Consider the following 65797-nt stretch of genomic DNA (forward strand, 5'->3'; position numbering starts at 1 on the left):
ATGGAGGGAGACTTTTAAAATATAATTCCACATACTTCTATATGATCTGAATTTTTACATCTTTTATTATTTGAGTGTATGCTCATTATTTTTAAAAATAGAAAGTTTGTATAGGCAGAAAAAAAACTTGTTAATCCCACCACCCAGAGATGATCACTTATCAGTGTTCATTTTGGTGTGGTTAGCTTTTCAGGAGATTTAAATTTTTGTTCTATCATTTAAAAAATGGTCATTATTATTATGTTTATTTAAAAATTGTTTGAAATAATAATTTTTATATCTCACTTTTTTTTCACTGTCCCAAATGAAAACATGGCATAAAAGGAAACAATACAGAGAACTGGCAAATGTTCTTTTCTAGTTTTTGTCAACAACTACTCTCCCAATATGTTTGGGCTTGTTGCTTTTTACTTATATTTCTTATGTTGTAAACTCTTGAGGTAAAACTCAAAGCCTTTCTTTAATAAAAATGAGTATTTTGTCTGCGATGTAGCCATCAAGATTTTAGGGCCAAAAATTAGCCTTATCTTTCCTTGAATTCTAGGCTTTTACAAAAAAAAATTGAAGACTAAAATTTGGGTCCCAGTTATATTAAGAAATAAAGTATCTGTGAGTACCTTAGCTGGAAACTTTATGCATTAAAAACTATTCTGGGGCTTCCCTGGTGGCGCAGTGGTTGAGCGTCCGCCTGCTGATGCAGGGGACACGGGTTAGTGCCCCGGTCCGGGAAGATCCCACATGCTGCGGAGCTGCTGGGCCCGTGAGCCATGGCCGCTGAGCCTGCGCGTCCGGAGCCTGTGCTCTGCAATGGGAGAGGCCACAACAGTGAGAGGCCCGTGTACCGCAAAAAAAAAAAACCCCACTATTCTGATACTTTAGAGAGCATAAGAAGGGCTAACAGAAAAAAAAACAACTAGTAAATACAATTAAAAACCACAGTTTGATCATGTATCAAGTACTTATTATGCACTAAATTCAACACAACTTCTCTCATTAATTGGATACAGTTATTCATCTTCTTCGGTCCTCCACAACATAGATGATTAAAAAGTCTACAAAACTAAGGAGATATTTATAACTCTATAGCACAGAGGCCCAACTAAAGACCGCAGTGATGTGCAGCCTTCCCCTCCCCCATGGCCCACTTCCTCTTTTTACTGTTTTCACTTAGAAAAAACAGAGAGGACTCTTGATGCCACACAATGCCATACTGTTATTTGAAGTGGGTTTTTTGGTATGCTAAGCGATCTACAACTTTGCATACCATTTTCATCATCTGAAGAGTCAGTAAATGTCTTAGGTTGAGTTCTTGTAGAAGCAGGCCCTGAGCCACTGGATGTAAGTGATTTAGTATTAAGAAAGGGCTTCCATGCAGAGAGTTCCATACAGGACAAACCCAAGGAGAAACATGCCGAGACACAGAGTAATCAAACTGGCAAAAATTAAAGACAAAGAAAAATTATTGAAAGCAACAAGGGAAAAATGACAAATAACATACAAGGGAACTCCAATAAGGTTAACAGCTGATTTCTCAGCAGAAACTCTACAAGCCAGAAGGGAGTGGCATGATATACTTAAAGTGATGAAAGGGAAGAAGCTACAAGCAAGATTGCTCTACCCGGCAAGGATCTCATTCAGATTCGGTGGAGAAATCAAAAGCTTTACAGACAAGCAAAAGCTAAGAGAATTCAGCACCACCAAACCAACTCTACAACAAATGCTAAAGGAACTTATCTAAGTGGGAAACACAAAAGAAGAAAAGGACCTACAAAAACCAACCTAAAACAATTAAGAAAATGGTCATAGGAACATACATATCGAAAATTACCTTAAACGTAAATGGATTAAACGCTCCAACCAAAAGACACAGACTGGCTGAATGGATACAAAAACAAGATAAACGGGTTCATGCCCCGGTCCGGGAAGATCCCATATGACGCGGACTGGCTGGGCCCGTGAGCCATGGCCTCTGAGCCTGTGCGTCCAGAGCCTGTGCTCCACAAAGGAAGAGGCCACAGCAGTGAGAGATCCGCATACCACACACACACACACACACACACACACACATACACACAAATCTTCCAACAAACAAAAGCCCAGGACCAGATGGCTTCACAGGCTAATTCTTTCAAACATTTAGAAAAGAGCTAACACCTATCCTTCCCAAACTCTTGCAAAATATAGCAGAGGGAGGAACACTCCCAAACTCATTCTACGAGGCAACAATCACCCTGACACCAAAACGAGACAAGGATTTCACAAAGAAAGAAAACTACAGGTCAGTATCACTGACGAACATAGATGCAAAAATCCTCAACAAAATACTAGCAAACAGAATCCAACAGCACATTAAAAAGACCATACACCATGATCAAGTGGGGTTTACTCCAGGAATGCAAGGATTCTTCAATATACGCAAATCAATCAATGTGATACACCATATTAACAAACTGAAGGATAAAATCCATATGATAATCTCAATAATCACAAATCAAGCCTCAGTAAATTTAAGAAAATTGAAATCATATCAAGCATCTTTTATGACCAGAACGCTACGAGATTAGAATCAATTTCAGGGAAAAAACGTAAAAAACACAAACACATGGAGGATAAATAATACATTACTAAATAACCAAGAGATCAATGAAGAAATCAAACAGGAAATCAAAAAATACCTGGAGACAAATGACAATGAAAACATGACAATCCAAAACCTACGGGATGCAGCAAAAGCAGTTCCAAGAGGGAATTTTATAGCTATACAAGCCTACCTCAAGAAACAAGAAAAATCTCAAGTAAACAATCTAACCTTACACCTAAAGGAACTAGAGAAAGAAGAACAAACAAAACCCAAAGTTAGCAGAAGGAAAGAAATCATAAAGATCAGAGCAAAAATAAATGAAATAGAAACAAAGAAAACAATAGCAAAGATCAATAAAACTAAAAGGTGGTTCTTTGAGAAGATAAACAAATTGATAAAACATTAGCCAGACTCATCAAGAAAAAAAGGGAGAGGACTCAAATCAATAAAATTAGAAATGAAAAAGGAGAAGTTACAACAGACACCGCAGAAATACAAAGCCTCCTAAGGCACTACTACAAGTAACTCTATGCCAATAAAATGGACATCCTGGAAGAAACAGACGAATTCTTAGAAAGGTATAATCTTCCAAGACTGAACCAGGAAGAAATAGAAAATATGAACAGACCAATCACAAGTAATGAAATTGAAACTGTAATTAAAAATCTTCCAACAAACAAAAGTCCAGGACCAGATGGCTTCACAGGTGAATTCTATCAAACATTTAGAGAAGAGCTAACACCCATCATTCTCAAACTCTTCCAAAAAATTGCAGAGGAAGGAACACTCCCAAACTCATTCTGTGAGGCCACCATCACCCTGATACCAAAACCAGACAAAGATACCACAAAAAAAGAAAATTACAGACCAATATCACTGATGAACATAGATGCAAAAATCCTCAACAAAATACTAGCAAACAGAATCCAGAAACACATTAAAAGGATCATACACCATGATCAAGTGGGATTTATCCCAGGAATGCAAGGATTCTTCAATATATGTAAATCAATCAGTGTGATACACCATATTAACAAACTGAAGAATAAAAACCATATGATCATCTCAATAGATGCAGAAAAAGCTTTCGACAAAATTCAGCACCCATTTATGATATAAACTCTTAAGAAAGTAGGCATAGAGGGAACTTACCTCAACATAATAAAGGCCATATACGACAAACCCACAGCAAACATCATTCTCAATGGTGAAAAACTGAAAGCCTTTCCTCTAAGATCAGGAACAACAGAAGGATGTCCACTCTCACCACTATTGTTCAACATAGTTTTGGAAGTCCCAGCCACGGCAATCAGAGAAGAAAAAGAAATAAAAGGGATACAAACTGGAAAAGAAGAAGTAAAACTGTCACTGTTTGCAGATGACATAATACTATACATAGAGAATCCTAAAGATGACACCAGAAAACTACTAGAGCTAATCAATGAATTTGGTAAAGTTGCAGTATACAAAATTAATGCACAGAAGTCTCTTGCATTCCTATACACTAATGATGAAAAATCTGAAAGAGAAATTAAGGAAACACCCCCATTTATCACTGCAACAAAAAGAATAAAATACCTAGGAATAAACCTACCTAGGGAGACAAAAGACCTGTATGCAGAAAACTATAAGACACTGATGAAAGAAATTAAAGATGATACCAACAGATGGAGATATATACCATGTTCTTGGATTGGAAGAATCAATATTGTGAAAATGACTATACTACCCAAAGCAATCTATAGATTCAGTACAATCCCTATCAAATTACCAATGGCATTTTTTACAGAACTAGAACAAAAAATCTTAAAATTTGTATGGAGACACCAAAGACCCCGAATAGCCAAAGCAGTCTTGAGGGAAAAAAACGGAGCTGGAGGAATCAGACTCACTGAGTTCAGGCTATACTACAAAGCTACAGTAATCAAGACAATATGGTACTGGCACAAAAACAGCAACATAGATCAATGGAACAAGATAGAAAGCCTGAAGATAAACCCATGCACCTATGGCCAACTAATCTGTGACAAAGGAGGCAAGGATATACAATGGAGAAAAGACAGTCTCTTCAATAAATGGTGCTGGGAAAACTGGACAGCTACATGTAAAAGAATGAAATTAGAACACTCCCTAACACCATACACAAAAATAAACTCAAAATGTATTCGAGACCTAAATGTAAGACCGGACACTATAAAACTCTCAGAGGGAAACCTAGGAAGAACACTCTTTGACATAAATCACAGCAAGATCCTTTTTGACCCACCTCCTAAAGTAACGGAAATAAAAACAAAAATAAACAAATGGGACCTAATGAAACTTCAAAGCTTTTGCACAGCACAGGAAACCATAAACAAGACGAAAAGACAACCCTCAGAATGGGAGAAAATATTTGCAGACGAATCAACGGACAAAGGATTAATCTCCAAAATATATAAACAGCTCATGCAGCTCAGTATGAAAAGAACAAACAACCCAATCCAAAAATGGGCAGAAGACCTAAATAGATATTCCTCCAAAGAAGACGGCCAAGAAGCACATGAAAAGTTGCTCAACATCACTAATTATTAGAGAAATGCAAATCAAAACTACAATGAGGTATCATGTCATACCAGTTAGAATGGGCATCATCAAAAAATCTACAAACAACAAATGCCGGAGAGGGTGTGGAGAAAAGGGAACCCTCTTGCACTGTTGGTGGGAATGTAAATTGATACAGCCACTATGGAGAACAGTACAGAATTTCCTTAAAAAACTAAAAATAAAATTACCATATGACGCAGCAAACCCACTACTGGGCATATACCCAGAGAAAACGATAATTCAAAAAGACACATGCACCCCAATGTATATTGTAGCACTATTTACAATAGCCAGGTCATGGAAGCAACCTAAATGCCCATTGACAGACGAATGGATAAAGAAGATGTGGTGCATATATACAATGGAATATTACTCAGCTATAAAAAGGAATGAAACTGGGTCATTTGTAGAGACGTGGATGGATCTAGAGATTGTCATACAGAGTGAAGTAAGTCAGAAAGAGAAGAACAAATATCGTATATTAACACATATATGTGGAACCTAGAAAAATGGTACAGATGAACCGGTTTGTAGGGCAGAAATTGAGACACAGATGTAGAGAACAAACATATGGACACCAAGGGGGGAAAGCAGTGGGGGGTGGTGGTGGTGGTGTGATGAATTGGGTGATTGGGATTGACATGTATACACTGATGTGTATAAAATTGATGACTAATAAGGACCTGCTGTATAAAAAAATAAATAAAATAAAATTTTTTTTAAAAAAAGAAAGGGCTTCCAGGAGAAACCTATAAGGGCGTGGGGGATGAAGGATAGGGAATGGGAAGAAGCCAAATGAGGGTGTGATTTCAGAAGTCCTACACTCAACCTATGCCCGTGGGAGTTCAGAATAAAGGAATAGACATCAGAGTTTGTCCTGCCTTGAAACAAAGGAGCTGGGCTTTGGTATTCCACATCAGCCTGGCTTTGGCTATAGGCTGCCAGGAGGGTGAAGTGGGGTGAAACATAGCACTCCCAGGTACTTTCAGCTCACTTCAGTGCCTGAGGGTAATTTGCAGGACTGGGGTAATGTGCAGGTGCAGCTGATAGCAGCAAAATATGAAAAAGCTGGGGATGGGCTCATAGACCATGGGTGGGGCATCAGTTTGCTACTGTGAGTTTCCTGGTAACTTCCTCTACTGGGCCCACAACACATGTTATCCCAAACTTCCAATAAAAGTTCAAAATTTCTAAGCAGCTGGCATTGAAGTGTGAATGCCATTGAACCCCAATTTGAGTTGAAATCCTAATTCCACAGAAGGAATGGGAAAAGTCATATTACTGTTTAAGTTTGTATCATAACCCCATAAAAGAAATTGGAAAAGTCATTATTACTGTCTTGACTCTTTGTCACCATATCCATAAAATGGAAGAATCATCCCTACATCAGAAAGTTTACTCATTTATTTGATCAATCATTCATTCAATGAATATGGAGTGTCTACTCTGAGATTCTGTTCAAGGGTTATTCTGAGAAGCAGATGGTGATAAGAAGAGCTCTGTAAAATGTAAAGCTCTAGGCAACTGCTTTTATTTCCAGGGGTTATTTATTTTCACAGCCCACTAGGAAACATAAAATTACCTAAAACCACAGCAAGGAGATACAAGGGAAAACTTCTTGGTACTGAGCTGGTATAAGCAGGTTTTTCAAAGAGAGAGAGAAACAGAGTGTGTGTATAGGCTGGGGTCCCTGGCCCTCAGCCCTTAAATACCGTAGGGACCCCATCATTGGAACAAGCAAAAGAAGCCCAGTCAATTTCCAAAACAACAAACAACAAATGCCGGAGAGGGTGTGGAGAAAAGGGAACCCTCTTGCACTGTTGGTGGGAATGTAAATTGATACAGCCACTATGGAGAACAGTACAGAATTTCCTTAAAAAACTAAAAATAAAATTACCATATGACGCAGCAAACCCACTACTGGGCATATACCCAGAGAAAACGATAATTCAAAAAGACACATGCACCCCAATGTATATTGTAGCACTATTTACAATAGCCAGGTCATGGAAGCAACCTAAATGCCCATTGACAGACGAATGGATAAAGAAGATGTGGTGCATATATACAATGGAATATTACTCAGCTATAAAAAGGAATGAAACTGGGTCATTTGTAGAGACGTGGATGGATCTAGAGATTGTCATACAGAGTGAAGTAAGTCAGAAAGAGAAGAACAAATATCGTATATTAACACATATATGTGGAACCTAGAAAAATGGTACAGATGAACCGGTTTGTAGGGCAGAAATTGAGACACAGATGTAGAGAACAAACATATGGACACCAAGGGGGGAAAGCAGTGGGGGGTGGTGGTGGTGGTGTGATGAATTGGGTGATTGGGATTGACATGTATACACTGATGTGTATAAAATTGATGACTAATAAGGACCTGCTGTATAAAAAAATAAATAAAATAAAATTTTTTTTAAAAAAAGAAAGGGCTTCCAGGAGAAACCTATAAGGGCGTGGGGGATGAAGGATAGGGAATGGGAAGAAGCCAAATGAGGGTGTGATTTCAGAAGTCCTACACTCAACCTATGCCCCTGGGAGTTCAGAATAAAGGAATAGACATCAGAGTTTGTCCTGCCTTGAAACAAAGGAGCTGGGCTTTGGTATTCCACATCAGCCTGGCTTTGGCTATAGGCTGCCAGGAGGGTGAAGTGGGGTGAAACATAGCACTCCCAGGTACTTTCAGCTCACTTCAGTGCCTGAGGGTAATTTGCAGGACTGGGGTAATGTGCAGGTGCAGCTGATAGCAGCAAAATATGAAAAAGCTGGGGATGGGCTCATAGACCATGGGTGGGGCATCAGTTTGCTACTGTGAGTTTCCTGGTAACTTCCTCTACTGGGCCCACAACACATGTTATCCCAAACTTCCAATAAAAGTTCAAAATTTCTAAGCAGCTGGCATTGAAGTGTGAATGCCATTGAACCCCAATTTGAGTTGAAATCCTAATTCCACAGAAGGAATGGGAAAAGTCATATTACTGTTTAAGTTTGTATCATAACCCCATAAAAGAAATTGGAAAAGTCATTATTACTGTCTTGACTCTTTGTCACCATATCCATAAAATGGAAGAATCATCCCTACATCAGAAAGTTTACTCATTTATTTGATCAATCATTCATTCAATGAATATGGAGTGTCTACTCTGAGATTCTGTTCAAGGGTTATTCTGAGAAGCAGATGGTGATAAGAAGAGCTCTGTAAAATGTAAAGCTCTAGGCAACTGCTTTTATTTCCAGGGGTTATTTATTTTCACAGCCCACTAGGAAACATAAAATTACCTAAAACCACAGCAAGGAGATACAAGGGAAAACTTCTTGGTACTGAGCTGGTATAAGCAGGTTTTTCAAAGAGAGAGAGAAACAGAGTGTGTGTATAGGCTGGGGTCCCTGGCCCTCAGCCCTTAAATACCGTAGGGACCCCATCATTGGAACAAGCAAAAGAAGCCCAGTCAATTTCCAAAACTTCTCCTAACTCCTCCATTGGGAACCACTTTTCTCAGCGTGAGAGTTTCTGATCTAATGACTAGAAAAAAAACAAAAAACAACCAACCAACCCGGTCCTTCCCCTTTCTCGGAAAACCTGAGACTTGAGAGACAGACTAGGGACGGGAAAGTCCCCTTTTCTAACCTGGAACAGCTCTTTCTGCCCAGAGACTTGTGACGAGCTACCACGGGCTCGGATTTTGATTGGTCAGTTGAGAAACTAAAATAGTGGGTTGACAGGAGAGAAAACCCCAGTGTTTGCTGCCATCGGGTGGGTGGGAATAAGCGCCGCGACTGCTGCTCCGTGACCTTGGCTCTGTTCTTCACTGGGCGCTGCCGCCAGCCTGGGCGCGTTCACCGTGAGTACCCGCTCCCGCGCCGCCCCTTCCCTCGACTTCTCCTTTTCTTCCCTGGCCTCTGGTTCCTTGGTGCTCTTTCCCTGCCCAGTGTACTCAGGCGCCAGGCTCGGCTGGTTCAGGCTCGGTCCCGAGCGGACCGACAAGCAGCGGAGGGGCCGGAAAGTGGCAGGCCGCTGGAGCGCAGGCTTCCTGCTCTATTCTCACTGGATAGCTCACAGGGCGCAACCGGACAAAACACTAGGTCATTGATGAGCTGCTGGCTGCCTGGGTGGAGTCGAGGGTGGTGAGCACTGTTTTGCAGGGCTGCCCGGTGTCACCCCGAAGGTTGTCTTTCCCTGAGTGCAGAGCGGAGGAGGGGCAGGCTGGTCACGAAGGTAAGTGATCCGATGAGAGACAGGTGTTTGTGGGGTCAGTAAGTAGGTCGGCGCCATCGGGTGGAGCATTGAGCACTGCACCCTCCTCTGAGCTCCCTCCATTTTCTTCTGGGGCTCCCTGGTTCGAGGGCTTGTGTCTAAATTTAGATATCTCACACGGTTTTGTGAAATATTTCTATGGCATCTTAAGGTATTTGTTTTTGCTAAAGCTTTATTAAGGTATTTGTATTCGTCAAAGCCTCCTCTGGTCTCTCCCCATTTCCTTCTGGGGCTCCCAGCTTCCAGGGCTTGTCTAAATTTAGATATCTCACACTGTTTTGTGTAATATTTCTATGGCATCTTAAGGTATTTGTTTTCGTTAAAGCTTTATTGAGGTATAAATCACAAACCATAAAATCCTCCTATTTATAATGTACTTCAGTGGGTTACAGTATATTCATGTAGTTGTGCAACCATTTTCTCAATATTAGAACATTTTCATCACCCCCCGAAAAAACACTGTACCGATTAGACATCACTCCCCATTTCTCCCCAACCACCCCCAGCCCTAAGGAACCACTAATCTTTCTGTCCCTATGGATTTGCCTATTCTTGATTTATCATATAAGTGGGATCATACAGTATGTGGTCTTCTGTGACTGGCTTCTGTCATTTGATATGATGTTTTCAAAGATCATCCATTATAGCAAGTACTGGCACTTCATTTCTTTTTTATTGATGAATAATATTCCATTGTAGGACTATACCACATTTTATTTATTCATTCATCAGTTAATGAGCATTTGGGTTGTTTCCACTTTTTGGCTATTAAAAATAATACTATTACTGGGCTTCCCTGGTGGTGCAGTGGTTAAGAATCCGCCTGCCAATGCACGGGACATGGGTTCAAGCCCTGGTCCGGGAAGATCCCACATGCCGTGGAGCAACTGAGGCTGTGCGCCACAACTATTGAAGCCCGTGAGCCACAACTAGTGAAGCCTGGCGTCTAGAGCCCGTGCTTCGCAACAAGAGAAGCCACTGCAATGAGAAGCCCGCACACCACAACAAAGAGTAGCTCCTGCTCACTGCAACTAGAGAAAGCCTGCATGCAGCAATGAAGACCCAACACAGCCAAAAATAATAAATTAATTAAATAAGTTTTTTTAAAATAAAAAATAAAATAAAAATAATACTATTATTGACATTCATGTACAACTTTTCAGTGTGAGCAGAAGTTTTCAATTCTCTTGGGTATATACCTAGGAGTGGAATTGCTGGGTCATATAGTAACTATATGTTTACCATATAGTTATGTTTACCTTTTGCGGAACTGCCAGACTGTTTTCCAGAAGTGCCACACCATTTTACCTTCCCAACAGCAGTATATGAGAGTCCCAATTTTTCTACATCCTCGCTAACACTTATTTTTTCTTCCAGTTTTATTGAGATATAATTGACGTACAGCACTGTATAAGTTTAAGGTGTTACATCACGAAACAGTTATCACAATAAGTTTAGTGAACATCCGTTATTTCATACGGATACAAAATTAAAGAAATAGAAAAAATTTTTTCCTCGTGATGAGATTTTAGGATTTACTCTTAACAATTTTTATATATAACATCCTGCTGTTACTTATATTTATCATGTTGTACATTACATCCCTATACTTATTTATCTTATAACTGTAAATTTGTACCTTTTGACTGCCTTCATTGAATTCCCCTCCCACAAACCCCTGCCTCTGGTAACCACAAATATGGTCTCTTTTTCTATGAGTTTGTTTTTGAAGTATAATTAACCTACAACACTATATTAGTTCCTGTCACACAATATATTTCTATACACTTCAAAATAGTCACCATGATTATAGTGTCACCATACAAAGATATTACATAGTTATTGACTATATTCTACACACTGTACGTTTTATACCCATGGCTTATTTATTTTGCAACTGGACGTTTGTACCTCTTAATCTCCCTCATCTATTTCTTTCCTCCCCCACCACTGCCCCTCTGGCAACAACTTGTTTGTTCTCTGTAATTATAACTCTGTTTCTGTTTTTTTATGTTTGTTCATTTGTTCTGATTTTTAGATTCCACATATAAGTGAAATCAGACAGTATTTGTCTTTCTCTGATTTATTTCACTTAGCACAATACTCTCTAGGTCCATCCATGTTGTCAAAAATGCAAGATTTCATTCTTTTTTATGGCTGAGTAATATTCCATTATATATATATATATATAAAATCTGTAATATTTTATGGGAAAACCAAAATGAGCTTTTTGGCCAACCCAATATATATACACATACATTCCAGAACTTCTTTATCCATTCATCTATTGATGGGCATTTAGGTTGCTTCCATATCTTGGCTATTGTAAATAATGCTGTAATGAACACAGGGGTGCATATATCTTTTCTAATTAGTGTTTTTGTTTTCTTTGGATAAATACCCAGGAGTGGAAATGCTGGATCACATGATAGTTCTATTTTTAATTTTTTGAGTAATCTCCATACTGCTTTCCATAGTGGCTGTACCAGTTTACATTCCCACCAACAGTTCACAAGTGTTCCCTTTTCTCCACATCCTTGCCAACACTTGTTATTTGCTGTTTTTTTTTTTTTTTTGAGGTACACGGGCCTGTCACTGCTGTGGCCTCTCCCCTTGTGGAGGACAGGCTCCGGATGCACAGGCTCAGTGGCCATGGCTCACGGGCCCAGCCGCTCCACGGAATGTGGGATCTTCCTGGACCGGGGCACGAACCCGTGTCCCCTGCATCGGCAGGTAGACTCTCAACCACTGCACCACCAGGGAAGCCCGATTTGCTGTCTTTTTGATAATATCCATTCTGATGGGTGTGAGGTGATATCTCATTGTGGTTTTGATTTGCATTTCACTGATGATTAGTGATGTTGAGCACCTTTTCATATGTCTGTAACCATCTGTATGTCTTACTTGGAAAAATGCCTGTTTAGACCCTCGGTCCATTTTTTAATCAGGTTGTTTGTTTTTTTGATGTTGAGTTATATGAGTTCTTTGTATATTGTGGATATTAACCCCTTATTGGATATATCATTTACAAATACCTTCTCCTATATCGTAGGTGGCCTTTTCATTTTGTTAATAGTTTCCTTTGCTGTGCAAAAACTTAAATGCAGTCCCATTTGGTTATTTTTGCTTTCATTTCCCTTGCCTGAAGAGACATATCCAAAGACATATTACTAAGACTGATGTCAGAGAGCTTACTGCCTTTGTTTTCTTCTAGAAGTTTTATTGTTTCAGGTCTTACAGTTCAATCTTTAATTCATTTTGAATTTATTTCTGTGTATAGTGTAAGAAAGTAATCCAGTTGTTTTTTTGCATGTAGCTGTCCAGTTTTCACAACATCATTTACTGAAGAGGCTATCTTTTCTCCATTGTATATTCTTGCCTCGTTTGTCCTAGGTTAATTGCCCATATAAGTGTGTGTTCATTTCTGGCCACTCTGTTCTGTTCCATTGATCTATGTGTCTGTTTTTGTGCCAGTACCATACTGTTTTGATGACTGTAGCTTTGTAGTATAGTTTGAAGCCAGGGCATGTGATACCTTCAGCTTTGTTCTTCTTTCTCAAGATTATTTTGGCTATTCAGGGTCTATTGTGTTTCCATACAAATTTTAGAATTACCAGATTCATTGGTGAGTTCTAGTAGTTTTTTGGTGGTGTCCTTCGGAATTTCTACATATAGTATAAAGTCATCTGCAAACAATGACAGTTTTACTTCTTCCTTTCCAACTTGGATTCCTTTTATTTCTTTTTCTTGTCTGATTGCAATGGTTAGGACTTCCAATACTATGTTGAATAAAAGTGGTGAGAGTAGGCATCCTTGTCTTGCTCCTGATCTCAGAGGAAATGCTTTCAGCTTTTCACCACTGAGTATAATGTTAGTTGTGGGCTTGTCATATGTGGCCTTTATTATGTTGAGGTATGTTCCTTCTATACCCACTTCACTGACAGTTTTTTGTTTTTTAAACATCTTTATTGGAGTATAATTGCTTTACAATGGTGTGTTAGTTTCTGCTTTATAACAAAGTAAATCAGCTATACATACACATATATACTCATATCTCCTCCCTCTTGTGTCTCCTTCCCACCCTCCCTATCCCATCCCTCTAGGTGGTCACAAAGCACCGAGCTGATCTCCCTATGCTATGTGGCTGCTTCCCACTGGCTATCTATTTTACATTTGATAGTATATATTAGTCCATGCCACTCTGTCACTGAAAGATTTTAATCATAAGTAAATGTTGAATTTTGTCAAAACCTTATTTTTTTGCATCTATTGAGAGTATCATATGATTTTTATTATTCAATTTGTTAATGTGATGTATCACATTGATTGATTTGTGGATATCAAACCATCCTTGCATCTCTGGGATAAATCTCACTTGATAACGATGTATGATCCTTTTAAGCTTTGTTGAATTTGATTTGCTAATATTTTGTTGAGGATTTTTGCATCTATGTTCATCAGGGATGTTGGCCTATAATTTTGTTTTTTCTGATATTTGTTTGGTTTTGGCATCAGAGTGACGCTGGTCTTGTAAAATGAGTTCAGAAGCATTCCTTCCCCTGCATTTTTCTTGGAATAGTTTGAGAAGGATAGGAGGATAGATGTTAACTCTTCTCTTAATGGTAGAATTCACCTGTGAAGCCATCTGGTCATGGGCTTTTTTTTGGTTGGGAGTTTTTTGGTTACTGATTCAATTTCATTACTGGTGAAGTGGTCTGTTTCTTCCTGGTTCAGTCTTGGGAGATTGTACATTTCTAGGATTTTTTCCATTTCTTCTAGGTTGTCCATTTTATTGGCATATAATTGTTCCCAGTAATCTCTTATGATACTTGGTATTTCTGTGGTGTCAGTTGTAACTTCTCCTTTTTCATTTCTGTTTTCATTTATTTGGGGCCTCTCTCTTTTTTTCTTGATGAGTCTGGCTAGAGGTTGATCAATTTTGTTTATCTTTTCAAAGAACCAGCCCTTAGTTTTATTGATCTTTTCTATTTTTTAAGTCCCTATTTCATTTATTTCCACTCTGATCTTTATGATTTCTTTCCTTTCACTAATTTTGAGTTTTGTTCTTCTTTTTCTAGTTTCTATAGGTGTAAGGTTAGGTTGTTTATTTGAGATTTTTCTTGTTTCCTGAGTTAGGCTTGTATCACTATAAACGTCCCTCTTAGAACTGCTTCTACTGCGTCCCACAGATTTTTGGATCATGTTTTTGTTTTCATTTGTCTCCAGGTATATTTTTAATTTCTTCTTTGATTTCTTCAGTGATCCACTGGTTGTTTAGTAGCATACTGTTTAGCCTCCATGTGTTTGTGTGGTCTTTTTTTTTCCTTGTAGTTGATTTCTAGTTTCATAGCATTGTGACTGGAAAAGATGCTTGATATGATTTCAGTTTTCTTAAATTTACTGAGTCTTGTTTTGTGGCCTTGTTTTGTGACCTATTCTGGAGAATGCAGAGTTATCAAAAACTTTTGAGTATACATTTTTCTCTATCTATATACTTTATACTGCTGTCAATCTTATTTTAAGTACTACTAATGCTTAATCTTTGTCTCATTTTTTTTCAGTTAAAAATTCAGATTGAGCTTTCTCATAAGTGGCTCCCAGAAGATTCACCCCACCCCACTGTGGGAACACAGCAGTTGTGGATATGGAGACAGGAATGAATTTTTGCATCTATGTTCATCAGGGATGTTGGCCTATAATTTTGTTTTTTCTGATATTTGTTTGGTTTTGGCATCAGAGTGACGCTGGTCTTGTAAAATGAGTTCAGAAGCATTCCTTCCCCTGCATTTTTCTTGGAATAGTTTGAGAAGGATAGGAGGATAGATGTTAACTCTTCTCTTAATGGTAGAATTCACCTGTGAAGCCATCTGGTCATGGGCTTTTTTTTGGTTGGGAGTTTTTTGGTTACTGATTCAATTTCATTACTGGTGAAGTGGTCTGTTTCTTCCTGGTTCAGTCTTGGGAGATTGTACATTTCTAGGATTTTTTCCATTTCTTCTAGGTTGTCCATTTTATTGGCATATAATTGTTCCCAGTAATCTCTTATGATACTTGGTATTTCTGTGGTGTCAGTTGTAACTTCTCCTTTTTCATTTCTGTTTTCATTTATTTGGGGCCTCTCTCTTTTTTTCTTGATGAGTCTGGCTAGAGGTTGATCAATTTTGTTTATCTTTTCAAAGAACCAGCCCTTAGTTTTATTGATCTTTTCTATTTTTTAAGTCCCTATTTCATTTATTTCCACTCTGATCTTTATGATTTCTTTCCTTTCACTAATTTTGAGTTTTGTTCTTCTTTTTCTAGTTTCTATAGGTGTAAGGTTAGGTTGTTTATTTGAGATTTTTCTTGTTTCCTGAGTTAGGCTTGTATCACTATAAACGTCCCTCTTAGAACTGCTTCTACTGCGTCCCACAGATTTTTGGATCATGTTTTTGTTTTCATTTGTCTCCAGGTATATTTTTAATTTCTTCTTTGATTTCTTCAGTGATCCACTGGTTGTTTAGTAGCATACTGTTTAGCCTCCATGTGTTTGTGTGGTCTTTTTTTTTCCTTGTAGTTGATTTCTAGTTTCATAGCATTGTGACTGGAAAAGATGCTTGATATGATTTCAGTTTTCTTAAATTTACTGAGTCTTGTTTTGTGGCCTTGTTTTGTGACCTATTCTGGAGAATGCAGAGTTATCAAAAACTTTTGAGTATACATTTTTCTCTATCTATATACTTTATACTGCTGTCAATCTTATTTTAAGTACTACTAATGCTTAATCTTTGTCTCATTTTTTTTCAGTTAAAAATTCAGATTGAGCTTTCTCATAAGTGGCTCCCAGAAGATTCACCCCACCCCACTGTGGGAACACAGCAGTTGTGGATATGGAGACAGGAATGGAACCAGAATCAGAGTTCAAATATACCAGAAAATGTGGACCATAAATTCTTATATAAGTCAGAGACTGACTGGCCAAGAGCTGTGGGACATTGAGGACTTTAGCATTCACTGTAAACTTTGGCACAGGTCACTTATTTCTCTTAATACTGGATCCAAAAAGCACAATGAACACAAGAATGTGCTATGGTACTAGGGTGAATTCCAGACAAGCACGAGAATTCTGTACATCTGGGGAAGGAGGCACAACTCCTGAGGTGATCTTGGAAGTGGAACTGATAGAACTTGGGGAAAGTGATGAAATAATTGATCTCACTTGTGACTCTCTAGAACCTGCAGTGATTGACCTAACTCACCATGACTCTGTTGTGATTACTGAAGAAAGGAGGAGGCCAAGGGGAAATACAAGGTCACTCCAAGGCCAAACTGGCAGCTGTGTGGTGAGCAGTGATAAGGAGGGGTTGATGAGGGACAGAGATGTATCTGTGACCAACAGTGCCTACCATAATGCCCTGGAAGAAGAAACTTTAAGTTGCACACTACCTGGTTATATCTGGTGTCGAATTTGTAGGGATGGGTACTTAGAGATTGAGCTGAGTAAACGACATATCTACTCTACACAATGTGGCCACATCTTCTGTAGTCAGTGCCTCTGCACTTCCCTTAAATATACTAGAAATTGCCCAGTTTGTTTGAAAAAAATCAGCTGCCATCTGTACCACCGCATCTATATATGATGTGTGCTGTGTTGCTCAGGACAGACAGACAACCTAGCTAGATTCTTCCATGTCCTTGTGCAGAAACGGTGGGTTGTTGGCATTCAGTGCACTGAATTAAAAACGCCTGATTTTAAAAATTGCTCTCTGGAGTATATAAAAAATTTTTTTTCATTTCCCACACACAATGAGACTACCTTTTGCTTTGTTTTGTTTCATGCTGCAGGACTGGACTTGGTTGTCATAGTATGCCAGAGACTGGTGGTTGTCCTCAAAGCAAATTTTCCTTTCTTTCTCATAACAATCAATTTTTAATTGGCTGCATGTGAGCATTTTGGGTCATGTAAATAAGGGCAACATCCTAGAGATGATGGAACAAGATGGAAGGAACCTGAGAGACTGACAAGTTTGCAAACCAGAGCCACCTACAAGTTTGGGCTTTTACTTGAGAGATGAATAAACTTCATTCTTGTTTATGCAACTATTATACTGAGTCTTGCTTAGAGCAATGGAACTTTATTTTAATTAATGGAGCAGGCAGGGTGATATCTTCCTGGTTTTTCTGAATTTCCTGACTCCACTGGAATAAAAGGAAGTCAGTCCTTTCTGACCATCTCTCCAACCAGCAAGGTGGAGGTAGGTATACAAGCAGGCACCATGTCCTGCTGGGACTCCTGGTGGCCTTTGAAACCAGCCTGAGGAGTCACCTAGACACACTGGAATCTAGAGTTGTGGTTCTGTGCTCTCTGACCTGCCACACCAGAGAGAGGCTCCCTTCATCCTAGGCTTACAGGTGTGCCTGCCTTCCACCATACTGGTCAGCTAATCAACAAGTTGGTCTGCTTCTCTGTGAACAAATACATCACTGCATCACCATCCTAGCTGCTCCTGCAGCCTGACTGGGTCACATGCTTGAGAAGACCTCATCACTGCTGCCCACAGACCCCCAACACGCACACGCACGCGCGCGCACACACACACACACACACACACACTAGCTCTTTTTTCTTTTGAAGAAAATCACAAAGGACTCACAATTCCATCTGTACTTTAGAATTAGAGAGGACATGATTTCTACTGTGCTCTCTCCTTTTCCCTCATAATGAAATGTGCAGTAAAGCTTGTTCCTTACTTTCAATGGTTGTAGCAGTGTTGCTTTCCTCCATGGAGGCTCAGTTGTGCCAATGGAGCAGTGCCCATCCCAGCATAATGTCTGTTCTACACACTGCATTCTCTGCAATATCTCATACTCCAAACCTCAGTTGCTTGTCTTAGCACAGGATATGCAAGATAAATGGGTATACGCCCTTCCGTGGGTTTCCTTGTATGTTCTAAAATGAAATGAGGGGATTTCCCTGGTAGCGCAGTGGTTAAGAATCTGCCTGCCAATGCAGGGGACATGGGGTCGAGCCCTGGTCTGGGAAGATCCCACATGCTGTGGAGCAACTAAGCCCGTGTGCCACAACTACTGAGCCTGTGCTCTAGAGCCCACATGGCACAACTACTGAAGTCCATGTGCCTAGAGCCCATGCTCCACAACAAGAGAAGCCACCTCAATGAGAAGCCCGTGCACTGCAATGAAGAGTAGCCCCCGCTCGCCGCAACTAGAGAAAGCCCACGTGCAGCAACTAAGACTCAATGCAGCCAAAAATAAATAAATTTATTAAAATAAAATAGAACGAGGAAGAAAAACAACATGAAAATTTTTTTAAAAGAAAGAAGTTCTAAATATTAGATGTAGAACGTCCTGCATTTCAATAGGACATGTTGTGTGTTCCACTTTGGAGACTGTTAATTGCTCTGTTACATAACATAGTGTATCACAAACTTGGCTAATGATTGAAACATCTGAGAGGTGCCTATTAAATATACAGATTCTGCTTTTGCATATATTGCCCATGTGATCAGGAAAAAGAGCATACTCTCTCCAGCTTGCCAGCAGCCCTTGACCCTCCCTATTGTGTTCTACCCAGTCCACTACATTTTTACCTTATCTACCAAACTCATGTAGACATTTGAGTTTTTGATCTCTGCTTTAGGGAAAAAATAGAGGGGATTCTGACTTTTCTGAAAAATTGAGATAAATTTTACAGACAGAAAAATTCACTGATCTTAAAGTGTATAATTAGATGAGCTGGGGCAAATATGTACATTCACAGGACCAGCACCCCAATCAAAATATAGAACAATTCCAGAGCAGTTCTCCTGAGTTTCCTTACCCTGTTGCTCTCCACCTGGGTGCCCCTTCCCAGTAAAGTCTTTTGCTTTGTCAGCAAAAAAAAAAAAAAAAAAAAAATATATATATATACACATACATACACACACACACACACACACACACACATATATATGTAAAACAATTCCATCATTTCAGAAAGTTCCCATCTAGTCAATCCCCATCCCTCACAGGCAACCACTTTTTTAATTACTATCATCATAGATATGTTTGGGGACACTGAATTTTATTACTTCATTGTCTAGCCCAGATCATCTGGGAGTAAAGTTTGATAGGGAAATTTGGAATATAAGCATTAGGCAAGGGTCAAGGGTTTATTTTAGTGGGAGTATGACTTATTTTTCTTAAGAATTGAAGCAAGAAGGTATTAATAATGACACCTGCTATTTATTAAACAATAGCTATTTTCCAGGCACAGTACAAGGCACTTCACACATCACAGGCAGTCAAGGTATACATCTAGGCAACAGCAGGAACCCAACAGGATGTAAGAACAAAAGTTGAAGGAAAGGAGCTGCCACAGGCACATTAGTGTGAATAGGTTGGCTGACTATTGTACATGGCTGTGGGAAGAAGTGAGAACTAAGGCTAGAAAAGAATATTAAGGCCACATCATGAGTAGAGCATTGTGTGCTGTGTTATGGAGTTTAGATTTTATTCTACAGTTGCTAAGGAACCATTAAAGGCTCTGAAAAAGAGCCTCCAGAGAAGGATTCTTAAGGATTCAGCATGATATCAGTGAGGGTTGAAGATACTGCTTGAAAACTGGGAGGAAAATATGGAGGTAGGATCAGGAAGGAAAGGTCCTGGTGTTGATTTTCCTCCGAAAATAGAAGTGAATTTTCTGAAATGTATAAGAAAAAGGATGAAAGTACCCTTGGTCTGAGGAATGTGGTAATGCATTGGTACTCTCTTGCCCTTGATGTTAGCAGTTTCATTTTAGCACAGCCAGCAGGGCTGTGCAAGTCTTTTGAGCTATGGCAACTCTTGGGAGAAGGCTGTTGGTCTGAGGTAGCAATGATAGGAATTGAGAGAACAGCTGTGGCGGTTTGGATTTAGCTTTCAGGTACCTTTCTGGAAAAGTGGAAGCTCATTTGACCAGAGTGGAAATGGATTAGAAGAGTTTGGACAATCAAATTTATCCACTTTATGACCGATCTAGCTTTAGAACAAGTTAGCCTCACAGTGAGATAATCTGGCAATTTAAATTAGCTGTTTCCTGATGTTCCCTGAGGTTACGGCAGGGAACTAAAGCCAAACTTCTTGAGCTATAATATGTGAGGATTTCGTCAATCACTGATTAAAATCAAGCTGTTCAAGAAAAGGGTTAAGAGAGACAGAGTGGAGAAGTCAGAGGCATCTTTCAGCAAGGATTGGTCTTTCTATTGTCTGATCCACACTGAATTCATCCCTGCAGCAAATGTTAAGCACACCTGCCAGAAGAAACAAGTTACTCTCTGAGAACCTAAAATTGTTAAGATGGATAAACTTTTAGATCCTTTCCTTAGCTATATCAATTAGATCCCACTGATTTCATATTAAAATCTGCATACTGAGATGACTATCCCAAGGAGTGTTAATAAAGTAGGTTTCAATGATATCATTGGCTCAGGTCTTGTCTCTAAAACAGTAGTTTCCCTGCAACAAGAGCAGGGAACAGCAGCGGCACTTGCACAAATGCACAGGCACTCCCAATGGTTCTCTCCTACTGGTTTCCTTATTTATCATTGTTTTAGACATTTGTTAGTACATAGTATTTTGAAAGTAAAACATGTTTTCTTTTTCCATCTCCAATTTCATAGTTCAGTTTCATGGTATTATGCAGATGGATTTCCAACTTTGAGAAAATGTTTTTTGTTTCACTATCCAGGGACTATTTACAGACAGCTCTAACATGATAACCCTCCTGTGTGGGGAACATTAATCAGGGCAGCATTGGACATGGGCCCTTCCCTGCCCCCTTAGCTTTCAGCAGGCAAAAAGATCCTACAGGGCATAGTCCTTTCTCCTGTGGAGTGGCATGGAGAAGGCATGTGGCCCCAGGTATGACTCTGCCAGCATCACTGACCCTCTAAAGGGAGGGCAGAGGGACTGCCAGTGTGGTGTGACAAGATAGAGGTAGCAGTTACCGACAGCACTTGGCTTCCCTGCTGAGATGAGAGCCTTTAGAGAACAAATTTCTCTCTTCCTTTCCTCTGAACGAGGCCAAGTCACAGAAGTAGCAGCTGCTGTATTCTCCAACCAGAAAAGAGAAGGTGCAGTGCATTGCTGGGCATGGACCACTCATTAATTCTTTCATTCATCTGCTCATTTGCCTAGTATTTATTAAATTTTGATAGTGTGATAGACCTATATAGTTAAAAAGATGAGTAAGACAGTCTCCAAGAAGCTCACAGCTAGTGGGGAAGAGATGTGAAAATAGTTATAATACAATAAAAGAAATAATGCAGTGAAATAAAAGCTATGACAGAAATATCTGCCAGGTGCTGCCGAGGCATAAAAGAGGAAATAACTGACTTCTCAGTAGCTTCCTTGGAGTCTAGAAGATGGAAAATTGAACTTTTAATTTATATTCAGCTCCATGGAGTCCTTGAAGATTAATACCTACTTACATTTCTTGTTATATTTCAAGACAAAGTTAATTTGAAGGGGCATTAGTTTTGTAAACTATTTTCTATACAAATGTTAGTGCAATAACAATAATAATAGCTATGACCATTTATTGGGTGCTCACTATGTGCCAGGTACTGTTAAGCACTTTACATACATCATCTCATTTAATCCTCACCACAATCCTATGAGGTAAGTATTATTATCTCTATTTTTATTTTAATTTTTTTATTTTTGGGCCACACCATGCGGCTTGTGGGATCTTAGTTCCCCGACCAGGGATTGAACACATACCCTCTTCAGTGGAAGCATGGAGTCCTAACCACTGGACCGCCAGGCAATTCCCTATCATCTCTATTTTATATACGATAAAATTGAGGCTTGGAAAAGAAAAGTAACTTTGGTTTATGACTTTATTTTTGTTTCCCATCTCCTGGTACCAATTATATGGTAAAACCTGGTATGTAGTTTCTTAAACATCACTGTCCCACTGCACAAAACTTCATTTTTAAATAGTGAAATAAAAGCTCAAAGTGCCTTTTTGTGAGATTTGGGACCTCTTGCTACATAGGTTGTGGAATCACAAACTTTGGAGGTGGAAGGGGAGTCTTAGGAACTCATATTTTATGGTGGAAGAACTGATGCCCAGAGGAGTTAAACATCTTAACCAAAGTTACTCATTGTTCTGGTGGGAGACACAGCTTCTCTCTTCTTTTTTTTCTTTTTTAATAAATTTATTAGTTTGTTTTTATTTTTGGCTGTATTGGGTCTTTGTTGCTGCTCATGGGCTTTCTCTAGTTGAGGCAAGTGGGGGCTACTCTTCGTTGCGGTACGTGGGCTTCTCATTGTCTTGGCTTCTCTTGTTGCAGAGCACAGGCTCTAGAGCGCAGGCTCTAGAGCGCAGGCTCAGTTGCTCCGTGGCATGTGGGATCTTCCCGGGCCAGGGCTCAAACCCGTGTACCCTGTATTGGCAGGCAGATTCTTAACCACTGCGCCACCAGGGAAGCCCAAGGCTTCTCTCTTCTAGCCCACTGTTCTTGCCCCAGGGCCAAAGACTCAAGAATGTGCAGACTTCAGGTTTTCATACAATCATCTCTACTAGACATTGTTAAACATTTTAGCCAACAATAAAACATTCAAGATGAAACAAAAAAAAATTTCTTTTTTTACTTGGGGACATCGTTTCTAGGTGATCATCAGCATTTCATAGCCATTTATTTGACAAAGAATCTGATCCAATGAATGCCATGTACTGTCAAGGTAAGCAAGACACAGCACAACCCAGCAGTTGTTCACAACTTAGGGAAGGGGCAGACATGCAATCAAACAATTAAAATAATTATGTACAAGCATGTACAAAGGTTTAGGGTGCTATAGAAATGTGTAAAGCGATGATTCTCAGCTGGTGGTGGGTCCCACTCCCATATACCCAACAGACACTTGGCAATGTCTGGAGACAGTTCTGGTTCTCACAACATGGAGGGGGGGGCGGTGGTGGTGATACTGATGATCAGAGGCCAGAAATGCTGCGAAACCTTCTAAAGTTCACAGGTCAGCGCCCCAGCAACAAAGACTTAGGCAGCCCAAAATGTCAATAGGGCTGAGGTTGAGAAACTGTGGTAGACAGCCAGAAAAATATTTTCTACAAGGGATGGGTGAGGGGGTTATATCTTGGGGGACTGGTTGTGGAAGAGTTTACTGAAGAGATAATGATTGGGGTTAGGGAGGGAAGATCCCCACAATAAGGAACAACATGTACAAAGCCACAGAAGCATAGCATATTTGGGCAATCCCACACACTGGTGGAAGAGTTGTAGGCATTAAGGCTGGACAGCTAGGCAGGAGCTAGACATTCAAGAAAATATATTGAGTTAAAGGAATTATTGTAAGAAAAACTGGTTCCATGATGGCTCTTTATAAGTCACTCAGGAGCACAGTCTATGTATGTACTGCTATGAGCTAAAACTGCTAAAGAAAGCTGTTTGAAATGAAGCTTTTCTCATCTTGCTTCCTTATGGTCTGAAGTTTTCCAGGCATTTGTTACTTTCTCAGAGACAGAGTCCAAGCTGTTTCAATGGAATGTGAGCTCTGAGAGGTGGAATAACTATTAAAGCCACTTAGCTGGTGTCTCAGTGCTGTGATGAAATCGTGAGCAGGGATAAGGTGGTTATTTCTCATGTGTTAGACTTCTAGGCAGATGATAATGATTATTTCCTCTTTCGTAGAGTGCCCTAGGACAGAAATGGGGATATGTGACCCTTAAGATTAGACTGCCACCTTGGATCTAAATGAGTTGCCTTCTCCTCCCTCACAAAAAATGGTGGGCAGGTAGGCCATTCCAGTCAGGGTTTCTCTTTCTCTTAAGCTAAGGATGATCAAAGCAACTGACAAACTGTCACGGAATCTGCCAGACCTCACTCTGGCCTTCCCCGCCTCCCAGCTCCTGAACTTTCCCTCCTTCGGTCATGCTCTGGGCCCATTCTTAGCAAACTAACAGGTCACAGACTTCTGGTCTGCAACCATCCTAGGCCTATTGAGCCAAGTGCCTGCCTTTGTACCCTGGTGGCCTGATGATAGAGCTTCATGGAGGTGAGTTACCTTTCTCTAACTTAGCTGATTTCTGGAGCATAATGTGGAAAACTGGATCAAAGAAGAGGGTATGGATTTTACAGCATGAAAGAAAATTCAGGGGGATAGTTAACTTGTGGCAGCTTATAGCTTCTATACTCTCTCTAGGCCTTGGAATAATTGAGAATTTAGAGAAGAGAGTTTGGTAGGAAAGTGATGAAACCTACCAAAAACTTTTGAGAAAAATTAAAATACTATACAAAAATGTACTTTCTTTATTAATGTAATCACTTTATTATTTTAGATTGAAAAAATTTATTATGTATAACTTGATTTGCTCATTATACTATCACACTTGGTATTTTATACTTAAAGTGGAGTTGATTAAACATTTTAAATTGAATTCCTTCAAGATCTCTTTGGAACTAAAAATAAATGCAATTATATTCTGAATTTAGTGTTTTCTTGATTGTTGTACAGATAAAAGAAAATGTTTATTTACTACAAGAAAGGTAAAAAACCTCACTAAAGTTCAGAAACAAGAGATTGTGACACTGAGCCGTTAGGTTGTGAGTTATCATTTCCACCAGTTACTTTTTCGCGGTACGCGAGCCTGTCACTGTTGTGGCCTCTCCCGTTGCAGAGCACGGGCTCCATACGCGCAGGCTCAGCGGCCATGGCTCACGGGCTTAGCCGCTCCACGGTATGTGGGATTTTCCCGGACCGGGGCACGAACCCGTGTCCCTGCATCAGCAGGCGGACGCTCAACCACTAGCGCCACCAGGGAAGCCCCACTTACCTACTTGAAAAAAAAGTTTTTAGGGCTTCCCTGGTGGCGCAGTGGTTGTGAGTCGGACTCGCAACCACTGTGCCGCCAGGGAAGCCCCACTTCTCTACTTTAAAAAAAAAATTTTACGGCTTCCCTGGTGACGCAGTGGTTGCGAGTCCGCCTGCCGATGCAGGGGACACGGGTTCATGCCCCAGTTCGGGAAGATCCCACATGCCGTGGAGCGGCTGCGCCCGTGAGCCATGGCCGCTGAGCCTGTGCTTCTGGAGCCTGTGCTCCGCAATGGGAGAGGCCACAAGAGGCCCACGTACAGCAAAAATAATAATAATAATAAATTTTTTTTTACTTTTGTTGGCGTAATGTTGTGTTAGTTTCAGGTGTACAGCAAAGTGATTCAGTTATACATAAACATATGTTCATTCTTTTTTGGATTCTTTTCTCTTATACTTATCACAGAATATTGAGTAGAGTTCCCTGTGCTATACAGCATGTCCTTGTTGCTTATCAATCTTATACATAGTAGTGTGTGTACGTTCATCCCAAGCTCCTGATTTATCGCTCCCCCCACATTTCCCCTTTGGGAACCAAAAGTTTGTTTTCACTATCTGTAAGACTGTTTCTGTTTTGTAAATAAGTTCATTTGTATCATTTTTAAAAAAAATTAGATTCCACATATGAGTGATATCATATGATATTTGTCTTTGTCTGATTTACTTCACTTAGTATGATAATCTCTAGGTCCATCCATGTTGCTGCAAATGGCATTATTTCATTCTTTTTTATGGCTGAGTAATATTCCATTGTATATATGTACCACATCTTTATCCAGTCCTCTGTTGATGGACATTTAGGTTGCTTCCATGTCTTGGCTATTGTAAATAGTGCTGCAATGAACATTGGGGTGCATGTATCTTTTTGGATTATGGTTTTCTCCAGATATATACCCAGGAGTGGGGGTACTGGATCATATAGTAGTTCTATTTTTAGTTTTTTAAGGAACCTCCATTCTGTTCTCCATAGTGGTTATACCAATTTATATTCCCACCAACAGTGTAGGAGGGTTCCCTTTTCTCCACATCCTCTCCAGCATTTATTGTTTGTGTTTATAAAACACATGAAATAAAGTTCCTAAATGGCATTCACTTCCAAAAGATACTGCATTCACAAGGATTAAAAACTGGCTCTAGTAGGCAAGACTTTCTCTTAAATCACCTTCAATTGGCCAGGTTCTTCTACAAGTTTTATCTTATACAGAATGTATCTAATTTTAAAGTTTTCAAGATAGTCTGAGTGGCTTAAAATGCAATGTTTTTTGTCGTTTCATATTCCCTGATGGGCATAATTTTCTGAGTTTGATCTTCTGAGCACATATTGAGAGAGGGTGGAGAATAAACATATTTTTTCCTCTTCACTTCCACAGTATTTCCCATTCAGCCTAGTACAAAAAAAAAAAGGAATAATCTTTTAGAAAATCATTTGTTATCTTTGGTTAATGGAATTAAATGAATCATTAATATGTAAAGGGATGGTAAATTTAAAATTCTCACTGTACAACAGAACCATAGGAAATAAGACTGGAAATATGAGTTTGCAACATGTTGTAGAGAATTCTGAACTCTGGGGCCCTTTAAAAAAGCTTATTTTGGTAGGTTATGGAGAGCAACAGAAGATTTTTGAGGCAGAGGAGGGTTAGCAATTATTATTTCTATTAGCATTATTAACTAGACTCTGCAGCTGATTAGATGATGGAGAATGAAGAAGAAAACAGCCAAAGATAATTCAGATTTCAAAACTGAGATACTGGTAGTGCAATAGAAATAGGGAAGTCAAGAGAAGGAACTGATTTACAAAGACAGACACGCTCTGTTTAAGTCATGTTGAGTTTCAAGGACCCAGTTGTGGGCTCGGAGATGTGGGCTCCCAGAGATTCAGATTTGGGAGTCACCTCTATAGCAGGTATACATGAAGTTATGGGCATGAATAGCTCACTTGGTAAGAAGAGAGTATAGAACTAGAAGAGAGCTGAAGACAGTCCTTGGTGATTATTTACTCAGGAAGAGAAGAAAAGGAAGAGAAACCAGCTGAGGCAGGGGAGTGGTCAGAGGCAAGAGAACTAGGACAGTACTGCACCACAAGAGCCAAAGGAGAGACTCAATAAATCGAGGAGAATGAAGAATAAGTCATTAAATGAGTGTTTAGCAAACTCCATGGCAAGCTTTAAGAAAACAGTTTCTGTAGAGTGCTGGGGTAGAGGGTCTGTAACAACAGCAGAGATTCAGACAGGTTACTTTAAGCAAAGAGGTAACCTCACTTATCCTGAGGATAAACATCCATCCCTCTAAACACATTTGTTGAGGCCCTACTATGGCAAGGTGTTGTGTTAGGTACAGGAATCCAGGAAAAGCCAAAGGACAGTGCTGTGGTTAACATAACAGAGCCACTCTCCACATTTGTTTCTATGTGTAATTCTTGTCTCTACCAACGAATTGACTCTTTCTACCCTACACCTCTGCATTTTTTTGCCTCCTGTTTAAAATTCATCTCTTAGATTCTGTTTCCTTATGATTCTCCATGCCATGACCTTTCTGTCCCAAACTCTACCTCATAGAAATCTTTAAGCTTTTGCTTTGACTGTCAATTTTCTGATTCTCTCTTTTGTTTCCATAGCTAAATTTGCAAGAGGTTCTGGTTTGCCCAGATCATCTTTTTTCATTGAGTTGTTGAACAGCCCATGGAATCAGTCAGAAGCCCACCTGTATTTTAATCACCTGTGGCCCGGGAGAAGGCTTGGAGGCCACAAGCTATGTGCAGGCTTGACCTTTAGCATGAACTATGGGAACGACAGCAACTGTGATTAATATATCGAGTAGGTATTGGGGGTGAATCTCAGTTGTGCGAAGAACAGTGCATAGCCTTTTCTATAACACTGTTTATATTGACTTTGAGTCCCCATTCCTGTGGCTGGAAGGAAATTCAACTTGCAATCTTTGAAGAGAGGCATCCATATTGATTATTGCTGAAAGTTCATTTACTCAATCTGGTTAAGATGTGTATGGAGGACATATTGAAATAACCTCCCCCTTCCCTCCCCCCAACCCTTCTCTAAATACATAAAAAGGTTGGATAAATTGTGAAAAACAGTTGAAGCTTTGGTTTTCAAGTGGCAGAATAAAAACAGTGATTTTTTTCCTCTTCTCAGAAATTCATCCTTCTTTAACTCAAAACTACAAGGAGAATGAAAAATAGACAAACTTTATTTGTGATGTAACTAGAAACACCTGTAAGCCTGGACTACAACCTATGAGTAAGAACTGCCCAATATAGTGAAAGTCAAACAGGAATGTGATAATGGATGCCTAAGGGTGCAGGTTTTATACAAAGTGAGAGTGACATAGCTCTCCAAAGAAAGTGACCCAAGACCCACAAGTCCTTATTGTACTGAACAATAAGAACAGGCAAGCAGACTGAAGTAGGGGCTTTTTTTCCACCCATTTGACACAAAGACTTGAGATACAGGGAAGGTGAAGTTGAAAAGGGACAAACAGCTATATTTGTAGAAAGCAGTCTGTTGGTGAGGAATAGTGAAGGACATAGACTCTGCATTGTAAGCAACCCTGAAATGCTAATCATGGGAAACAGCAAGGGCTATAAGAACTCATGCAAATACTATTTCATAAAGAAAATGGCCTTAAATATGGTACTGCCTCCACCCTCTTGCAAGTCTCTTGCAAACAGCTGATTCAGGAAGAACTCACCTCATTCAGTGTTTAAAGAAACAAAAATATAAGTAGCATCCATTAAACAAGAGTGGGGAGAAATGTCCAGAGCAAAGTGCAGAGAACTATGGAGTTAGAGAACATGAGAAGGAAATTAAGAGGAATGTGGGCTAGAGTGAGAGACTCTGACATTTGTCTGATAGGAGTTTCAGAAAGACTGCAGAGAATACACGAGAGGTAATATTCCAAGAGAAAATGGCTACATTCGGTTCAGGCAGGCAAGACCTCGGTTTGGGAAGATCAGGTGTCAGGGGTAAGGAACACAGGCAGTGTGGGAAACTAGGGAGTAAAGGCCTAGGGACTCAAGCTAAAGAATTTGGATAGAAAGAGGTGAAGATATAGGTATGGAAAGAGAGCAAAAGAGTCATCAATGAGTATGGAATTTGATGGATGGTGAGGCAAAGGATTTTTAGCCATGTTCCCTTGGCTAGAATAGATCTATGAGTGAAACTAAGCTCACAAACAGAGGCAAACACAAAGTTATGACTGGGAATGGAGGGTTAGAAATGAAGAATAGGGAGTTCTGGACACTCAGATTCTCAAGGGGATGTACAGAAGATGGAGACAGCTCTGGTCTTAGGGTTAGAATTCTTTGGATTCCCTCAATTCTACCACTGGCTTGAGTGTCAAAGCAAGTTCTGAGTTCTAGTTTTCCTTTCAAGAGCATGAGACTAACCCATGGACCAATCCTCAGGGATTCTGCTTCAGAATAAATCTTGTCTATATTTAAGTTTTTCATCCTTCAGAGGCCACAATATGCAAATTGAAAAATAGTGTATGTACATTTAACATTTCTTTTCCCCCCATAATAATCTTCCTCACTTTTGTCTGCCCAAGATTTGATCTTTTAAGTCCCATCTTAGATATCCTATATATTTCCCTTGACCACACCCACTAGTCATGCATCAGGGACCCATCTATTATGCTCTCCTAAAACGTACTTATCTCCATTATATTGATACAAATGATCCTCCTACTTTGAGGAGGTTTCATCTCAGTCCCCATTTTTATACTCCTGGATCATAGTTTTTTGTTTTTTGGTTTTTTTTGCGGAACGCGGGTGTCTCACTGTTGTGGCCTCTCCCGCTGTGGAGCACAGGCTCCGGATGCGCAGGCTCAGAGGCCACGGCTCACGGGCCTAGCTGTTCCGTGGCCTGTGGGATCTTCCCGGACCGGGGCACGAACCTGTGTCCCCTGCATCAGCAGGCGGACTCTCAACCACTGCGCCACCAGGGAAGCCCAGGATCATAGCTTTTCATCTTTAGCATTTAGGAAAAGGTAAGAATACAGAGAGCTGGTAATGGAATACACTGGGAGCAGTGGATCCTGGCATTGGAAAGTCTAAGGTGGGCAAGGTCACTTCAGGAATTCTGGCAGAAAACTCTGCAGGAAGTAGAGTCCAAACTCCTGGAATCTGGGAAGTCAATGGTGACAGCAAGGTCTTCCACACAGTTAAGTCAGACAAACCCCACAGGGTCCCTGAGGCTCCAGAAATTCAGTTCTGGTAAAGATGTGACCTGTGAGATGAAACACCAGACTTTCTTTCAGGCCAGCCTCTCCTTGCTGATTCCAGAGCAGAAACAGGCTCTATCCATGGCTGGTGCTCAGATGAGACAGAAAAGGGTGAGTGGAGTGGGTAGGGAAGTACCACCCCTAGACCTGGGCAATGAAGGGCTTTTCCTTTGGCTTATGCTTTAAGGCTCCCACTCTGACCCTTCTCCAACTACGTTCCTCTTTACAAGATACGGAGTCCATGAGACCACAGAGCCCATGCTCTCTCCTACTTTAAATTACATGACATGTATCCAGGACTCTAAAATTCTCTGTCCAAAAGATTCTGAGTCCACCATTAGAACTTCCATAGCTCCCATAGGCAACTGTGTGCCTAAAGGGCAGTTGTGTGTAGGGGTGTGTGTACATGTATGGAGCTTGGTTGTGTGGGCTAGGTTTTCCACACACATGCTTATGAGGTATGGGACAGGGTGAGGGGGTTGGGAGGGGAAGAATGGGCCAGGGACTTCTAGTTGTACTTTGCCTTGACCCACAAGTGCTAGTGGAAACCCAGATATGAGCAGTCCATGGGCAGAGCCTCTATCTTACCCACTTCTATGCCCCAGCAAGTATGGTCATTAGAACAGAGTTGGAATTATTCAATGTTTACTTCATCAGACTCTTAGGTATTGAGCTCAAAGCTACTTCTGGTGGCTAGTTTTTGATAATAGTAGCTATAATACAGCATTCTTCAATGCAGGATACTCTCAATATAAAAATTCTTGCTCTGGAGTCAGATATAGCTTCAATCTTTTAAAATTGAGGTAAAACTTATGTAACATAAAATTAACAATTTTATTATTTTTTAACCATTTTAAAGTATACAATTCAGTGACATTTAGGTCATTCACAATACTGTGCAACCACCACCTCTATCTAGTTCCAAAATATTTTCATCGCCCTCCCAAAGAAACCCCACACCATTAAGAAGTCACTTCCCACTTCTCCGTCCCCCAGCTTCTGGCAACAACTAATATGCTTTCTGTCTCTATGGATTTGCCTATTCTGGATATTTCATATAAATGGAATCATATAATATGTGACTTTTTATGTCTGGCTTCTTTCATTTAGCATAATGTTGTTGTAGCAGATATCAGTGCTTCATTCCTTTCTATGGCTGAATAACCTTTCATTTTATGGATATGCCACATTTTATCCATTCGTTAATTGATGGAATTTGGGTTGTTTCCATCTGTGGCTACTGCAAATAGTGCTGCTATTAATATTTGCATACAAGTTTTTGTTTGAATATCTGTTTTCAACTCTTTTGGGTATATACCTAGGAGGAGAGTTGTTGGATTATATGGTAATTCTCTGGTTAACTTTTAGAGGAACTGACAAGCTGTTTTCCACAGCAGCTGCACCATCTTACACTTTCAACAGCAATATACGAGGGTTCCAATTTCTCCATATCCCCACCAATATTTGTTATTTTCCATGAAAAAATATAACAATCTTAGTGGGTATGAAGTGGGATATCACTGTAGTTCTTATTTGCATTTTCCTAATGATGTTGAGCATCTTTTCATGTGCTTGTTGGCCATCTGTCTATCTTCTTTGAGAAACGTCTGTTCAAGTCCTTTGCTAATCTGTAAACTGAGCATCTTTTTGTTGTTGATTTGTAAGAGTTCTTTATATATTCTGGATTCTAGACCCTTAGGTATATATATTTGCAAATATTGCCCCCCACTCCCACTATTCTGTGAATTGCCTTTTCACTATCTTGTGAAAAGAAAACTAAAATCAGTTTTTTTGTGATGTCTTTATCTGGTGTTAATATCAGGATAATGCTACCCTCATAGAAAGAGTTAGGAAATGTTCCCTTCTATTCTATTTTCTGGAAGAGTCTGGAAAGGAGTGATGTTAATTCTTCTTTAAATGTTTGGTAGAATTCACCAGTGAAGTTATCTGGTCCTGGGCTTTTCTTTGTTGGGAGGTTTTAAATGATTGATTCAATCTCTTGTTATAGGTCTGTTCAGATTTTCAATTTTTCCTTGGGTCAGTTTTGGTAATTTCTGTGTTTTTCTATTTCATCTAGGTTATCCAATTTATTGGCATACAGCTTTTCATAGTATTCTCTTATAATTCTTTTCTATTTCTGTACAGTCTGTGGTAATGTACCTACTTTCATTTCTTTTTTATTTTATTTATTTTATTTTTGGCTGTGTTGGGTCTTCGTTGCTGTGCATGGGCTTTCTCTAGTTGTGGCGAGCGGGGGCTACTCTTCGTTGCAGTGCGCGGGCTTCTCATTGTGGTGGCTTCTCTTGTTGCGGAGCACAGGCTCTAGGCGCGCAGGCTTTAGTAGTTGTGGCGCACAGGCTTAGTTGCTCCGTGGCATGTGGGATCTTCCCGGACCAGGGCTTGAACCCATGTCCTCTGCATTGGCAGGTGGATTCTTAACCACTGCACCACCATGGAAGTCCCCCTACTTTGATTTCTGATTTAGGTAATTTCAGTCTGTCCTCTCCTCTCCCCTCCTCTGCCCCCTTTCATCTCTCTCTCTCTACCTCCCCCACTCCATCCCTCCCTCTCTCTCTCTGTCTCTGTCATCAGTCCTGTTAAAGGTTTATCAATTTTGTGGATGTTTTTCAAAGACTGAACTTTTGGTTTCATTACTTTTCTCTATTGTTTTTCTATTCTTTTTCACTTATCTCCACTCTAATCTTTATGTCCTCTTTTGCTAGCTTTGTGTTTAGTTTGCTTTTCTAAATTCTTTAAGGAGGAAAGTTAGGTTGATTTGTGATCTTCCTTCTTTTTTTTGCGGTACGCGGGCCTCTCACTACTGTGGCCTCTCCCACTGCGGAGCACAGGCTCCGGACGCGCAGGCCCAGCCGCCATGGCTCACGGGCCCAGCCACTCCGCGGCATGTGGGATCTTCCCGGACCGGGGCACGAACCCACGTCCCCTGCATCAGCAGGCGGACTCCCAACCACTGCGCCACCAGGGAAGCCCCTTCCTTCTTTTTTTAATGTAGATGTTTATCAGTAAAAATTTCTCTGTTAACACTGCTTTCACCACATTCCATAAGATTTTGTATTTTGTGTTTTTGTTTTCATTCATCTCTAAGTATTTTCTAATTTCACTTGTAATTTCTTCTTTGACTCATTGTTTAATAGTTGTTCCTTATTTCCACATTTGTTAAATTCCAGGTTTCCTTCTCTTATTAATTTATAATATCATTTCATTGTAGTCAGAGAAGATAGTTTGTATGATTTTAATCTTCTATGACTTATTTTGTGTCCTAACATATGGTCTATCCTGGAGAATGTTCTCTGTGCACTTGGTAAAAATATGTGTTCTGCTATTGTTGGGTAGAATGTTCTTTATATGTCTGTTGGGTCTAGTTGGTTTATAGTGTTGCTCAAGTCCTCTATTTCCTTACTGATAGATACTCTGTCTAGTTGTTCTACTCATTATTGAAAGCTTAGTATTGGAGCCTACAACTATGAATGTAGAACTATCTATTTCTAACTTCAATTCTGTCAGTTTTTGCTTCACATACTTTGGTGCTCTATTGTTAAGTGTGTATATGTTTATAATTGTTATCTCTTCTTGATAGATTGACCCTTTTATCAATATATAATGTCCTTATTTTCTCTTGTAACAATTTTTGTCTTAAGTCAATTTTTGTTTAATATTGGTGTAGCCACTCCATCTCTCTTTTGGTAATTATTTGTATGAAATATCTTTCCCATCCTTTCACTTTTAACCTATTTATTCTGGGCTTCCTTGGTGGAGCAGTGGTTAAGAATCCTCCTGCCAATTCAGGGGACATGGGTTTGAACCCTGGTCTGGGAAGATCCCACATGCCGCAGATCAACAAAGCCCGTGCGACACAACTACTGAGCCTGCACTCTAGAACCTGTGAGCTACAACTACTGAAGCCCACGCGCCTAGAGCCTGTGCCCCACGACAAGAGAAACCACCGCAATGAGAAACCCACGTACTGCAACGGAGAGTAGCCCTTGCTCACCGCAACTAGAGAAAGGCACACACAGCAACAGAGAACCAAAAGCAGCCATAAATAAATAAATAAATAAATAACTATTTAAAAAAGTGAATCTCCTGTAGACAGCATATAGTTAGATCATGTTCTTTTTATCCATTCTCTCAATCTCTGCCTTTGAATCACAGGTTAATCCATTTTCATGTAAAGTAATTACTGATAAGGAAAGACTCACTTATGCCATTTTTCTATTTATTTTCTACATATAATATCTTCTTTGTTTCTAAATTCTGTTACTGCATTCAAATAAATTTGTTCTTAGTGTCCCATTTTGATTCCCTTTCCTTTTCTTTTTCTATATATTGTTTTTATATATTGTCTAGTATTTTTCTTTATTGGTTACTCAGGGGATTAAAATTAGTATTTGAATTTTCTAACAAGCAAGCTAGAAATTCAATTCACATTAATCAAGTGTGAATTAATACCAACTTAGTTTCAATAATACACAAAAACTCTGTTACTTCCCAGCTCCACTTCCCCCTTTATGTTGTCATTGTCACCAATTACATCTTTATACATTGTATGCCCATTAATGTATGCTTATTGTTTTATGAATTTAAAAAATGATAAAGCAGTTAAAAACCAGAAACTGCATGGGCTTCCCTGGTGGTGCAGTGGTTTTGAGTCCATCTGCCGATGCAGGGGACACGGGTTCGTGCCCTGGTCTGGGAAGATCCCACATGCCGCAGAGCAGCTGGGCCCGTAAGCCAAGGCCGCTGAGCCTGCACGTCTGGAGCCTGTGCTCCGCAACGGGAGAGGCCACAGCAGTGAGAGGCCCGCAGTAGACATATATACATGTAGGGGTTTAAAAACCAGAAACTGCAACAATTTTGTCTTTTATATTTACCTATGTTTACCTTTACCATTGTTCTTTATTTCTTCATGTCTTCAAGTTACTTTCTAGTGTCCTTTCATTTTAGCCTGAAGGACTCCCTTTAACGTTTCTTGTAGAGCAGGTCTACTAGTGATTACCTCCATCAGTTTTTATCTCCTCTTTCATTTTTGAAGGTTAGTTTTAATGAATATAGAATTCTTAGTTAACATTTTTTTCCCTACATTTTAACTATATCATCCCACTGTCTTCTGGCTTCCATGTTTTTGAAGGAGAAATCAGCAGTAAATCTTATTGAGGCGCTCTTGTACATGATGAACTGCTGCTTTTTTTTTTTCTGCTTTCATGATTCTCTTTGTCTTTGTCATTTGACAGTTTGACTATACTGTGTCTTGGCATGACCTCTTTGAATTTATCCTGCTTGGAGTTTGTTGAGTTCCTTGGATGTTTATAGATTCATGTCTTTCATCATATTTGGGAACTTTTCAGCCATTATTTCTTCAAATATGGTTTCTGCACATTTCTCTCTCTCCTCTCTTTCTGGGACTTCCATTATGCATATGTTGGTATGCCTGATAGTGTCCCAAAGGTCTCTTAGGCTCTGTTCATTTTGGTCATTCTTTTCTCTTTCTGCTCTTCAGTGAATTTTTAATTTCAGTTATTGTACTTTTCATTTCCAAATTTTCTATTTGGTTCCTTTTCATTATTTCTATCTCTTTATTGATAGTCTCTATGTGATGAGACATTGTTCTCCTGGCTTCCTGTAGTTCTTTGTCCATGGTTCCTTTAGCTTTTAACCATATTTAAGATAGTTGATTTAAAGTCTTTGTCTAGTAAGTCCAAATCCTGGGTTTCCTTAGGGAAATTTTCTATCAATTTTTCTTCCCCTGTGAATGGGTCATACTTTCTTGTTTTTTTGCATATGGCTTTTTTGTTTAAAACTGGATATTTTGAATATTATAATGCGGCAACTCTGGAAATGAAATTCTCCCTGTTTTTCTTTTTCCTGTTTATTTTGGGTTGCTGTTTTTCACTTAGTGACTTTTCTAAACTATTTTTTTACAGTTTGCTATCTCTGTCATGTGTGGCCACTGAAACTTATGTTCCATTAACTTAGTGGTCAGTTAGTGTTCTGACAAAATTTGGCTCAAATGCTTGGAGCCAAAAGAGAAAAAAATAAAATAAAATTTAATCTTCCAGTCTTTACCAATTGGCTCTGTGTTGGGCACTCCTTCAACATTTAGCCAGGCCACTTACAACTCTGTCTTAGCCTTTACTTCTCACTCATGTGGAGCCTGACGGTCAGCCAGAGGTGAAAGCTTAGTGTCTTCTCAGGCATTTTCTGTACACACATCCAGACCTGGGCATGCACTTGGGCTTCTTGACTCCCCAGTATACACTGGAGCTTTTAAAAGCTCTTATGCCCCACACATCTTATTTTCTAATTTCCTTCCAAGGCTTTTTGGGCTTGTCCTATTATCCCTTCCCACAAGCTGCTGTATCCAATCTTTTTGCCTTTAAGTACATTCAGCAAAAGCCTCCCAGGAGCTGCCCCAGCCCTGGGAACTCTCTGGGCTGGACAAAACAAAGGCAAGCCCTTGTTCTGACCCTTGAAGGAGCCACCAAAGTGGAAAATACTACCACAATTCTTTGAGAATAAAGTACATATTTCCTCTGGCACTAGCAAACTTCACCAAGAGTGCAACTGCCATCTTCATGGCTGCCACCAATTTGGAGAGTGAGGGATGGTAAGTGAATGAAAACACTACAGTACATTCTTACTACAATGTGGCAGCTTCTTTCTTCCTTTAGTTTTCCCCTAGTTGTTATATATATATATTTTTTTTTTTACTAGCTCCTGGAGTTCTGCAAAGGTTGATTCTGACAGTTTTTGCAAGTTTATTAGTTGTTTTTTTTGAGTTCTCCCTTGACTTCCTCCTCTGCCATATTTAGTGAAGTCAGTACTGAACTGAAAATTTTAATCTACTGCATTTTGTACTTACATTTAAAACTCAGAGCTTAAGCATATTTAGTACAAGTGAGGAAATAAAATGAATCAGGCAGCTGCTAAAGGCCCAGTTCAATGTTCTTCTGTAGAAAAGTGTGCAATGGTTACTATTAATCAATAGGAAGGGTTGGGCTTCCCTGGTGGCACCGTGGTTGAGAGTCTGCCTGCCGATGCAGGGGACGTGGGTTCGTGCCCCGGTCCGCGAAGATCCCACGTGCCGCAGAGCTGCTGGGCCCGTGAGCCATGGCCGCTGAGCCTGCGCGTCTGGAGTCTGTGCTCCGCAATGGGAGAGACCACAACAGTGCGAGGCCTGTGTACCACAAAAAAAAAAAAAAAAAAAAAAAAAAGGAAGGGTTGGGATCCTTTTTCAGTTTAATGCTTTGCCTGACCTATCAAAGCTACTCTTGTTTTATTGACTCATGTTCTTAAAGTCTATCTGAAGCCTCTGCTGGCTCTGCAAAGTGAAATCCCCAAAGTGTTCAGAACTACAAAGAAGGTATTTTCTTCCTGAGTTCTCTTCTCAAAATGAGGGGTGGGAAGTACTAAGTAATGATAGTGCCTGCTTGGTCCACTGAGTTTGGACTTGGACACCTGAGTCTAGGTACAGTGAGAGCATATTTGTTGGCTCCAGAGATCAGCTTGAGAGTAAAAAAGACTGGCTTATTTAAATCACTCAGAATCTGGGTCCTAATTGGCCAGAAAAGAACCTTTCCTGCCCTTCTCTCTTCTTCCCCTTTTACTTTTTCTGTGTGTTTTTTTCCCCACAACTTGCCCTTGATTTGTGGCCCTTAGCCTTATACAAAGACAGAGAGGTGGTCATGTAAGTGGTATAGTTAGAGTATAGCCAGGAATGCAGCATCTAAAAGAGTACTAAAGTGGGATTTCCCTGGCAGTCCAGTGGTTAAGACTCCACGCTGCCACTGCAGGGGGAGTGGGTTCGATCCCTGGTCGGGGAACTGAGATTCTTCTACATGCTGCGTGGCATGGCCAAAAAAAAAATTTTTTTCTATTATTGTACCTTTATTTTGCTTTTTTCTTTTTTTAACATCTTTATTGGAGTATAATTGCTTTACAATGTTGGGTTATTTTCTGCTGTATAACAAAGTGAATCAGCTATATGTATACATATATCCCCATATCCTGTCCCTCTTGCGTCTCCCTCCCACCCTCCCTATCCCACCCCTCTAGGTGGTCACAAAGCACCGAGCTGATCTCCCTGTGCTATGCGGCTGCTTCCCACTAGCTATCTATTTTACATTTGGTAGTGTATATAAGTGCAAAAGCTTTGAAGTTTCATTAGGTCCCATTTGTTTATTTTTATTTCCATTACTCTAGGAGGTGGGTCAGAAAGGATCTTGCTGTGATTTATGTCATAGAGTGTTCTGCCTATATTTTCCTCTAAGAGTTTGATAGTTTCTGGCCTTACATTTAGGTCTTTAATCCATTTTGAGCTTATTTTTGTGTATGGTGTTAGGGAGTGATCTAATCTCATACTTTTACATGTACCTGTCCAGTTCTCCACTGTACATTCCTGCCACCTTTATCAAAGATAAGGTGTCCATATGTGCGTGGGTTTATCTCTGGGCTTTCTATCCTGTTCCATTGATCTATCTTTCTGTTTTTGTGCCAGTACCATACTGTCTTGATTACTGTAGCTTTGCAGTATAGTCTGAAGTCAGGGAGCCTGATTCCTCCAGCTCTGTTTTGCGTTCTCAAGATTGCTTTGGCTATTCGGGGTCTTTTGTGTTTCCATACAAATTGTGAAATTTTTTGTTCTAGTTCTGTGAAAAATGCCAGTGCGTAGTTTGATAGGTATGGCATTGAATCTGTAGATTGCTTTGGGGAGTAGAGTCATTTTCACAATGTTGATTCTTCCAATCCAAGAACATGGTATATCTCTCCATCTATTTGTATCATCTTTAATTTCTTTCCATCAGTGTCTTATAATTTTATGCATACAGGTCTTTTGTCTCCTTAAAAAATAAAAATAAAATAGTACTAAGACTTGAAATTCTGTGATTTAAAATGTATTACTTTGAAGTACCAGTTCAAGATGGCAGGCTGCACATACTGTCCACCTTCTCAAAAATCCCATACAAATTTCATGAAATATATATATAACAAAGAATAAATCCACAACTGTGCTAGAACATAGTGAATTGCTAGGAGTGGACCAAGAACACTGGGGAATGTTTGCATGATATAAAGAAAATGGGATTTAGTGGTATAGAAACCAAACTGATAAAAAATCTGCAGCACAGCTCTAGAGAAGGAGAGACTGTTGAAGTGTTAAATCCTGACAAAACACTTTATTAACTTTAAGTTCAAAATCAGCTGTGCTTACAGTAGAATAAGGCTAAAGAGGTTGGCAGAGATGGACCAGTTCTTGGCTCTGTGTAAACCAGCTTTGTGTTAGCACCAGGTACAGCTGGCAAGAGCCTCTCTCTGAACAATGCAGGAATATGCTCTCAGTGTAGGAGTGAAAGCTGGAGAGAGAAGAGGACAGTGTTCCTGGTAACTTCAAATTCTTACAACAGACATGGGACCTTCACACACTGAAGGGATGTTTATCTGTTGGCACATTCCATCTGATTCATTTAAATCTACCATTGCACTAACTTCTTATATGCCAAAGAGACCCACAGAACTGCAATGTAAATAGATCTAGGCTTTTATTTATAAAATGGATATTTAAGAATCATCAGAAATTTTGAGTAATACCCGCAATATGAAAGAGAAATCTCAAGCTCACCAGCAGAACAAATAACCAGAACAAAGAAACAAGAGTTACTACCGGAAACAAAAGAGAACTAAAAAAAATTTTAATCTACATCTCAATAGAGATTAAAGAGAACAACTTCATCCTGGAATATTTGAGAAAGGAATAACTAAACAACAAGAAAGCAGTCTTGGAAGTTAAAAACATGATTGCCTTCTAGCCAAAAATAGCTCTGAGAAAGGATTGAATATCAGAATGAATGCAGCCAAAACTGAATTAGTGGATTAGAATATCAAATTTAAGAATGCTTCTAGAATGTAAAGGGGCGGCGGAGGGAAAGAGAGCAAGACGTTTTAAAGAAAAATTATGAGACAAAGATGTTAGATGTAGTAGATTTAATGTCCATCTAATATGAAGTCTAAAAGAAGAAAACAGAAGATAAAAAGGAAGAAATAACCAATAAAGTTAAATAAAAATGATCTGAGCTAAATAATGTTTTTATTGTTTAGGCTAAAAAGATCACTTAATACTGAGAAATATTGAAAAGAGAAATAAATTTAGGGCCATCCTGCTAAAAATTTGTGAATTTCCAAATAAAGAGAAAATCCTACAAGTTTCTAGAGGGAAATAAACTCATTCCTAAAGGAAGTGAGAATCAAATTGGCACTGGATTTCTCATCCGTAACACTAAATGCAAATAATGGAAAATGTCTATAAAGTACTGAGAGGGAAAGATTTGGAACTGAAAGCTCTAAACCTACACAAGCTATCATTCAAATGCTAGGACAAAATAGGGTTACTACTACTGGAAGTGAAATTATTCCAATGGAATATACTCCTTATTCAGACTTTCTTTAAAAATTACTTGAAGATATACATTTTAAGTTCCGTTTCGGGCAAAACTGTGAACCACTTATCCTGGAAAACCTACCACTACAGAACATCTAGAAATGCCAGTTAAGCTGTAATAAACATCCTCTGTAATGCATACTTGAGTGTAAAAGAAAGTAAAGAGAAACTCCAAAGAATACAGATTAGAAAGCAGTGAGATGGGCTGGAGTTACTGAGAGCGGTATCTGCACTGAGACCTTTTGTGTATCTCAGGAAAACCCAGATTTAACAATCTTTAGATCCATATCAAGTATGTAGTTGGACTTGAGAACCTTGAATAAAGGTAAAACATTTGAAGAGCTACATCCTCAGTGAAGGAGTAACAAAGAGAAAAAAAAAAAAACTTAACTATCTTGATCTGGGGTCTGAGTGATAAACAAGAGTGTCCCTAGAGAATTTTTAACCACAAGCTTGCCCTCATACAGGGTTAGGCTTAAAATTTACAATCCCTTTATGATCTAGAGATTTGAAACCAATAATACTAACATAAAATAGTGGAGGTTGGTAGTAATCTGGATCTCCAAGCAGAAATAAACACAGATATTCTCTGTAGGGACTCACCTTTAATCTAGGCAAAGTATAAAATAGAAGAGATTTATAAACCAAATTACACTAAAATTAAGAACTTCTGTTCATGGGAAGACACTATAATAGGGGTGAAAAGACAAGCCATATACTGAGAGGTGGGAGAAGATATTTACAACACAACCAAAATAGAACTAGTATCTGGAATATATAGAGAACTACTCTGAATCAATAAGAGGACAAACAACTCATTAGAAATAAATGAACAAAAAACTTAAATGGACACTTCTTCTCTTAACAAAAGAGGATCCACAAATACATGAAAAAATGTTCAACTGCATTAGTAATCACAAAAATGCAAATTAAAGTTATATTGAGGTACCATTACATACCTGCTGGTTTGGCAAAAAATAGAAAATTTGACAATAGTGTGTGTTAGTGAGGATATGGAACAACCAAAATTTTCATCCTCTGCTAGTAGAGTGTAAATTGCTACATTTATTTTGGCAAACAGTTTGGTATTATCTAGTAAAGGTAAAGAGTTACATATCCCATGATCTAGCAATGCTATTTCTAGGTACAGATCCTTGAGAAATGCTTACACATGTTCACAAAGAGACACAAACAAGAATGTTATTAATAGCATTGAGCATTTTTTACAGATTGAAGGTCTGTGTCAACCCTGTGCTGTGCAAGTCTATCAGTGCCATTTTTCCAAAAGCATTGCTCACTTTGTGTCTCTGTGTCACATTTTGATAATTCTTGTAATATTTCAAACTTTCAAGTTATTATATTATCTGAGGTATTATATATTATTATATAATTATATATTATTATTCTATTTATTATCACAGATAATGTTATCTGTGGTTAGGGATCTTTGATGTTACTATTGTAATTGTTCTGAGGCCCCACAGATCACACTCACATAAAACAGGGAACTTAATCGATAAAGGTTGTTTGTGTTCTGATTGCTACACAGATGGGTCATTCCTTTGTCCCTCTCCCTTTCCCTGGGCCTCCCTATTCCCTGAGACATAAGAATATTGACATTTGGCTGACTAATAACCCTACAATGACCTCTAAGTGTTCAAGTGAAAGGAAGAATCACATGTCTCTCACCTCAAATCAAAAGCTACAAATGATTAAGCTTGGTGAGGAAGGCATGTCAAAAGCCAAGACAGGCCAAAAGCTAGGCCTCTTGTGCCAGTTAGCCAAGTTGTGAATGCAAAGGAAATGTTCTTGAAGGAAATTAAAAGTGCTACTCCAATAAGCATGTGAATAGTAAGAAAGTGAAACAGCCTTATTGCTGATAATGGAGAAAACTTTAGTGCTCTGGATAGAAGATCAAACCAACCACAAGGTTCCCTTAAGTCAAAGCCTAATCTAGAGCAAGGCCCTAATTCTCTTCCTATGAAGGCTTAGAGAGGTGAGGAAGCTGCAGAAGAAAACTTTGAATCTAGCCGAAGTTGATTCATGAGGTTTAAGGAACCATCTCCATAACATAAAATTCAAGGTGAAGTAGCAAGTGCTGATGTAGAAGATGCAGCAAGTTATCCACAAGATCTAGCTAAGATCATTGGTGAAGGTGACTACACTAAACAACAGATTCTCAATGTAGATAAAACAGCCTTATATTGGAAGAAGATGCCATCTAGAACTTTCATAGCTAGAGAGGAGTCGTCAATGGTTGGCTTCTAATCCTCAAAGGCCAGGCTGACTCTCTTGCTAAGGGCTAATGCAGCTGATAACTTTAAGTTGAAGCCAATGCTCAGTTACCATTCTGAAAATCCTAGGGCCCTTAAGATTTACATTAAATCTACTCTGCCTGTGCTCTATAAACAAAGCCTAGATGACAACACATCTGTTGACAACATGGTTTACTGAATATTTTAAGTCCACCATTGAGACCTACTGCTCAGAAAAAGATTCCTTTCAAAGTATCATTGACAATTCATCTGATCACTCAAGAACTCTGATCGAGATGTACAATGAGATTCATGCTGTTTTCATGCCTGCTAACACGACATCCATTCTGCAGCCCGTGGATCAAGGAGTAATTTCAACTTTCAAGTCTTACCATATAAGAAATACATTTTGTAAGGCTATAGCTGCCTTAGATAGTGATTCCTCTGATGGATCTGGGCAAAGTAGATTGAAAGCCTTCTGGAAAGGATTCACCACTCTAGATGCCATTAAGAACATTCATGATTCGTGGGAAGAAGTCAAAATATTAACATACACAGGAGTTTGGAAGAAGTTGATTCCAACCTGCATGGATGACTTTGAGGGTTTCAAAACTTAAGTGGAGGAAGTATCTGCAGATGTGGTGGAAACAGGAAGAGAACTAGAATCTGAAGTGGAGCCTGAAGATGTGACTGAATTGCTGCAATCTCATGATTAAACTTTAATAGATGAAGAGTTGCTTGTTATGGATGAGGAAAAAAGTGGTTTCTTGAGATAAAACTTACTCCTGGTGAAGATGCTATAAAGAGCGTTGATATGACAACAAAGGATTTAGAATATTACATAAAATTAGTTGATAAAGCAGTGGCAAGGTTTGAGAGGATTGATTCCAATTTTGAAAGAAGTTCTACTGTGGGTAAAATGTTATCAAACAGCACTGCATGCTAAAGAGAAATCATTCATGAAAGGAAGAGTCAATCAATGCAGAAAACTTCATTGTTGTCTTATTCTAAGAAACTGCCATAGCCACCCCAGCCTTCAGCAACCACCACCCCGATCAGCTGTCAACATCAAGGCAAGACTCTCCACTAGCAAAAAGATTACCACTCGCTGAAGGCTCAGAAGATGGTTAGCATATTTTAGCTATATAGTATTTTTAATTAAGGTATGTACATTTTTTAGACATTATGTTATTGCACATGTAATAGACTACAGTAATAACTTTTATATGCACTGGAAAACCAAAAATTTTGTGTTACTCACTTTACTGTGATATTCACTTTATTGTGGTGGTATGGAACCCAACCTGCAACATCTCCAAGGTATGTCTGTATATAACATTTTTTCACCAAAGAACATGAGCAGGAATGTTCTTAGCAACACTATTTATAGTAGGTCCACACTGGTAATTACCTAAAAGTCCATCAACGGTAGAATGGAGAAATAAATTATGGTATATTTACACAATGGATACTATACAGCAACGAGGTTGAATGGACCACAATTATATAGAATATGAATAAATCTCACAAATATACTGTTGACCAAAGAATCCAACAACAAAAGAGTATATATTGCATGGCTGCATTTATATAAAATTCAAAAACAGGCAAAACTAATGTATAGTGTTGAAAGTCAGGATGGGGGTCAACCTTGATGAGGGATAGTGACTTGAAGCAGGCATATGGGGAGCTTCTGGGATGCTGAAAATGTTTCTTGATTGGGGTGATGATTACACAGATGTGTTCATTTTGTGAAAAGTTACTGAGCTGTACACTTATGATTCTGCATTTTTCTGTATAAATGTTATTTCTGTAACGTGTTTTTTAAAAAGGATGGGTGGTACTTCCCTGGTGGTGCAGTGGTTGAGAGTCCGCCTGCTGATGCAGGGGACACGGGTTCGTGCCCTGGTCCAGGAGGATCCCACGTGCCACGGAGCGGCTGGGCCCGTGGGCCATGGCCGCTGGGCCTGCGCGTCCGGAGCCTGTGCTCTGCGATAGGAGAGGCCACAGCAGTTGGAGGCCCGCATACCGCAAAAAAACAAAAACAAAAACAAAAACAAATAAAAAGGATGGGTGGAGGGCCTGGATGATATTATAGTTGGTGATATTATGCCATTGACTGAGGAATCTGACTGATCTTCCAATTCTTTGCATATGACTTCCAGAAAACAAAACAAAACAAAAAGGTAATAACTAGTAGAACAGAAGCTGGAAGTAAACCTTTCAACTGATACATAGAGAAAGTGGGTGGAAGAAGCGATGTACAACGAAATACATTTCTTTGATTGAGTACTCTTTCTTCTTCTGCCTTGGTTCTCTATTAAAGTTTAATAATGTTGGGAGTAGTAATAAACTATGATGTTAGATAACAATGAATTTATTGATCACTTTCAAAGAAGAGATTATGGTGCTTTTACTCTGACTGCATCAATTCTCAGCTCCTTTAGGAATAGAGCCCACTATCCTGGAATGCTGAAATGGGCAATGAGAAAGAGAAACTCATTTTAGCTGTTCTTTTCCAAAGGTATCTTCCAACACCTCTGTCAACATTGACCCAGACAACTACGTTGAAGTGAATGATTTCATCACCCAGATACCCTCTAAAGTGCAGATACAAGATATTACTATGGAGTTATACTGCCCACTGTGTAATGATTGGTTTCGTGATCCACTGATGCTAAGCTGTGGCCACAACTTCTGTCAGTCTTGTATCCAAAACTTTTGGAAGCAGCAAGCACAAGAAACATTCTGTCCTGAGTGTAAGATGCTATGTCAATACAGCAACTGTACATTTAACCTTGTACTGGAGAAGCTGGTAGAGAAGATTAAGAATCTACCCCTATTCAAGGGCCATCCACAGTGCCCAGAGCATGGAGAGAACCTGAAACTGTTCAGTAAGCCAGACGGGAAACTGATATGCTTCCAATGCAAAGATGTTCGATTGTCTGTGGGGCAGTCTAAAGAATTCCTGCAGATCTCTGATGCTGTCCGTTTCTTCACGGTGGGTGAGCCCTGGGTTTTGAGCAATCCTGAGCAATTCCTTAGGAAGGCTGGGAAAAATCTTTTGTTGGACTTCTTCTCTCTTCCAATACCACCCCTTTATCCAGATGATTACTAGAAAGCTCAGAGTGCTCAGAAAATACAATATATCTTGCAAAGTTCTTTTTCTATAGTTGCCAATTATAGGAAAGCAGTGAAGGAGCTCTGGTCTACTCCCTCAGTCAATCAAATATTTACCCAAACCCTGCCATGACAGCATTCTACTAGACACTGTACAGAATATGGACATATAAGATATTGCTTTTGTTATAAAAGTCTTGAAATTTAGTCAAGTTTAAAATGAATAAAACAACCAAAGCAATATAAGATAGTCTACTGCTGTGAGCTAAATTTTTGTCACATTTGTAATTCACAAATGTTTAGAATTTCAGAGGAGATTAGAGAAAACTGAAATAGTCAGGGGAGGCATGGTGAAAGAAGGCTTGAACTGGAAAATTATTTGAATTTGGATGGGCAGAAGGAAGAAATGAGAGTTTTAAGTGAGAACAATGCAAGTAAAAGTATAGAGAGTGAGAACAATGTAACTAGAGTAGAAAATATAGGGAGCTCTGTTATCTTCTTCAAACCCCTGAAGTTAGCTAATAAGAGGATAAAACTAAGTTTTTCTGCTGCTTGTAATTTTCTTCACAATTTTTGGAAGAGACAGGAATTACGATACAGGCTAAAGGAGACTTTTGTAACAAGAGCTTGCTTTTTTTTCCCCTGACACCCTGGGGCTTTGGGGGTGATGTCCCTTATGGCCCTTTATCTCTCAATTACCTTGTGTTAATTCTACACGGTATTCCCAGGAGGAGCTTACTATCCATCAGGGTCAACTGGAGGCAACCCTGAAGGAACTTCAGTCCCTGAGGAACATGCAGAAAGATGCTATTGCTGCTCACAAGGTGAGGAGCAGGGTAGAGGGGTTATGAGATACAACCGGAATATACCCTCCTTGTAACTTCAGCTATGTGAGTGGAAAGGTACCTTTACATACCAGGCACCTTTGAACCCAGGTCTCTCAGATTGCTGGCTTTTCTCATCTGATTTGATTTTTTTCTAGCTTCCCTAAAACTAAATAAAACTATTGCTTATACTTTCAACTTCACAGGAGGTTAATGGTTAGAGACTTGGCAAATCAGTTCCTAGGTTGGGGGAATAAACTGGGAGTTCTGTTTCTTCATTAATTATTCTGTAGAGGGGTGTCTTCTCTGGCATTTGGCATCTGGAAGAAGAAATATGTACAATGAGGGAAAGAAGAAGGATAGATGGAAATGATGTCTCAAGAGAATCTTGTTCTTGTTGTAAGAGTTCCTAGTTCAGCTATTATAGTCAACATTCATTCATTCAACAAATATTTATTGAGTGGGTCAGGTATTATACTAGACACTATATTCCTACCATGGTGGGAGATAGATGTTAATTAAACAATCCCACCAATAACAATAAAACAACAACTGTGGTAACTACTATAAATGAAAATATAGGGTATATTAGAGCATATAAATGCAGAACCTAATCTAGACTGGGTGTTCTTTGAAGAAGCCACTTATTAAAAATTGAGAATTGAAAGGATAAGTGTTATCCTTAGCCAAGTGAACTGGGTCAGGTGAATATGAAGGAAATTGCCTGGAAAATGTTCTGTGAAGAGGAAAGAGCATACGGAAAAGTTCTGAGACAGGAAGTTAGTTGTTATGTTAAACAGAGAGAAGGCCAATTAAGCTGGATCATGGTAAGCAAGATGAGACTGAAAAGGCAGATATGGGGCCAATCATGTAGGCCCTTGTAGATAATGTTAGGAATTTTGAACTTCATCCTGGGAATAATGAGAAGTCATTAAAGGGTTTAAATAGGACATGGCTTCATCTCATTTTGAAAGCATCAGTCTGGTGGCTATGTGGAGTATGGATTGGAGAAACACAATGACAAGGATAATGGTTAGCAGAGGGCTGCGGCAGTGATCCCAGAGAATGATGATGGCTTGGACTAGAAAGGCAGTAGAGATCAAAAGAAATAAATAGCTTCAGCATATGCTTTGGAAATAAAAATTACCTGCATGTGGGGATTGATTAGATGTGAGAGGTGAGCGATGATATCAGACAGACAGTTGGATATAGGAATCTGGAGCTCAGAAGTTGCTCTAGGATGAAAATAAGAAGTCAGCATATAGATTGTATTTAAAGTTGTGAAAGGAGAGGCTATTACCTAGAAAGAGAGTGTAGAATGAGAAGGGAAAAGAGCCCCGGGAAGAATATCAAGTAATCTAATATTTAGAGTTTGGTTAGAGGAGACAGAACCAACAAATAAGACTGAGAGATAGTGGTGAAATAGGTAAAAGGAAAAATGGAAAAGTCTGACCTAGAGGACAGTGAGAGTTAAGACTATTTTAAGAGTGCAATTATAATGACTGACCATAGAATGTAAGCTGGATAATAGGGGACACGAAGAGAGAGAAGTTGATGAATGGAAATGAAGGGGTCAATGAACAGGAAGTTTCAATGAGACCTGATAATTGTTGCAATAGGGGTACCTGAGTAACTGAGCATAAAAAGTAATTTTAGAGATGGTACAATTGCTGGGGATGATAAAATCCTCAATGTGACAAAAAGAACGAGTAGATAAAGGTAAAAATCACTAGAAATGATGATGAGGAACTGAGAAGCCAGGATGTCAGATGGCATACCCATGAGGATGTTGAGGTCACCTAAGAAAAGAGATGCCAGTGTAGCAGTTATCAATTTCAGTGCTTCAGACATTGCCCATCTCTTGCTTTTTCTATATTGTCCTGGCAGCAGAAATGGCATCTCCCCTAGTTCTCATTTCTTAAAAAAGGACAGTTCTTCCAGCCTCATATGGACCCAGTCTAACAGAATCACTTGGTAGATATTGGTTTGTACTTCTGGATAAAAGGGAATTATCATTCATTTAAAAATGTTTGATTAACCCCATGGTCTTATTTAATATGGCATTGGTTACCACCTCAGTACTGTAATAGGAACCTAGGATGACTTTTGACTATTTCGTGCTGAACTATTAAACTAGCTGGGAAAGACAGAGTAAGTCTCCCAAAGGGCTCCTTTTAGTACAGTTGAATGTTGATACTCAGCCATTTGCATGCATTTTTCTGTTATAGTGTTTCCCAAGTTGTATGAGTGTTAGTGGTGTGGGCCTCAACCTCAAGTGTTAATCGCAATAATTACCATGGTGATGATCATGGAGTTTTCCAGGAAAACAAGCTACATCTGCAGCAACACATCTCCTTGGAGTTTCTAAAGCTGCATCAGTTCCTGCACAGCAAAGAAAAGGACGCTTTAAATGAGCTCCAAGAAGAGGGGAAAGCCTTGAATGAGGAGATGGAGCTGAATCTGAGCCACATTCAAGAACAGTGCCTCCTAGCCAGGGAGATGTTGGTGAGCATCCAGGCACGGATGGAACAGCAGAACTCCTTCGACTTTCTCAAAGTGAGACTCCATACCAACATGACTATGGGTACAATAGAGGGGGAAAGAGGGTTGGAAAGGGTGTAGAAGCAGATTTTCCCCTCCAGGAGGGTAAAAGAACTGCTGTAGTGCGTTTAAGATTCCTTGGGAGAAAAGCAGGAGGCTGCTTTTACCTTATACTCAGTTGAAAGCTTTACTTTCACACTCTTAGAAAAGAAGATAATAAAATGCCATTAAAACCAGCATGTTTTAATATTTCTCCATAAAGAAATTTGAAGCTTTATTTCTCAAAAGTAAGAATGTTGCCAAAAAGTTGTATCTTTTACTGGCTCTCAGCAATCATAAATTGACCTGTTTGAAAAGCTGTTGGTCAATTTTTGCTTCCTCACGCTTCACCTCTAAAGTGGCATTGGTTACTACCTCAATGATCAGAAGCTTGATTAGCCAGAGTAAGGAAAAGTGGCCTTGGGGTTGGAATACCTACTGTGTTTTTCTCCTGAGACTATGTGGCAGTGTAGGCAAAAATAGCTTAACCTTAATTTCTTTCTTGTTCCCTGTAAAAGGGAACTCTAGAAAATCAGAGCAAAGTAAGCCAGTTTAACCTGGGATAGATGAAGGATGAAGATCAGAAAAGGCATATGGAGGATGAGAGGAGTTGGTGGCAATGGGATGGGGACCATCTGCATAGGATCACAGTTTTAACCATCAAATTCTGGTGGTGGCCAGTATGACCAAAGACATTTCTGGAGCTGATGAACAGGCATCTAACCTTTCTATTTCTCCTTTCCTCTCCTAGGACATCACACCTCTCTTGGATAGGTAAGTGTTTCCCTGTGGTATTAATACCCTTCCTTCAGTCCCTGGAGGATGTCTAAGAATAAATGATTTATGTCCCCTGCAGCTTGGAGCAAGGAATGAGGGTGCTGACACCCAGAGAGCTTATCTCCAGAAAGCTGAACCCAGGCCTGTTCAAAGGTCCCATCCAGTATATGATGTGGAGGGAAATGCAGTCCACTCTCTCTCCAGGTATCAGTGGGTAGTAGTTATTTGTTCCTTTATGTTTCATCTGTGGGATGTCTTCTGTGGCCCTAAATAGTACGTTAGAGTCTGGACAGAGGGAGGGGTGAAGTTTAGCCAAAAGAAGGCTAGTTGGTACGACTGAATTTCTTCTCTTACCGTCATCTAAGAATTTATGACTTTGTACTGGTAAACAGAGTCTGATGTGCGAATTACTTCTCAGCCTACGATTTTGTTTGATTGTTCTATCAAATGTGACAACCAATATTTTAATGTTTTTCTAAAACAGTTATGTAACTCCCTGAGGCATCTCTGCCCTGGAGGAGGAGGTTGCTGTACATACTCATCGTGTGTATGAATACAGTTCCTCTTGTGCTTGACGTTTATAACATGGAGTTATCTCATCTCAGGAGACTGTTTAGAGATCTATAAAACTCATTACAGAAATAAAGCTCTAAATAAAGTTTTTTATAGACTTCATATAGACTCATTATTATTTGTAGTTACTGATTTAATGAAAATCACAAATCTATCCCTGTTAATTTTTCCAGGTAACTGACACTGAAAAAAAAAAAACAGTACTGAGGTATAATTAACACAGAATAAAATTCACCAATTGTAAAGTACAATTTGATGAGTGTGACAAACGTATACACTTATGTAAACATCTCCAAAATCAAGATATAGAAAATTTCTGTCATCCCAGAAAGTTCCTGCATACCCCTTTGCAGTCAATCCTTTTCTTCTAGCCTCAGCCACTGACACTCACTGATCTACTTTATTTCACTTTAGTTGTCTTTTCTAAAATCTCATATAAGTGGAACCATACATTATGTAGTCTTTTCTGTTTGGCTTTTTTCACTTAGCAAAATGCTTTTTGAGATTCACCTATGTTGTTGCATGTATCAATCACTGTATTTTATGGATACATCACAATTTGCTTATTCATTCACCAACTGATGGACGTTTGGGTAGTTTCTAGTTTATGGCTAGTATGAATAAACTTGCCTGAACATTTGTTTACAAATCTTTGTGTTTTAATTTCTTTAGGGGAAATATCTCGTGATGGGATTGCTAGGTTGTATGTTAGGTATATGCTTAACTATAAGAAACTATCACATTTTTTTTCTTAAGTGGTGGTACTGTCTTAATTCCCACCTCCAGTGAATGAGAGTCCTGGTTTCTCCAAATCCTTGCCAGAACTTGATTAATGTCAATCTTTTTGATTTTTTTAACTCCATCAAAAAAGATATTTTAGGGGGCTTCCCTGGTGGCGCAGTGGTTGAGAGTCCGCCTGCCGATGCAGGGGACACGGGACACGGGTCCGTGCCCCGGTCTGGGAAGATCCCACATGCCACGGAGCGGCTGGGCCCGTGAGCCATGGCCGCTGAGCCTGGGCGTTCAGAGCCTGTGCTCCGCAACGGGAGAGGCCACAACAGTGAGAGGCCCACGTACCGCAAAAAAAAAAAAAAAAAGGATATTTTATTAAAGTTCCCAAAACAAATTTGAGAAGTTACGCTGCGTTTAAATTGAAAAAGGCTAAGTTAAAATATGGAAATAAAGTTTTCATTTGGTGGAAGCTGAAACTAATGTATACATTCTAATCAAAGATCTATCCCATGTGACATTTTTCGTTTTTAAGGGTCTACCAGGCCAAACCCTTCACTGCCTTTACTGCCTTTGCTTTGCTTTCCCCCTTTTCTTTCTTTCGCTTTGCCTTCAGCTTCTTTTTTTTCCCTCCCTTTGGCCTCTGGTTCATCCATATGGAGTACTGTCCACGCTGATCTAGAAGACTCTTTTTGTTTCTCTTAATATCAATCTCCATTTTTATGTCACTTTTTTCATCTTTCACTACATATTGGGTTTTCTCTTGACAATGTTTGGATACCACCACAGTTTTATTTTACCTTATTTTTTTGAAAGATATATTCCCTCATATAGAATTCTGGGTTAATGGACTTCTTTTCACTAATATAAAAAGTCACTCCATTGTTTTCTTACTTGTATAGTTTCTGATGAGATGTCTATTACCATTTTTATATTCATTTTTCTGTATGTACTATCTCTTTTCTCCTTGTAAGATTTACTTTTTTTGTCACTTGTTTCCACCAGTTTGATTATGCTGGATCTTGGTGTGTTTTCTTTTTATTTATTTAGTTTGTGGTTCATTGCGTTTCTTGGATCAATGGGTTTATTGTTTTCACCAAGTTTGGGAAAATGTCAGCTATTATTTCTTCAAGAGCTTTTTTTACCTATCCACCTTTTCTTCTCTCCTTCTGGAACTCTAATTTTACATATGTCAGACCACCTAAAATTGTCTCACTTGTCATTGATGTTCAGCATTTTTTAGCCTTTTTTTCTTTCTGTGCTTCATTTTGAATAGCTTCTCTTGCTATTCAAGTTCTCTCATTTTTTTTTTTTTTTTTTTTTTTTTTCAGTACGCGGGCCCCCCCCAAAATTAAATCTCCCTTTTTTTTTTTTTTTTTTTTTTTTTTGCAGTACGCGGGCCTCTCACTGCTGTGGCCTTTCCTGCCACGGAGCACAGACTCCGGACGCGCAGGCCCAGCGGTCATGGCTCACGGGCCCAGCCGCTCCACAGCATTTGGGATCTTCCCAGACGGGGGCACGAACCTGTGTCCCCTGCATCGGCAGGCAGACTCTCAACCACTGAGCCACCAGGGAAGCCCAGTTCTCTCATCTTTTCACCTGCACTGTCTAATCTTCTGTTAATCCTGTTCAAGATGTTTTTCATTTCAGATACATTTCATTTCTTCAAAAAGTTGGGTCTTTTTATATCTTCAGTTTCTCTCCATACCATGTTATTGTTTCGTCTACATTTTCATGCAAATGGAAGATATATATAATAGCTGTTTTAATGTCTTTGCTAATTCCACCACTATTGTAATTTCTAACATGTTGTTATTGCGTGAGTTTTCTTGAGACTGTAGGTCATATTTTCCTGCTGCTTTGCATGGCTGGTATTTTTTAAAATTTTTAATTGACTTAATTATTTTAGAATACTTTTAGATTTACAGAAAAATTGAAAAGATAGTACAGAGAGTTCTTGTATACCTCATTCCTAGTTTATATTATTATCTTATATTTAGTGTGATACATGATTTATAATCAATGAATCAATACTAATACATTACTATTAACTAAAGTCAATAGTTTCTTTAGATTTCCTTCTTTTTTTACCTAATGTCATTTTTCTATTCCAGGATCCCATCTAAGGTTTCACATTACATTTAGTTGTCATGTTTCTTTAAGCTCTTCTTGGCTGTGACAGTTTCTCAGACTTTCCTTGTTTTTTGATGACTTTGACAGTTTTGGGGAATACTGGTCATGTATTTCATAGGATGCCACATTATTGCAATTTGTCTGATGATTTTCTCATGATAAGACCAGGCTTATGAGTTATTGAGAGGAAAACCACAGAGTTAAAGTGCCATTTTCATCATATCATATCAAGCATACATACTGTCAACATAATTTACGACTGTTGACGTTGGCTTTAATCACCTAGCTGAGGTAGTGTTTGTCAAGTTTCTCCACTGTAAAGTTATTCCCCCCTCCCTTTTCCATACTGTATACTTTGGAAGCAAGTCACTATGTGTAGCCCACACTTAAGAAGTAGGTAGTTATGCTCCCTCCTCCTTGAGGGTGGAGTATCTACATAAATTATTTGGAATTTTGCATGAGAGATTTGTCTCTTCCGGCTGTCAAACATGATCAGTTTTACATTGCTATTTGCTGAATTTTGTTGTAATCCTTTAAGCTCTATGGATTTAACTTTGGCATTTAGTGAAGTTATTTGAAATAACTTTGTTCCTTTTGACACTTTAAGCTTTGCTGAGCCTTTAAGCTTTGTGAGAGTGGTTCAAGAGCAGCCTTTAATCTAGGGTTAACTTTGTCAATTTTCTAAGGTATTAACCTTCTGAGTACTCTGTCTGATGTTCTACATACTATAACATTTTTCCATTCTTGCTGACAGGATTGAAAACTATTCCCAGTCTTGTGTGAGCTCTAGAAATTATTAGGCCTACTGCTTTCTGGAGATTTTCTCTCTGGACTTAGTGAGTTTCACCGCATGCATGTGGCAATATTCAGCCACAGCCTTGAGGGAATCCCTTTGTAGATGCTTGAAAGTCTATGTACAGCTCCCTCCTCTGTGTTACTCTACCCTGCAAATTCTAGCTGTCTCAGGATCACAGTGTTTTTCTTCTTGTATTCTTTGCCTATAAAATCAAATTTCACTTTTAGCAATCATTGAAAGCACAAACTGATTTTTTTCTTTTTGGTATAATTTTACATTTAAGAAAATCAAATGGGATTTATTTAATAGATGGCTATTTTAATAATAATGTACCATAGTCAAACGCTGGTAAAATATACTTTATACTTCTTATTTCTAGGCCTTTGCTTATTCTGCAGATTCATATTTTCTTCTTTCCTGCCTTATAAATGAGGCTGTTGCTTTAGGATAGGGGCTGATACTTTTTCTGTAAAGGGTCAGACAGTAAATATTTTAGGCTTTTTGGGCTGTTTGGTCTTTGTTGAAAGTACTTAACTATGCCATTGCAGTGAAAAAGCAACCATGGACAATATGGCTTTTCATGTATTCCAGGGTAGGGAATTGTTTAACTTAAAATATTTTAATATATTTCCTTTAGTTTTGTGTGTATTAGTAAAATATCACCAAAGTTCACTCATTCATTCAACACACTCTTCTAGAGGGCCTACTACATGCTAAGCATTAAGTTGGGCTCCAAGGATATGGAAATAAAAGACAGTTTCTGCTCCTCAGGAAAGGCTAGAAGACCAAGTTAGAGTCTATAGCAACCCTCTAGGTGAAACATTATTAAGATGTAAGCCAGAGGCATGGGAATGGGAATGGGAAATAAAGAATAGATTCTGGAGACAGAATTCCTGGAGCTGAAATATACAGGACAGTAACTGGTGGTAAGGGATAGAGAAAGGTGATGTCAAGGATGGAAATACAGGAGATGCAGATTTTGGAGGGTGCTGATGAGTTCAGTTTTGGCCATGTTGTGTTGACCTACAGGACAACTAAGTGAATATATTCAAATGGGTAATTATTCTAACTGGAGCTTAGGAGAGAGGCCAGGGCTGGAATAATCAATATAGAGTCGGGGTAGCTGAAGCTATTCATGTAAATGAGATTTCCTAAGGAAACTGAGAACATACAGTCAAAGAGAGAGCATGTTATAGAGAATAACAACAGATGAAGGTCAATGAAGCCTCAGAAGAGACTGAGGAATTCTGGCAACAGAAATAAAAGAAAAACCAGGAAATGAAGTCCACATGGAATCTAAAACAGAGAGACTGTCAAAGAGAAGGGAATGGTCATTCACACCAAATGCGAAGATCAATTTAGAAAATGACTGGAAAAGAGATATTTTAAACCACAGCTGGTGACTTTGGCAAGGCTAATTTCAAAAGAGTGGAATGAGTAGAAGTTATTGTGTAGGGTTCAGGAGTAATTTGGAATGAGGCAGTAATGAAGTGAATAGATCACTCATTTGAGAAGTTTCACTAAGAAGGGAAGATGTATGAATGGAAAACACGCTGAAGGGAAGTAGCCTGTAGAAAGGCAGAAATCAACAGTATAAGAAAGGGAATAATTGGTGGAAGTAGGGAAGAGTGAGAGCTACAGCAGAGAGAGGTATTGACTTTCCACAGTTTCCTCTGAAACTGGAGAGGAGATAAAGATGGTAGAAGTGAACAATTCTGTGGGGTGGGGTTTGCAGTATGAGTGGGAAGAATTGAGGGATTCCTATAAGACATACTGTAGCTTCTCTGTGAAACAGGAGATGAAGTCTTCTGCCTGGGAGTGAGAAGGGAAGTGGTGGAATAGGGGTTTGAGGTGGGAGTTGAAGGTTTGAAATTGCTGTTGTGAGGAATTGGAGAGGATTTGATTTGGGAAATATAAGAGTTCTGGGCAGTGCTGATGGCCAAGCACAGAGTGGAAATAATGAATTTGTAGCGGTACCTGTATGCACAATTTTGTGATTTTCCTCCTGCAATGGTCAGGAATTGGGGTGTTAATTTGAATAGTTGAATAAATCCAAGGTTAGAGAGTTGCATGGCAGATGCTGCAGAAATAGCATAAGAGGATAAAAGTGTTGAGGCTATTGACAACAAAGCTATCACTGCTAACTGTTTAGGGAAGGATTTTAAGCCAGGAAGGAAAGAGAGATAATAAAGAGAGATAGGGGACCAAAGATGTTAATGAAGTCAAATAATGGTTGTAGGGAGAGATGAGAGTGAGAAAGCTCAAAAAATAAAGAGTATGGCATATCTGAATTGAAGATTTTAGAGAATGAATAGTTCCTGATGACTACAAGATCCAGAATATAGTCATTGATATGGACAGCTTGGATGTAATGGAGTCAAAAGTCACCAGCAGTAAAGTCAAGGACATGCAAGAATAGAAGAGTAGCTGTATATAAAAGATAGTAAAATCACTTGAGATGATGGGCTGGATTTGGGGTAGAGAAGTAAGGTTAACCCAAAGTGCAGGGGGTATAACCAGGAACTTTGTACATAATAGCATCAAATAGAGATAGAGGGAAATATGAAATGGAATCACAAGAGTCTCAAATGAAGAGTGATGTTTTTACATGAGGATGAGGAGTAGAGTATGGGTCTGGAAGTAGCAGTGGTGGCAACCTGATCTCTGGCATCTGAATTTAGAAAATGAATAGTCTCATGAACTTCTGGAAGCTGTTTTTTAGTTAGTTTGTTTTTTGGAAGAACCAGCCAGATTTATGTTAAATTAAGGAGGTGATGAGAGAATTCTGTAAACTGAGGATGCAGGAGAGATAATTAGGGAGGTAGTTCTAAAGGGCAGAGTGGAAAGGGTTGGGTGGGAACAGTGGAAGGATGCATGAAGGCAGAGGAGGTAAAGAACAGAAGAGTGGGGATAAAAGTACAGTAGAGAATAAATCATTAGAGGAGTCTACATTCTGGGCGTTTATGCCAAGGATAACAGGAATATGAAGCATGGTGAAATTAATTAGTGTCAAGGTTTCAAATGGAACTCTAATTGAAGTTCGTTTATTTGTTTAACAAATAGTTACTTGAATACCTAGGAACAGTTTCAAATTTTGAAGATATATGAGGAAACAAAACAGATATGGTCCCTGCCCTTCTAGAGACTATACTCCAGTGGAAGAGACAATGAACAAGTAAATAATTTCACATAGTGATAATTACTGTGAAGAAAACAAAGCATGGTATACTCAGTAAATAATTATTCATGAGAGAAAATAAAGCAGGATAAGAGTACAAACAGTGATAGACAGATGAACATGCTATTTTAGATAGAATGGCCAGAGAAAACCTCTCTGAGCAAACAGTCCCCTCTCCCTATGTTTTACTGTGGACATTTCTAAACATACTGAAAAGTTTAAAGACTTTTACAATGAACACTCCTACACCTACCTAGATTCTATCATTAACATTTTATTGAACTTGCATGAATAAAGGCCTGAATGATGTGAAGGAGTGAACATATGGGGAAAGAGTGTTTAGGGACAAGGAAAGAAAAGTGTAGTCTCTGAAGTAGGAATGAGCTTAGTATGTTCAAGGAACAGCCAAAAGGCAAAGGTGGTTGGACCAAACTAAATGGGGCAAGGGGGTGGTAAGTGGTGGGAAATGAGGTCAGAGAAGTGGGTAAATCATGTATGTCTTGTTTGCTCTGTAAGGACTCTGGATTTTACCTTGGGTGATGGGAAGCATAAGAGCATTTTGAGTAGGAGAACTGGATGATCTCATTCGTGTTATGGGCAGAATAGGCTGCAGACAGGCAAGAGTGGAAACAGAACAGTTAAAAAGCTATTGCAGTAGTTCGAAGCCAGTGGTATTTGTGGAAGTTATCTGTTTATATATTCTGAGTAGGCTCAGAATATATTTTAAATGTGGAGCTGACAGAACTTACTGTTGGATTGAACATGGCATAAGAAGAAAAGCGGGGATGCAAAGCTGACTCCTAGGAATCCTCAAAACCAAGGCCGGCTGAGCTAGCTGGAGGTGTCAGAGGTTTGGTGATGAGAGCAGACTGTGGTTCTTAAAAGGCTGGCAGGAATTCTTTATGATACCTACAAAGAAATCCTAGTTCCCACACTGGAAAAAGTAACAACCCAAAGTGGATGAGGATCTGTGTGAGAGAGAAGATTCAGCCTATATGGGAAAATTTCAGGATTCTTCAAAGCCTCTTGTTAGAAAGAAAAAATCCTTGGGATGATGGAAAAGATTCAAGCTTTTCTGAGAAGAGAGAGATAGACTGGATTGATCTTCCTTCCAAGTATAAATAAATCCATTAACAACAAATGTATGCACATTTGTATCTGTGTCCATGATGTGAACATACGATAGTTTTTGTGTTTCCTGTATCAAATTTTGTGCCAAGGTTCAATGATCTCACATCTAGAATTTGTGTCACCTTCTTGCTGATATGCTTCCAATCTCTCTTCATTTAGAAATTCTTTTTTATACTGCTGCCCATTGATTTGTCTAAACCAATACTTCTCAAATTACCTGTGATAAAGGACCAGTTTTTAAAACTGATATGTTTGTAGAATACGATATAAAATAATTACTTGAAAAAGTGGAATTAAAATAACAAAGATTACAAAGTGCAAGCCCAGTTTTTTAACAAAATCAACTGACAAAATTACTCTGTCAGAATTTTATGAAAGTTTCCAAGAGCTTACTCTCAATTCTCTGTACTATCCTGTCACAGACTGGCAATTACACAGTTTGTGAACCACATTCTGATTATCAGTGGCATCAACCATTCCAGACCTCAAAAGTTCCAGTGTCTATTAAACCAAATGTAAACTTATCACCATTGTCCTCTAAATTCTGTGCCAGTTAGCTCAGTCTCACCTGCTTCTAACAGGCAAGCCCTTATCTTCTTTCTCATGCAAGCTACTGTTTTTAACTCATTCCTTTTTTGCCTTTTTTTACCCAAAGCATCCTGATACATCTCATAGATGTTACATCAAAACTAAAATGCTTATTGCCCTTAGAAAGCTTTCCTAGGACCCACTTACCTAATCTTTACCCTTTCAGCATTTGTATTTTCTTATATTTATTAGTACAGATTCATCTTATTTGAATTTTCTATTAGAGTATAATAATTGCTTCAGAGTAAAGTCTGATTTTTACCACAAATATAAAAATGTCTAGAATATAGCCACATGGATATCAAAACAATATAAAGTATATAAGTAATTACCTGCCTGTCTAAGAGTATATGGCATGGGGAGATAAAGCACTGGTGTCTATGTAAATACTATCTATGGGAACCTGCATTCATGCCTTTTCCCCCATGCCCTGCTTTCTCTTATTTTCTTACTAGGCCTATCTCCATTAACTCTGGACCCTAAAACTGCTCACCCAAATCTAGTGCTCTCCAAAAACCAAACCAGTGTGTGGCATGGTGACATTAAGCAGGTAATGCCTGATGATCCAGAGAGGTTTGACTCAAGTGTGGCTGTGCTGGGCTCAAAAGGCTTCACATCTGGAAGGTGGTACTGGGAAGTAGAAGTAGCAAAGAAGACAAAATGGACAGTTGGAGTCGTCAGAGAATCCATCCTTCGGAAGGGCAGCTGTCCTCTAACTCCTGAGCAAGGATTCTGGCTTTTAAGACTAAGGAACCAAACTGATCTAAAGGCTCTGGATTTGCCTTCCTGTAGTATGAAACTGACTAACAATCTCAACAAGGTGGGCATATACCTGGATTATGAGGGAGGGCAGGTATCCTTCTACAATGCTAAAACTATGACCCACATTTACACCTTCAGTAGCACCTTCATGGAGAAACTTTATCCCTACTTCTGCCCTTGCCTTAATGATGGTGGAGAGAATAAAGAACCATTGCGTATCTTACATCCACAGTAATTAGTCATACTATTGTATAAATTCAGAGCATTATTAAAGAGGTACTGAAATAGTTTGCCAGTCTCACTGGTTTCTCTTCCCAATTTATGGGGAACTCTGGAATAATGAAAAGAGGATTCACAAATTGAATTCTGTTCTCACTGTTCTAAGTGGATTTCACTGGAGGTTTTCAAGCTGTCATTCTAACTCTCTGGGGTCTACTATGACACAGGAGCCATTCTCATGAGCATGATCATCATCCTATTATAACTGGAGCAAAATGCAATTTGAGTTTGTGACGCTCAGGAACCCTTTTCAAACGTGCTCAGAAATTCTATCATACTGTCCTTATTCTCCAACATAATGACTCAATAGATAAATTTTTAGATGTGTGCTCTTCTTCCTATTTATCTTTTAATATACATTTTGCAACATATTTATTTTCTGGAACTTGTTACTGTAATTAAAAAAAAAAACTGTTCCAGAGATTTAAATAAAATGTTCTGGGCTAGTTTATAATCTTGTCTTGAATTCTCTCAAGATACTTTTTAGTCCAGCGAATCTCTGACTCTTTCTCAGTTCCTTTTTCTTGCTTTACCTACCTATGGAGCACTTGTTTTTCTGTATTCAAATACATGTAAGTATTTCCATTTACTTTTGACTATATCCTTTTAGTCATTCCTGCCTATAATTTAAATACCCATATATTTCATCGTGTCCTCTCCAATATACTCATCCTCTAGCTTGTTCCTTCTTTCTAAGCCTAAACTTCTTAGGCTTATTGATCTCAGCAGTACCCTTGATGAACCACCCCTATTTCCTTTCCTTTGGAAGTCCCATCTAACTGGACTTCATGCTCTATATCTGACAGGTTTTTTGGGAGAGGTGGGGGACAGGGGTGCAGTACTTAGGACCTGCAGTATGGCCCTCTAAAATTACAATTAGCACAGCTCTTTGGGCAGGATAAAAGCCCTCTGTCCTATCTGTCATAGTGGGAAGGATACATACAACTACAGGTAATATTCGTGTAGTGTTGGTATATAAAATATACATACATTTATAGCTGCTGATTTGGGCAAACAGCCATGACATGTTATGGCTACATTTAGGAAATTACCTTTTTTGAAAAAAAATGAATTCATTTTAACTGGAATGTAATAGGACCTATTTTGTGCCTGGAGCCTTGCTAGATGCTTCGAAAGATATAAAAGAAGCATAAAAAGAAAAAAAAAAGGTTCATCTAGGGGGATATAAAAGAAATTCAGGTGCCTGGACCCCACCTAAGACCAATTAAATAAAACTCTCTAGGAGATAGGGCCTAGGCATTCATAGTTTGTAAAAGCTTACTAACGTGTGGCTAGGGCAGGGAACCACTGAACTAAAGGAACATGATTTCTCTCCTTTTTTAATCTTAAAAAAAAATTCAAACGTAGAGGAAAAATTACATATTTATATGATAACTCCCATACTCTCCACCTACAATACCAGTTATTAACATTTTGCTACATTTTCTCAGTCTCTCTCCCCCACATCCACCCCATATGATTTTGTGTGTGAGTATAATTATTACTAATGTTATTTTTCCTGAACTACTTTAGATTAAGTTGCAGGCATTATAATTCTTATTCCTAAATACATCAGCAAGTATCTTCTAAGAACCAAGGTATTCTCTTACATAATCACAGTACTAAATTATCAAATTCAGAAAATTTAACATCAACACAATACTACTTACTAGCTAATATACAGTCCATATAAATAAGTAAATAATTCTAATGGTGGGATTTTAGGCACTGTAAAATTTCAAGTAATGTGACAAAGAATTTGGGAGAAAGAAGAGGGTCTAGTTAAGTCATAGAATTCTAGATAATTGATATCTAAAGTCTGTCCTTGGGGACAGACAAGTGCTACAGAGTTCAAAGAAAGGGGAGGTCAATATTCACCAGAATAGAAGAAAATTCTAAGGAGAAGATTGATTAAGTTGGACATAATGAAAGATGAGTAGGAATGAATATAAATTCTAATCTAGATTTGGAAAATAAACTTCTTAAAAATGAATGTTTTATATTGATGGTTGCATAGCTATATAAATATACTAGAAATAAATGAACTGTAAACTTATAATGGGCAACTTTTTGAGATGTAAATTATACCACAATAAAACTGTGTTTAAAAAAAGGGAAAGAAAAAATGAATGTTTTATTCAGATCACCAGGGGAATTAGAACAGGCCACAGGTGTATACATATTTTCCACTGTCTGTAGGAGTCAACCTTAATACTTTTTCTGATATACTATCTCAGCTCTCTAGTACTTGTCTTAACACAGATGACACAAATTTTCCCCCACTTTTCCCAGATAATTGGTTATTTTTATAATTGGTTATTCTATACTGAGTAATTTGAACAATCCCTCTACTTAGAACTCAGACTATAATTAAAGGCAGGAATTCGGGACTTCCCTGGTGGTGTGGTGGTTAGGAATCCACCTGCCAGTGCAGGGGACATGGGTTCGATCCCTGGTCAGGGAAGATCCCACATGCTGCAGAGCAACTGAGCCTGTGCGCCACAACTACTGAGCCTGCGCTTTAGAGCCCGTGAACCACAAGCCCCTGCTCACCGCAACTAGAGAAAGCCCACGCGCAGCAGCGAAGACCCAGCACAGCCGTAAATAAATAAATAAATAAAATAACATTTAAAAAAAGGCAGGAATTCTTCTAACGAGTATGAATTATGAAACACCAATACGGGATTTCCCTGCTAGAAATAGACTCTGAATAGTATTCACTAAGAAGCATGACTGGGGCTATCTTATATACTGTTTTCTCTCAGGCCACAGATGAGGCTGATAGTAACCAAAAAATGAAGTAGAGTATAAAGAGGCCCCAGTCAGTGTGTTGGGATTCACTGAGGTGAGAACCTCAAAAGGAAAATGCCTTGTAAAATACATTCAGAAGCATGTATGCAATGTATATGTACAGTTTGGAGAATAATACGAAGAAACAAACACTCATTAATTCACCATCTAGCTTTGGAAATAGAACAGTATCAAAACCTTTGAAGGCCACTATGTATCTCTCCCAGCCCTGAGGTAATCACTATTCTACATTTTGTGTCTGGATTTTTCTTTTTTGCAAATAATTCATAGGTATGTTTTTCCAACAAATGTATTGTTTAGTTTTTTCTATTCTACATATGTATGTATTCCTAGAAAGTATAGTATCATTACGTCTGTTCTTTGAACTTTAAATGAATGGAATCATGTTGTATGCCTTCCTTAGCTTTTTTAAAATTCAAACTTATGTTGTATTCCAGTGTATGAAAATTCAACAATTTAAACATCCAAACTACGGTTAATAGGTAAGTAGTTGTTTCTAGTTGTTTTATTTTTTTAATTGTTGCTGTTGCTATTGCTATTAGCAACAATGTTGCCATTAACATTATTGGATATGTGACCTGGTAAATGGGAGCAAGAATTCTCTAGGTTTACACCTGATAAGCACTGGTACATAGGGTATGCACATCTTCAAGTAAGTAATGCTGAACAGTTGGTCAACTCTATTGTGCCAATTTACACTGCCACCAGCAGTGGGAGTTCCCATTAATCTACATATTTGACAATTCAGTTTTTATCAGTAAGGTGGGTACACATAATGGTATCTCCTGGTTTTAGTTTGCATTTCCCTAATTACCACTGTGGTTGAGCATCTTTTCATAATTTTATTAACCATTTAAGTTTCCTCTTCTGTGAAATGCCTATACAGATGTTTGCCCATTTTTGCATCAGATTGTCTCTTATTGATTCATAGGGTTACTTATATGTTCTGGATACCAATCCTTTGTTGGTTATTTGCACTGCAAATATCTTCTCCTATGGCTTAATACTTGTGTCTCATTTACAAAAATATCCTTCTCAGAGGTCAGAGAGATATTCTCCTGTGTTTTATTCTACATGTTTTAAAGTTCTGCGTTTTATATTTCAATGCTTAATTTTTCAATCAACTAAAAGTAACAAGTATAAATTTGCATGCACCTAACAACATAATTTCTGTATAGATAAAGCAGTAATTAACAATAAATTAATAAATCTACAAACAACTTAGGAGATTTTTAACATGCCTCTCTCGGTAATTGATAGAAGAATCAGACGATATGATTAACAAACTTGACTCAATGAACATATGTTAGAACAGTGTACCAAACACCTGAGAACATCCAACAGCTGCAGGGCATTCTTTGTAAACACACACAGAACACTGACCATATACTTCAGTCAGAAGGAAAATTACAATAAATTTAAAAAGATTATAATCACACAAGCTATATTCTTTGACCTTAATTCATTTAAACCAGACATCGATAACAAAATAACTAATCACATGTATTTGGAAATTTTTTAATATTTTAAATAACCCATGGATCAAAAAAACTCCTATTGGAAATCTGAAAATATTTTGAATTGAATGATAATGAAAAATGACATCTGAAAAACTGGCACACAGTTTAAAGGGAATCGATAAGTCTTATATGCACATATTAGAAAAACAAAGGATGAAAATCAGTCATCTCTTTCAAGAAATTAGAAAAAGAACAGCAATTTAAAGCCAAAAAAAAAAAGTAGAAGGAAATTATAAGGGCAGAAATTAAGGATATACAAAAGAAATATATGGGAGTCATATAAAAAAATGTCATAAGTTTGTTCTTTGAAAAGTCTAATAAAGATGACAAATTTCGGGCTTCCCTGGTGGCGCAGTGGTTGAGAGTCCGCCTGCCGACATCAGTAACTAATATCAGAAATGGAAAAGGAACCACTGCCACAGAGCCTGCAGACATTACAAAATAGTATAGAAAGTTTTATGGTCAACTTTATATCAATATTTTTGAAATTTTAGATTAAATGAACCCAACGCCAGAAAAATATAGCTTATTAAAACTGATGTAAGGTGGGAGATGGGGAAACCGTAAAGAAAACATAATTTGAACACTGGTGATATATGACTATATTGAAGAATTGTTATTTATTTTATTTACTTTTTTTTTTTTGCCTGCACCATGCGGCATGTGGGATGTACCATGTGAGATCTTAGTTCCCGGAACAAGGATAGAAGCCCTGTCCCCTGCAGTGTAAGTGCGGAGTGTTAACCACTGGACCGCCAGGGAAGTCCAATGAT

The 65797-nt window shown here is 38.8% G+C and overlaps 1 protein-coding gene and 1 pseudogene across 1 annotated transcript; both read left to right on the forward strand.

Annotated features, from left to right (window-relative positions):
- The first annotated feature begins 16003 nt into the window (after window positions 1–16003).
- On the forward strand, window positions 16004–17507 carry LOC112405050 (E3 ubiquitin-protein ligase RNF4 pseudogene; annotated as a pseudogene).
- A 28327-nt stretch (window positions 17508–45834) lies between these two features.
- On the forward strand, window positions 45835–60649 carry TRIM69 (tripartite motif containing 69). The gene is made up of 6 exons (XM_024753302.1): window positions 45835–46224; window positions 47072–47167; window positions 49490–49723; window positions 50499–50521; window positions 50604–50728; window positions 60108–60649. Exons 1-6 carry the CDS (start codon window positions 45850–45852, stop codon window positions 60647–60649), a joined length of 1395 nt encoding a protein of 464 aa, XP_024609070.1. The 5' UTR covers window positions 45835–45849.
- The last annotated feature ends 5148 nt before the right edge of the window (window positions 60650–65797 follow it).

This window comes from Neophocaena asiaeorientalis, unplaced genomic scaffold, assembly GCF_003031525.2.
Source record: "Neophocaena asiaeorientalis asiaeorientalis breed wild unplaced genomic scaffold, Neophocaena_asiaeorientalis_V1.1 scaffold1543, whole genome shotgun sequence".
Lineage (NCBI taxonomy): Eukaryota > Metazoa > Chordata > Mammalia > Artiodactyla > Phocoenidae > Neophocaena > Neophocaena asiaeorientalis.

Excerpts from the sequence above, each read along its gene's own strand:
- TRIM69 (XM_024753302.1), top strand. The coding sequence starts at position 45,850 with ATGGAGTTATACTGCCCACTGTGTAATGATTGGTTTCGTGATCCACTG. Across the intron at positions 47,168-49,489 it reads ATGCTATTGCTGCTCACAAG|GAAAACAAGCTACATCTGCA; the intron begins GTGAGGAGCAGG and ends GGAGTTTTCCAG. Across the intron at positions 49,724-50,498 it reads ACTCCTTCGACTTTCTCAAA|GACATCACACCTCTCTTGGA; the intron begins GTGAGACTCCAT and ends TTCCTCTCCTAG.